Here is a 62,468-nt window from a genome sequence, read left to right as displayed (position 1 = left end):
TTTTTTTGATGTTTTGACTAGAAAAATGTTGCTATTAAAGTATAATAGTAAAATACCTGAACACAGAAATTGAATAGCTTTTAATTAATTTAGTAGATTAGCAATTTTCTTCTAGATGGTCATAAATTAAAATTGAAATATTTTTATTGATAATATTTTCGATGACTTTTTGTAATTAGAAACTGAATTTCGAGCATAATTACAAAATACGTATAATGAAAATCGGAAATTTGGAATTATTTTAATTATTTAATGTGATTATGAAACATATCTACCATTATCTACCGTAGTTATCGTAAATATAATTTGAAGGAGATGTTCACATTCTGTAAATTCTTATCACCATCGTTGCTTTGAGGTCAGCTAGTTGTTTTACAAATTATTATTTATACTTTATGTACCGTAGAAATATTTTATTTTTGTTGGATACAACAGTACCTATAATTTATTCAGATTTATATGGATTGTAATTTCCTTAATTTAGGTGTTCATATGAGTTCATATTCACTGATGTTTGTGTTTTTTTAGTTAGTAATGAAATGTTAATTTTAAAACGAATTAAAGAAATTACAGTTCTTAACATAAATCTAAATACATTATAGGTACTGTTGTATTCAATAAAAAGAAAATATTTCCAATATACTTGAAAATTTCAGAAATCTCTTTCGAAATCATTAAATCCGGTAAACGTCTTAAGCTGACAGCCAACAATTTAGGATACATTAACATATAACCTGTTTACATTTTTATACTAAACATTATGTTGATAAAAGAGAGCTTGAGAACTTATTATGTTCAATTGTAAATCTACATCTTTACGATAAAAAAAATGTACTTATGTAGGAAAATTCTTTACAACCTTGTATCCTCATTTTCAGCATTTCCGGTGAATTTATATTCAACAGATGTTTTGTTGGAATTATTTTTCTTGAACTAACAACTTTGCTGATAACTCATCCGTTAAAATGTATATGTCGGTGTACGTTTTTTGTGTATTTGTCACAACGAATACTAATTTATAGGAAACTATCATATTATTATTAGTTGTTATTTTTATCCTATCGTTTTATCTATAAGTTTCCTCTTATTTGTGTTACAATATTTCAATCCAAACATTTGCATAAATTTACGTTTTTGTTAATGACTGATAAAATTCACCTTGTAATGTATAAATACTTGTAGATTTATGATAACAAAATACAGATTTTAAAGTTATGGTAGGTACGAGGTATCTTATTTATACATGTCCTTTAAAATATTAATATTTGTATGTATAGTGTATAGGTATTGTTTTTTATTCATTCTTTCCATTATTTATTACTGGTAGTATATTGTTTATGTTATCAGTTAGCCAAATTCTTGATATCTAAACGACTTATATTACGCGTAAGTATTTTCTTTCATGCCCCAGTTTTCGCAGTATTTTTTTTTCATCTTTATATGGGTACACTAATTTTTAGTTTTCTACATGAATTGGTCGCGTCACCGTTAAATTGATACGGTTGACAACAGATGATAAATCTATTTCGGGTCAGTATCCAATTAGACAATGCGATGCGGCTTAAGAAAACCTTCTATAAGTAATCCGTGTTTTTGAGTAATGTTGTATAGCGGTGAAATTAGGTCGGGTTTGTAGCAATTTCGTAGTGTCGGTTAACTAAGTTAACTAAATATCGATTTTTTAAAAATATTTTATGCGTAAAATCTTATTTATTCCCGAAGTAATAAGTTGTGAAGGATCATGGAGAAAAAATATTATTTATATAGTATTTTATTCTATGTTTAAAATCTTAACAATATCCTTTATTTGTTGATCGTGTTTAGTACAAATGTTTTCAGAATAATACGAGGAATAATATAAGTTTTTTTCAAAATAATTCGGTTTTTAATACAATTCGTCATTTATTATTAAAATTTATGAAATGTTATATTGGCATTTTTTTATTAATTAGTACTTTTCAACTCCATTGATCCTAATCATATTATTTTATAATTCCACGTAGTTTTTATTTATGAATTAGAAGTTATGGTTAGAATATAATATGTCTTGAAAGTAAATAAAATTGATTTTTTTTATTATTGGATTTACTGGGATTTATCATAATGGTATTGTAAATTATAATTTTCATTAAGATATATAAGATTTATCAGAAGATTTATATTAAATCTGGCCATCATTTTATAATTTAATGTGATTATGAAGAAATGTTCTATATCTATTTCATTATACATAAATTAATATTATTAAAATGAATACCCGTTTCTTTTTTATATAATTCTAAATTATATGTGTTCAATTCAATAAGAATAAACTTTATTGAAACTATTAAGCAATTATTGAAAATAATATTTAGTTTTTTCCATTTTAATTTTAAATGTATTTCTATTCAATTAGGCATTAGATATGAGATAACAGTTAATCAAAGTAATGGTAATACTGTTATATATATATATATATATATATATATATATATTATTTAATTATATACTATAATATAATATAATAATAATATACCAATATAATTACTTTCCGTAATGAAGATCATTTTATGACAAGTAAAGTATACTTATTTTCTGATTCTGAATTGGACATTATTTTACCTATTTTTTTAATTACACTTATATTATGGCTTCAGAAAATTTTTTAAATAATATTGTAATTCAAAAAATCTTCAATTAATCCCGAATCGTATACTTATAGCAAAGTATGTACCATTCATTACATTTTATTTATCCTAAACACTTTAAAAACTGTTGTATGCCCTTAGGATGATCATATTTATGATATTAAATTAAAATTTGAAGTAGCCAAAATATTTTTTATTTCGTTGAGTTTTGTTGTAACAGGTTTTTGATAGGTAGGCGATTTTTTTTTTTCATTTTCCATACATAACAGCTACTGTTTATGATCACAGTCGATAGGCTATCATTAACCAACTATTCCTCTAATAATTATGTGCGCGTTCACTTGGAAAAATATACCGTTCACTAACCTATCGAATTGGTGTTTCTCTATAGAGGCACTTTGTTTATACGTAAGAGTAGAAACTAAGAACACCCAAATGTATACATTTTTTAGCATGTCCTTAATTTTGGAATACATTTTTTTAGGTAAAGATTAAGGGCCGAATAACATTGTATGACATTTAAAAAACATCGGATTACACAGATCATTAAAAAAGAATATTAATGTTTTTGAAAACGTCAATTTCCATATTTACGAACTAGTGATTGTTAGTAATATAGAAAAATATTCAATTATTAAGTTTGTAATAGTTGAAAAAATTGTTTTTATTTATCAAAAAGAAAATTCTTGGTTTTTTTTTAGTTTGTAGTTTATTTTGTTGCTATTAGTTTCTTTTGTTATTATATCAGAATTCATAGTTAATGTATGTAATATTTGGTAATTTGCATCTTCCCTGGGATCTTAAGACTATTATATTTACTCTGTAATTAATCATGATATGATTTTCATATTTATTGCCTTTAGGCTGATATTGGAAACAGGAAATTCGTAATTCAAAAATAATTAAAATGTTTAAAAATCTAATAATTTTTCCTTTAATATTTTAGTTTTCAAATGTATTTTATATCATTTTTATTGAATTTTCATTTGTTCTTAGATTATAGTAAAATATTTTATGATGTCATGATTTAGTTCATTTTTTTGGAAATTACAAAAAAAAAAAAAAATCATAGTTTTTAAAACACAATCTGCTACAAAATACTACAACGTGTATACAATACTTTAAACACATTTAAAATACCAGTGCAAATTCAAAATGAAGTTACTATATTTAAGTGTGTTTGGAAAATATGTAAAATGTGTATGTTAGTATACCATGTTTATTGAGTATATATTATTTTTTACGTACATATGTAAGCTGTGTTTAAAACGGTTAAAATTCCCGTGACTTTGCCCCGCCATCGTTGATAGACGGTAGAAAAATTCGTGAATCGTGCCAAGGAATCCAGTGTATTTTCGACCGTGACGGTCATTATCCCACACCTCTTGGACGGGTACATGTAAAGAGAAGAGGTCACTGGAGAAAACCGTTTCTTATCCGACAAACTTCTAGACCACCGCCTACGCTAATGTTGTTCATACAAGTTCTATAATTTTAAGTGATAAATGTATCATCTATTGACTAGGATTTGAACAGATACTCGGTTTTATCGTATGAACGCATAAACTAAAAAATTAAAAAATTGAATTGAATTCTATATATATAAAAACTTAAATAAATATCTTACACGAGGTTGTACTTTCTTTAAAAAATGTATAATTGATTTTACTGTGTATTTTTAGAAATAACTTTTGATGTTAAAAGTATGAAAAGTAATTTTTAGGTTTATAAATTTGAGTTAAAATATTTAAAATTGTAACTTTTGTATTGATATTAAATTATTAAATTTAACTTTTTTTTTAATTCCATGCATGTATAAAAAATAAATTTTTAGCTTTCACTGAATTTTAATTTGTATTTTTTTATGAAATAAAAAAAAAACTTGTTGAAATTTGCTTCATTAAAGTTCGATTTATGGTTATTATTGTTAAACGTAGCTTCCATGCATGCCTCAGGCGTTTTTTTAATAAATAAAATTCAATTATGATCTAATTTTTAAGTACCTATATAGATGAAACGAAATTTTTTATAACTTGGCTACTATGAAGAAATTGAATAAAATATGATAGTTATATCATTAATTTATTGTACAATACACGTGTGGTATTACCATTGTATTAAGCGTATATGACAGACTATATAGGCTATACATATATTAAAGTTAGACCAAAGAGTAAAATGTATAGATTTTAAAATCTTTTTAAATTACATATAAAGAAATCGTGTTATTTAAATTGACAGACATACATAGATCTATATAATAGTAGTAATAATAATACAATTAGTAATACAAGTACATAGTAGTAACTAATAGCCTGTGTTAACATGCGTGTCGACAAATCTGAAAAAATCTTTTTTGTTTTATCTATTCAAATCGGTCTTATTCCCCTTCTAATTTTATTGAGTTAAACATACTAATATTTCGTATATGTCTTTAGAAATACCATAACTGTTAATAATATTTTGAGCTTATACACAACACTATCATAAAAATATAAAACTACTAGTTCCGTTACAATAACATTTTAATTACTATTTTGTTTTAATAAGCAGTAATTATTTCATTGATAATCATTGTATATTATTCATCTCTTTTTTTTTTTGTGATTGATTAAATTTAATAAACTGTTATTGAAATTAAAAATGTATTATTTTTTTTTAGTAAAGGAATTTTAATGATTTGAAAATTACTTAATATGATAAAAAAACAATTACCATCGCACAACTAGTTAACATTTTGAAATAATTATATTGATGAGAACTGTGTACGTGTGGAACCAATATAAGAGTATACTAATTATTGTTATAAATAATTTAAATAAGCGTTTGAAAAAATAGATTCATTTTTCATTGTTATGATTTAGAGACAACTTGCGTTGATTAATTATTTGAATGTAAAAAAAAGTTTTAAATAATTGTATTCTCTACAATGAAGTACTTAAATATTAATTATTTTCATGATTCAATTTTAATATTACTTGCTAAAAGAAGAAGTATATGTATGTACCCATGTTTCTTATTAATTTTTATTTTCATAAATTATTTGATGATTTTTTTCATATATTTATAGTATTCTTTTTTCTGGAGATGATTCAGGTTTTTGTGTCCTTAAAATCAGTATATAAGTAAAAACCGGGGTAATAACTTACTTTATCGTATACTTTCGTTGTTTATTGATATTTGTTTTAACTTAATTATTGAAATGTCTTGAAGTATTTGAAATCTAAAGATAATATTTCAGATTATAATGTTATAAAATGATTGTATTATACATAATTCGTATATTTAAGAACTCAAAAGCCACCTACTACAACCCTTTTTCTATGAATGGTGGTCATCTGATACTTGCAATAAAGAATGAGAAGAATGTTATGATTATAATAACCGACGACCTCCATATATTAAGTGTGTATAACCTGAATACATACATATTCGGATTACTAAATGTGTGGTCAAAGATTTACCGACGCAAATTATGTATTTTTTCCTTCGTTAACAGTCCACTACCATAATCATTACTACTTGATTGCCCACTCGACAGATAATAAAAACCCATATAACCTGGGTGTTTAAAAAATACGAATAAAATATTAATAAAAATTATGATAAAAAAAAATAAAATAATAATAATTATAATAATAAAAGATATAAATTTACTCAACCGGTTTTTATGTGCCGAAGACCTACTATAGGCATATTGTTTCTTCGACCCAATAAATTTGCAGAAAAATCGTGATCCTGCTTCATAACAATACTTCAATATTAATTCCAATGTTCGCTCTTCGTGTCTTTTAACAATATAAAAAGAAAAAAACTGTTAAATAGTTCCTACTATTTACCATATAAGAAATTAAATTTCATTTGTTCGGATCGTTACTGGATAATTAATAATGTAAAGAGAAATTATCGCACAGGTGTGTGCAATGAGTCACTAGGGAACTATGTCGAACTTAATTTAGTATTCTCCTCAACTATTGCGGGTCCTTTGAAAAACATTTCGCATTCAGTTAGGTGCTGCTTTAGGATAAGTTATTGCCAAAAAAAAAAAAAAAATAAAAACATTTTTTCGACACGTACAAATCGTCAAACGAAATAATAATAAAAAAAAAATAAACAAAAATTATGACCGCATCATTTTTTATCAGAGAATATGCAAAATTTATAATTCATAGAGTTCTCTAACCGGTGATGTAATCTCTATTATATACATATGTATTGATACGTATTTTTGTTTAAATTGAATTAGGTTGACTGAATAACATTTATGGAACTTAACTAAAAAATAATTTCACTTATTTTTTTTGATGATTTATATAAATGGATTTTTACGGGTACCTATTTAAATTATTTGTTAAAGAATTAAACCTATTAATAAAAAATAAAAATAAAATTATCAAAAACTTATTGAATTACAATTAACTTATACAATATCAGTTATCAGCGATTAAAATAACCTATGTTTAATTATAAAATAGCCAACATTAGACAAAAATGTACTATGTATAATTTTTGCATTAAAACAGTTTTTCTTATCATAAACCATAACAAGTAATTTTCGTATAGTTAACATTTGTTTTCACCTAACACTTGGATGGTTAGGTAAGTTTAAGGTTTCCGTTTGTAGATATACATTTTTCATGACAATAATTCTTAATATTAAGAACACATATTTAACAATGGTAAATGTTAACCTTAATAATAACATTATTTTATAATAATGTGTAACTTAAATTCGTCGATGTAATCAAAACTCAGTTAAATCAATCTATCTACTATAATTACAAAATTGCGTGTAACACTATCACACCCATATGTCATGGTCAGTCGATCACGAACGATTCGTCTTCTCTGTCGGCCCATGCATATAATACATTACACTTCTGACGTTGAACATGAATGTATTTTTTCATAACTGTGCAATTCCTTCGTTAGTGTTAAGAAAATAACTGTACATTTTGTTGCCTGGTTAATTAATAAACGATATTTCATATTGCATACGTTTTACCATCCTCTTCCGATCCTCGCAATTATAAGGCACATTCGACGGCTTTATTGATAACACGCGAAGTACTTTATGAGAAGAGTCCGTTATATATCGCGGATGTTTTGCCAAGGTGTGTGTAGTCACGGGGTCAACGGAGGGAAAAATATAAAAAATCGTGTAGCTAATTTCAGTCACGGCGTACACGGCTATCTATGCCGGCCCCAACTGAGTGATTTATGTATCGTTTTTTATGTGTGTGTGTACAACCGGACGTAGTAACAATGGCGTATGAGAAAAATAATATTGCTGAGGAATATATCGCGAAATCATAACGACTTAGTACTTTTTCTATGATAAGGGCAAAGTGGGAAGCTCCATATTTCATTTATATATATATATATATTTTAAACCATAATAAGTGCTTGGTATTTGGAGATTTTTAATTTGCTACTGTATTTATAATATCTAAATTTGATTGACCGTTAGATATAACATAAAGTATTTTGTATCAGTAGACAAAAAGAACATTATGAAATAATATAGATCGATAATCATATGTGTAGGCAATTAAAAAAGTTTCAAATCTATCATAATCTAAATGAATTGATGGGTTTTTTAAGTATCCAAATTATTTAATTACTTAATTTTTTAAATTAGTGTAAAAATTTAATGTTTTAAGTTCTTTTGAGTTGTGTGTTAATAATATAGAATGTAAATAAAATTCTATGTATTGTTCACGCTGTTATAATAAAAATTACGATCATAACATAGTTTTAAAAATAATACGAATTATGTAAATAATAGAAAATCCAACTAAAATTGTCAAAAAAATAGCTGCCTAAAGTTAAAAATTCGAATGCTTGGAATTGCTACTATATTATTGACCTCCAGTGTTCATTAAAATTGTCGCCTTGAATACGCGAAAACAATGGCCGTAACCTTGGTGCAAAAACAATATCATGTTCAAGTAACAGTTTTTTATTTTGTCTAAAATACTTAATTTAGTTCTTAGCCCACTCGTAAATGATTGGTGTTCTACTTAATATATTGCGAGGTATATTTATAGGTGTCGTTTAAAGGCATCGTGTACAATTTACGTGTATTATGTTAAAAGTGAAATTATGTGAATCGCACATCGTTTTAAATTTTTAAGTAGGTATCACAACTAAAAAAAAAAAAAAAAAATCACTAACTAAAACTAAATGATAAAGCACGAAATATTTTAGAAATCATTTCCATCTATTTTAGTTTTTTTTTCTTTCAACCAGAAGCCTTGGGGCATCGATAATCTCCCCCATAAAAACGCCTGCGCGTGTATAATATACTCATATATTCATAACTATTTTTTAGCTGATTGTAATGAACTCAGATATTTATGATGGATCTAAAATATGGGTCAAATGCTTTATAACTCTTTAGATGCCGAATTAAATTTTGCTAGAATAGTTTTGGAAATGTAATCCTATCTCGTTAAAATCTAAAGTATATACTTTAGTTTATACTTATATTTAGTACCAAGATAACGTATATATATGAGTATATTTAATCTTGGTACTGATTTAACTGGCTATAATGAATTAATATCTCACCTTTCATATCATTAACTTACAGGTTATCAGTAGCCTTTTGAATTTAATTAATTGATATCAAATTTTAATGTATTTATTTTAAATTTTTTTTCATCTATTTATTACAATTACATATGTTAATATATATTGCTAAAACTTTCACTAATCACGCTTGAATACTTTAAATTTATAATTTATATCGATTAATCTTGATTAATATTCCAATCAATTTAATTCAACCTTATTTCAAATATAAATTTATTTGGGAAATTTGCAAAGCAAATAATGCAGATACTTATGATTTTATTTGTTGAATTGATTTTTTATTTACATATATGTTTTATTAGTTGTAATTTCAAAAAATACTTTTAATATATATTTTATCGCGTAATAGCTATACTTTAAAAATTGTTAATTTCTTTTTAATTTTTCAAAAACTGTATTATTTGTAAGCCGATAAGCCTATTTTACAATTCTATTCCATTATATTATATATCTATAGAAAAAAAGGAATTATGCCTTAAATTTACATTTATCATATCAATACTATTTACGTTTGTTTTTTTGGGCTTAGTTTTCTCATGTTTTTCCGCTGCATTTTCTAAAATATTAAATTATACCTATTTTTTCATATAAATGTTTCGCAAGCTAGAAATTTAAAACTAGGTACTTCATATTCTCGTTTACACATTTACTCTTTTTCCTGTGAGTAAGCTTATATTTGTCACCAGATTTATCGAAATACTTTTGTTGCACCTTTAATTAAACTAGTTTAAGCGATTACTATATTTCATAATTTCTGAAATTTTCTAATTAGAAATTCATAATTTTTATGTAAACGTCTACGTGTAACGTGCATATATTGACAAATGATCGAAAGACGCCAACATTTTTATACTCAATTATAATACAATTCAGTATTAGACTGATAACTTGTGATTGCTTTTAAACTTCTCAAATTTTTTTTTATTTTTAATCAGATATACTTCACCACATTCTAAAATTTCGTCTGTTGGAAACTAGTCTAGTGGTTCAAAGTTTATTTGCGGTGAAAATCATCGTTGGTTAAGAAACCAATTAAAAACATAATATGTTCTATAATATATTATATTATAATAAACATTTAGAAGTATAATTTCTATGCCTATCTACAAAAATTTACGCAAATACATAAAAATTTAACTTATCGCTATTTAAGTGAAAAATTTCTTCTATGGTCCACAATTTACAGCTGGCATGTTGCTAGGAAATTTAAAATTAAGTAAGTATATGTTTTACTTACTTAATTTTAAACTTTGATTTTAATTTTTCATCCATTTACTTTTTTTTCTACGTATAACTATAAATATTTATTATTTAATTCATGTTTTTTATTATATTATATCGGTTGAAAATTATCTACCTATATTATATTGAAATTAAATATATTTCTTTGAGTAGGTGATAAATGGTCTAGAGTATACCAATTATATTTAGGTATCATGTTATGATTATTGATGAAATTATATTAGGTATTGTAAATTTAATTATATTAACTATCCTGTTTTCGTAGTATGTCGTTCGTTATTGAGGTCATTACTGGATTTTTTTCATGTCTTTCTGTTACCTACAATAAAGTTAACGTGAGGCTCCTATTTTAATTAGTGCAATATTTGACTGTGGTGGTGATGCGCGTTGATGATTGTGACATTCTCCGATAATTGTCATACAATTTATTCATATATTCAAATTTAAATGTTTTTATATGGTTTCAGTTGTACCTGTTACTATGTTTACTTTGGCTTTAAATGGGCGATAGTTCGTTTATGAGTGTAAATATCTGCTTTATCCTTAAACAATATGTTTGTCGTCGTAAATATTGTTCAATGGCGGTACAGTTCAAGCCCAACGTCATTTTACAATGGTGTAAGTCATATATAAACGTCTCGTGACAATGGTCGGCGGCGGCTGACTAATCTCCCGCAGGGACTTCGTATAGGGTCTATTCTTGTCGTTGTCTGGTGGTGGCTGCAGGGGGTAGCTGTTTCATCCCGAAAGGGATGCTGCGGAATTCTGTTGAATGCGTTGAATTTCTTCTGAAATCAGAATAAGGGGTTTGATTTTGTCTGTCGAACACACCGAAGAACACCACCCACGGGGCAGTTGGACGGTCTACCGCCGCTTCTGTGCTATAGAAAATAGATAAATACGTACATCACATGGTGATGCTTGTCACCCGTCTTTCCTAACAAAAACATTTCGTTCTTCTTTGAAGTCAATGTAATATATTATATTTTTCTATGTGAACTACAAAATAGTGTACACAATTTTTAAGTTACTATTTTCTCGGTGACCATGTTTATTTTGTTTTGTATTTTGTTAAAAAAAATTTTGAAATAAAAACTATGTTTAAACTCGATATCACTAATATTTTTATTACTAAGTTACCTAATAATTTTTCATTGTATCCAAATCTCATTAAACGATAAATAATTATTATTCAGTCTAAATTGTAGTCAATTTTATGAGATTCTATTATATGATTTATATTTTTATATTTTGTTGGATTTATTTGTTTTAATAATTCATTTTTTAGTATTAAGTGTTTTGTTACAAAACATTATCAGATAATTTTATTGTTTTTATGCGCCCATGGTCTAAAATACTTTGTTATTTAATAATGATGAAATTGGTTATATATAAATCTGTTTCTAATATATTTTATGTAATATTTTTGAAAAATTATTAAATAAATTTCAATTTTCGAACTATATATTGGCTATATTTTAATTTTTGTGTGTTTGAACATACATTTTCAAAAAAATTAAATAGTACCTATATTATTCTAATTTAGATTGCAACATTTTTATTCTAATTAAAATATCTACCTTGAGAGTAGTTTGAAGATATCTCTTCATTCATTTATTTTTCAATTCATCTTAAGATAAAATCATAAAAACCAAATTATTTTATAATAATTTAAGTATAAATATTTATCGAACTAATAGTTTGTGTTCAAGTAATAAACTTTTAGTCAATCATGAAAATAAGATTTGTATTATGTAGTATCTATCATAGATAAGTTCATTAATTATTCATTATCTTTACAACTCGCAAAGAATACCAGAAACATTATTTTAGTAACACTAGAACATAATAAAAAGTAAAATATGTACCAGTTTTTACTTTTTAGTTATCAAAAAGTACGACTATTTAAATTTCCATGTTTGGATTTAGTTACAGTTCATAACATTATCTTTGGAATGTTCCTAAATAATATTATTTACATTTTTCATTTTGTTCGGGTTATTATTAGCATAATATTAAAGCTTCAAGTTCAATGGATAGAGTAAATAGTTAATATTTCCATAGTTCAATTATACCCCACGTATGTTCATGTTATATATTTTGTAATACTCGTGTAATCTATACACTACATTCAACGAATGCCTCACGGGAGATGTCTGCTGTAATCCATAATTATTTTGTGTCCGCAACAGTTTCGGTAGGGTGGTGGATAGTTATGACATAATCACACCTACAGCTCTCGGTTTGGGTACCCTAATAACACTTACATATAATGAATACTCAGCGACAACGACCTTGTCAAGGTGGTTCGATCGCATAACGAATTCATGTGTATACGCTTCAAGTATTAAATAATTTTTTCTAGTTTTACTATTATAATTTTTTTTTTTTTTTTAATACCCATATTATAATGTGTAAACTTATTTAGCAAGAAATCAAAAATCTCCAATTACACATCAATTTTATTTTTAAATTATTGTTTAATTTAACTTGTTTAGATGACATTATTCTTATATTATTAGTTATTACTCGAATAAATACATAAACACAATTTAAGTAAAAATAATAATAATTTTTAGGAGAAAATTAAATTTTGAGTACCTTTGTCATATTCCATTACGTTGAAAATTATACCATGCAGATGATTTACTGTGTTCTCATTTGCAGTTTCAATTTTTCCTACTAATCCTATATAAATTAGAATATAAATTCTACATAATGTATGTAATTAATAATTATTGAATCATATTTATCGTAATTCTTTTGAATTTTATAGAAATTACTAATAAATTAATAGAAAAAAACTGATATATCTGTACTTGGTAATAAAATTGTTTGATGATGAATGAAGTTTGAAAGCATTCTCCCTCCTAACTACTAGGACATTTATATTAGTTATATAATTTAAAAAAATCATAAATATTATTTTCAATTGAATTTCACAAATTTAATTTTTGAGTCAAACAAAAATTATTTGCATTGTGTATACGAAATGCTCATTGAAATGTTTGTATGTTAATTTGTGTATGTATATCGAGTTATATTTTATCATGATTTGTATCCATAAGAGCAAAAGTATTCATACTAGAAAAATATATGCATGTGGTGTGACCTCAGCCAACGGTATTTAGCCAAAATTGTGTTTTCAGTAACGAAAATTTGCACTCTCATTAAAAAAAAATTCTCATACATTTTTTATTACGCATAATTTTTTGCATTCTTTACAGACATGTCAATTTATCCGTGACCCTTAAAATTAAGAGGATTGCCTTGCTGGCCCTGAACTATTGCTCTTATAGCGAGTATGTCCGGTTTAGCTGTGCAATGTGCACACTTATTTTTTCTTTCCTATCATTTGACAATAATTTACTCGCACTTTAGAAATACTTGAACAATATGTACATAGGTACTCATCGTTACAATACATCAACTGTGACCATATAAATCGTCTGTGATTCTCACGGATGTTCTAATCAAAGATCAAAAATTTTAAAAATAAGAAAATGATTTATCATGATATTATAATAATCTATTATTAGAAGGTTAAAACCTAGATTACAGTTCTAAAGAATTAATATTTTTGAGTTCTGATCAGAAATAAAAATTATTCAAAAGACGAACTAGAATACCTCTTAAGTAATTTATTTCAATACAACTATAATATTAAAATGAAATTTGATTTACTTAAAGTATTTAATTGTTTTAAGTGAATGCATTATTTAACTATTACGGTATGACTCTTAGTAAATCAGTTGATATGATATTTACTATACATAATTATTGTATCTGTGTCACTTCACCTTTACATTATACGGTATACATGTATGATCTGTGATGTGTGAATTCTCGTATTTGTTCATACTTTCCGACTAACTTATATGGTTTGAAATATCGTAATTGTTCTGTTAAAAAAATACATACCTATATATAAATCTATGTTTATAAATCTACATAATATTATGTATAAGATAATCTTGAAGCCAACGGAATATTAACGTTATTGAATTTTGACACCGTGAATGAATCCATAATAATGCGTAAAAGGGAGGGGACAAACCGTGTTCAAATTTATGGAAAGATATCGAAAGATCATTTTGTGACCGACCCATGTTAGCAATTGTTAACTCATAACTGGCCCTAAGGAATAGATCAACGATTTTTCTTACCATTAATAACAAGTCAGCGGCGTGTAACCGATATTTATAAATTTGTAGTTTTTTTAAGTATTGGTATAATATATGTGTGTGTATTTGTGTGTGCGAGCTCGTGTACATGTGTGTATAATAATTGCATTGGTGCAATTAATTTCGAAACGGTTTCCCGGTGAGTCGACCCAGATTTTCGTTGTTCACATACTTTGTGTATGCACATAGTATAGAGAGGGCTGCATATCTTGTTCTTCTACTGCAGTACGAGAGTACTTCGTGACTACCGTATTTTATTTCGACCCCGAGCGGTAAGTCACTTATTTGCGTCAAATGTCAATTCATGAATCGTAGTCGTCGATTTATTTGATAATGAAAATCAGTCTTAAATTGTTATACATACTAAGGTAACTCAAAACTTTCAATTGTAACAAGTTCAATTACAAATGTAAAACTTTTCCTGCTTTTTTTTTAACTCTGACCTATTTAAAATAATTATTTATTTGTAAACAACTAAAATCTTTGTTACTTGTAATTAATTATACTTTTTAATGAAAACATAAACAAAATCAAGTCAGTATTTTAAATATTTTTTATCATTATTAATTGTTTTAACTATTTTTCTATTTAAAAAATATATACATAATAGTAAATAATACGTTACTTAAATTATATAATTACTAATTATACATGAAATGTTACTTCAATGAAGCAGAAATATAAGTATAAATGTATTGTAGTATTAACAGTAGCTTTTGTATCATAAGTATCTGCTAAAAATGTACATAATTCTTGGTATTTTTATTTTACTGTTTTATTTTAAATAAGTTTCTGACATTTCGTTTCTAAAGTTTGATTTGTTTTGTATACTTATATATACTACAGCTAAATATCATATCACGGAAGTAATGCGAAAGCTGTTCCTTGTGGCGTCGTCGGTTCAAAAAAAATAAAAAAATAACATAATACAATATAGAATTTTCCAGTCACTTTTAATATATTCCAATATATCTTTACTTATGTAAAGATCAATAATCTTCCCTTCGTATTTATAAACAGTTGTTACTATAATTATTTTACTCAGTTACACGTGTATAGTCATACATTATTTCGAAATATTTCTTTATAGTGTATATTTGTATTATATAATGTTCTAATGAGTTTTTTTGTTTTTTATAGGTAATTAAAATTATTCAAATAACAGTTATTTCAAATATAACCAGTTATATACAATTGTGAGTGAGTACAATAATATTATATTTAAACATTCTGATATTATAATCCTTATATGACATGTCCCCTTATAAACTATTAACTATTCGTGCACCTGGAATAGCTAACAAAGTGAGATAACATTTACATGGGTCGTTGACACTCATAATGTGTTCCAAATATATTATCACACTTAGAGATATAGCTCATATACAATGACCTCATGAGTATTTCAATAAACCTGTCTTTTTGTTATAATTTATAAGTCACTGTTTGCCAAAAACAATTAATTTCGAATAGTTTGTATAAAAATGCAACCGTTACGAAGCTAAAATAGTTTCATTAACTTAAATAAGTGATAAATATTTTCTTGAATGAGTTTTTGTTAACATTATAATATATATGTATATATTCAAAGATAATGTACATTTTAAATGCTCTTTAAATTATTTTGAATTTCCCGTTAACGGTTTAGATAATATCGTAATAGTAAAGACAAAATGCTTAGGTTCTTTCTTATTCATTATTTTATAATTAACAAAATGTCTTGTGTTGTTATCTTCTAGTCATAAACAATCGTGGTAATAATTATGTTAAATTAAACAATTTACAGTGATTAAATTACGTTCGATTATCCGTTAAACTACGTAGATAACACTTCACAAATATATTATAAATTATAATATTCATCATACAAAAACTACTTTTTACGTATGTAAAATAATATAATTATAATTGTTCGTGTACGAACTTTTGCTATCGATTTAAATGTATTTAAACAACATAAACGTACGCATTCGATGACTATCGGTGTATCCCAGAATATTCATTGTGCTCCACGAATTCGATTTATTAATACGTTTACCCCGGTGGTGCCCAACCCGCGGGCCACATGTGGCCCTCGAAGGAAATCATTGTGGTCCATACAACTCTTTTAAAACGAAACAAAATATAAAAAAAAATTTAAAAAATAACTATAAAATACATTTTTTTTTTTTTTTTTTAAATGTAATAATCTGATTTTCGAGCGTTTTCAAATAGAAATTTCACGATACAAGTCGTGTACTTGTCTGATCAAATTAACGTGGTACCTACATGTACATTGTAAACCTACTATGTGTAACAAAATAACATTATTAGATTGATGTCGATATTATTCGTAGTTTTATATTTGGTGGCCCGCTCTAAGATAATTGTTTACCAAAGTGGCCCGCCGACGAAAGAAGGTTGGCCATCACTGGTTTACCGTTTACACCTAGAATCTCGGTACTTTCGTACGCGGTAAAACGTACACCAAAGTCACGTATAGCGCAAGTCGACTCGTCAGATTCGTCGTCGTGGACAACGAACAAACACAACGAAGACGACGACCCGCCATGTGGCCGACCGCCGCGAGCGGAGCGCGTGTAAGCCGCTCAGAGATTTCACCGTCGTTTGACCGACCGACCGACTCGTGTCCGGATTTGTCGACACGACGACGGTGCGTGTGCTACTTTGTGGGAAACGTTGATAATTTCGGGTCCCGTTCACCCGCTACGGGCGGCGGCGACTGAACGACCGGCGCGAGGCACTGAGAACTGGCCTGGCTTCCGGCGCGGTCGGTTATAATAATAATATTATTATTATTGTTATTATCGTCATCACGATCATCGTCATCGTCATCGTGTGTCCCTCTGTATAGTCTTACGCGCGCCGCCGTCGCTAACGGTATAAACGACCCATTGTGATGCGTATGTATTGGAACGCATAGCAGTGGTGTTGAAACCGTCCGATCGACGGTCGTCCGTTTGCGGACCCGCGCGCTGATGGTACCACTACGGCAGTCACAATAACAATAATGTAATGTGCCTCGTTTGTCTGTTTTCCGTTTTCCGGCTGAGCGCAAAGTCGAAAAAAAAATCCCAGAACGTAGAATATACGTTCCGTCTCCGTGTGCACCGACCGAATTGAAGGATATGGTTGGTTTTGTACGAGAGTTTTTCGTAATCGCCGTTTCCGTTGTACACTCGTGCACACCATTTCCTATTTATTTCGCCGCGGCGGACACCGTACGATAAATCATTATATTTTTGCGCACGTGAACTTTACCGTCCTTTTAACTGGTTTTTCGTTGTTGTTCCGTTAAATTGCTCGGGCTGACTTTTTTTTTTCTTTTTTTTTTTTTTAATGTCTCGTTTTCCTCGGTGATGCATAGCAGTTATTGTTTGCATCGTTTACACATGCTTTATTATTTTTGTCATTATTTTATTATGTAACTGTTCCTTGTTATGATACCTAATCCATAATACAACCTCGTTGTCGACGGGTGGTTTAATTTGGTCCTGAATAGTGATAATATTATTTATTCTTTACGTATGTTTTCGGCATTTTGTATTCATTACAAAATATAAAAACATAATAGCATTTCTGAATAATTTAATTTTAATAAAAATTTATTCGCGATACCAATAGATAAAAAATAACTTGATTTGATATTATGTACCTGCATTTTGTAATCAAAAGTTATTTTGTAATTACTCTCAAGTGGAATGGAATATTAAAAAAAAAAAAAATCCATCATTGTATAACCAAAATCTTGTTCTTTGTTTTGTTCTACAACTTCTATTATTCTAATATTATTTTATCGTAGGTTACAATATACGATCGTTAGAAACATTCAAGTTATTCATACATATACTTTTATGCATGTATTATTAATTAATTAATTTATATTCAATTTATAATAGTTATAACTTATAAGAGAAGAAGGTATTTTTATAGTTTTTAAAAAATTTGAACCTTAGAATCCATGCAAGAAACAAAACAAATGGAGAGGCAGTGTATTGAAATGGTAGAGTAGTAAATGGTATAGTAGATGTTCACTAATCGTCTATGTACAATTTTACATGTTATATGGTTTATATATGTGATGAAATCCATATTATCTAATCATTGTGTGTTATTGTACTGTTGTCTTTCACTATATAGAGTACGTTATACGCGTTAATTTTCGAATGTAGATAATATTTGTTTCTTCATTGTTGAACTGTCGGTTTTAATCGTTTTTAATATTCAGTAAATTGTATCGAAATTTTCTACGTGGAATTAAACCTTGCTTAACTAGTTAAATGTATTAGGTATATACCTACATTTTTTTCATGAATACTGTCCATTATTTATCAAATATTAAAATTAAAATAAAATATTACATGCCATTTACTATATGACAAATATTATAGGTTAGTGAGAAAATTTGGTAAATCTTTATAATTTACATATAAGGCTTCTTTTTTTTTTTTTTGTGGGTGAAAATACAAGAGTTATTATTTCATTAAATATATATTTTTTATGTTTAATTTTATTTTTTTATACGAAATAATATTAGGTACTTAAGAAGGTTAATATATCGAGATATTTTAAGTTTTATAGATGATGTTGTAATAATCACATACGTGTAATATATAACACTGACAAAAACCACGTAAAAATAAATTATCATTACACAGAGTTACGAGAACGATACATTAAACACAAACATATATATATATATATATATATATATATATTTCATACAACAGAATTGCATAAACCTAAATTATATTGTACATGCTGTAATAGCCCATCACTAAACTGGCACAATATGCATTTTGATAGTGTTATGTTTTCATTGAATTTATATTTTCTAAAACACGCATTGTCGCTTTGATATTGGTGCATAATGTGTATTATGACGTAGTATACTTGCATGGGATTAAGGGTCGAAGGTCTTATCTTATGTATCTATTTTTTTCTTTCATGTCCATGTACTGTAATTTTAAAATTACGTCTTAAAGCTAAATTACATTTAAATGTATTTTTTTTATTTATGTAATCGTCCCAATTTTTTACTTTAAAAACAGATCAGTAGTTCACAAATGTATATTATGTAGAGCTAAAAAGATGATCGATGTCTGTACAGACCAGTCACGATACCGACCTCGAATGATGTAAGACGTATTTATAACTGCGTTGGGCCTACACGAAATCGAACAATTCGTACAAGTGAATAGTGATATAATAATATGTAACGCACGAACGTTCTTATTATGAAATCTATTTAATTTGAAATAAATGTATAACGTTGCTATTTTTCATCATAGTAGACCATTATATTATAAAATATTTACACTTCTTTTGAAATCTTAAGGGTTAATTATTAAAAGTTTTGTTACCATTTCAATCTAAAATTGTACTTAAGTTTAAATATTTACAATTACAATATTATTTATTTAACTTCCGTTTATTTAATACACCATGTATAATTAAAATTATTCATTATCAAAACTAAATTCAAAGACGATTGAAAAGTATTTATAAATATTTATATATCTCACCTATTATATAAATAATAAATTATATATAAATAGTAACAATTCACAACAGGTCAATATGTTATAATTTTGAATCATTATTTTTTATTATTATTATAACTAATAAGACACCAGAGGTATTATTGGATACCTAAGTGTATTCTATTATTTTTTTAATGTATTAATAAATATGTGCAAGCTATCTGCATTAACCTGAAATATTCATTTCACATAATTCTAATTATTGCAATTCTTTTAGTAGGTTTTATAAAAATAAATAATATTTCCCATTTCAGTAGTTTTATATTATTATAAGGCATTTAAAAGTATTAAATAATTAACTTTATTCAAAAATAAAATTGAAAAATTTTTTACAATTAAATAAATTGAAATTATCCATTTACTTTTGTAAGTTTATTCTTGAAATTATTAACGAAATACATTTATGGAAAGACATTCTGAATTATGTTTATTTCCTAGATGTAGTTGTTTAGTGTTTTCTTGAATTAAATTACATTTTTTCTATTGTTTTCGTATCGCGTCCTAGTGAACTGATAAAATTATATGACCTTCAGCAGAAAACCAGATTTGCCCATCTGGAAATGGGGTGACAGAAAGGAAGGGGAAAGAAAGTCACTGAACTGTGGAGAAATCGGAAGCAACAGCAAAGATTGTGGCCATCCATGAATGCGTATGTTTCTATAATAAGTGCCACAATGAGCTATCACGTCCAACAACCAACTTTAAACAACATCATTATTGACATAAACACGTGTGTAACTCTTTTATTTAAACAGTGAATGACTACTTAAATTGTGGAAAAATTAATAATCATCTTAGAGTTTCAACATTAATTATTCTTGAATATTATTTGGAATGTATACATTTTTATAACTATACGAGTGGAAAATAAAACCAAAACACCAAGGAAATCTTTATTTTAATAAAGGTTGTTAATGCTTATAATTTTACTCTTTGAAAGATACGATTTATTATACACATTATACATAATATTCATATTGAGAATGAATACAAGTTCATATAATTTAATATACTTAATCTTGTATATCAGTTTTATTTAACTCATTGTTTTGAAAATACTCCTTACCCCTGTGGGATGTGGTGGTCGTATAGCTAGTATAGCACAGTTATCAGTTCACACCCGGCTTAGTTCAAAAAAGCATTCTGCTTAATAAATTGTGTAGTCTTTTTTTCCTGTCATTGTTCTGGTTGCATATCATATTGGTTAAGTAAAATATTTTTTTGTGAATGAAAATGAGTTTTTCATATTGAAATCCCGTTAAAAACCTTTCGCTAAATTATGGTTGTTGACATCCGCATGCGATAGTTTTACTTTAACGAATCATTTATAATTATGGTAGTCCAGCATTCACAAATTTTGTGGAACATATATATTTTTCGAATACAGTTATTGAAAAATTGGCATATCCTTAAATCTGTAATCGTTATTATCATTGAACTTATTTTATTTAACCAACAAGTAAACTCAAACATTCTATATTTTCAAATTAAACACTATCATATAATTGTTATTGAAAAAAAAAACGTAAGAGTGAAAAATAATATTATATTTTATAGAATTAAAATGCAAATTGTTCTTAAGTATTAATATTTCGTATGAATAATTAAATACTTTATGAACTACCTAAATTAATTAACATTTTATCAACACTTATAGTGTATATGCATTTTTGTTATTATAAATAATATTTTTTCTTTTTATTATTTATTTCATCATAAAACATATAAATACACAGTAGGTACAATGGAAAACACATTTATTTTGTTGAAATCGAAAATATCGAAATGTATCTATATGTTATACTATGACGAACAAAACGATGAAATTCGAAATTCCGTCATGAATCTGTGGGCAGATCCCAATTGAAAATCGACCCAACAACAATTTTTAATATGTCATCGTCTAACACAATCCTATCTGTATCAATTCTCATACGATTTTATGGTTGGATAGTAATGTTTTTCTACTTTGACTTCGAAATTGTATTTTTTTCTTGATTGTCGCATTTTAAAAATAAATTTATATGGTGGTTTAATACATATTATTTGACTGAATTACTTAATTTTTCTTATTTTCAAACTTTTTTTATTCAATTTTGTTTTTTTTTACATTTACTTCATCTTTTTAAAAAAATGTTATACTAATAAATAAATAATTACTTGTATATTTATGGATGTTTAACATAACAATAAATATCAATAATATGCGATAAAATGTAAAATTAAAATACTTTGAAAAATCTTCGTTAATGGCAGGCATAAAATAAGTAGCTATAAAATATAAGTAAATAATTGATATCGGCATTCATTGAATTCTAGAAAACCGTTAAATCGAACACTGCTAATAACAGCTAACACAGGATGTGTTTCTTCGGCAACACATCTGTCGCAGGTGTAAGTCCACAGATGTGGTACCAACAAACAGCTGTTATACACGCGCCGAATACTGAAAGAGGAAGATATAGTACAGTATTCCCCTATAACTACGGGAATATATTTAAAAATAAAATATTAAAACTTATTTAATTATTATTCAAAAGATGCACAAACTGCAATGTGCCAACCAACAAAAAAATTTCTTTTATACGTACATCGTTGTCTATACTATTATATTAACAATCTTTTTTTTTTTTTTTTGAATCCGTTAACCGGTCGTAATTCTCTCTTGTTGCTGACACCTTATACGGTTAGTCAGACGACATTGCGAAAATGCTGGATCTCACAGCTGAGCCGACCTTGCCTAGTCGACAATATTATTATATATTAATATGCTATTTTCCATTGTTATCAATACAATTCACAAAACCACATATTTATTTATTTTTATTAAAATACATAATTGTATTAGTTAATAACACGCCATAGGCTATATATATGTTCGTCAACACAAGTTTTTATCGTGAATATTTTCTTTTTCCTCTCTAATAACAATTATTGTTGGTCTTTAACTAATACACATATTAAATATGCATTGACTTTTTTTCAATTATATATATATATATATATATATACTTGAATCGTATAGTTGTATCCTTTTTAAATACATATGTATCATATTAATTTTTGTATAATGTACAAGCGTTAAGTATTCAGAATTAAAAGTAAGATTGTAATGTTTTTTTTCCATAACAATTATTTGAAAGTAAATTTATAATGATACATCAATAAAGATATTGACTATTTTAAAGATTTTATGTATCTATAAACGTATTATGTTTTGGAAGATTTATTAAATATATAATTTGATTTTTATAGTAATTTATTTTGCTACTTAAAATTCAGTAAAAAGTATCTTCATAAAAGTTTAGGATTTTCACCGTTGAACCACGTAAATGCAGTTTTCCCAACATTATAATTGTATATTATAATATTATAAAGTATTATTCTTTAGTGTATTCTTTATATAAGTAATTAATGTTTGATTGGAATTTAAAATTAATTCAAGGAGAATTGTGTTAAGTTCGTTAGATGCGTTATATTCCTTCACTGTTACATTACTACGGAAAAACGGAAAATCAAAGTCCTTTACTCCTCATTATTAAAGCTGTAAAACTATCAAAAGTTCACTTATGCGCGAAAGATTATCCTTTTTTGTGGTATAAATCCGTTATACAGTTGTTGTTGTTTTATGTATCATTATTTTGTTGTTTTTAAACCTACCTGCAGAAAACTTTCGTTTTGCCCTCTGCTATCATCGTCATCGATACTCTGCATTGAACAGGTTTATTTCATGTATATATTTGTCGTTTGCCCGTGACATTAGTTTCTTATTCTCTTCCCCCTTTCCTTTCCAATCTATTTACGCCCCGGATCTATTAATAACACCTTTGAGTGTGTGCAAGTTGTAGGTTTTGAATCGCTCGTGTTTTACCTTACATGATAATACCTGACGAGAAGTATAAGAAAAAAAAACCATTGCAAACACAGACGATGAATGTCTGTGCTATTAATTATTCGTGTGTGTGTGTGTGTGTGTGTGTGTGTGTGTGTGTGTGTGTGTATGTGTGGTTTGTCGCCCACACCAACTGGTTTACAGTCGTTCGTCTTTTGACAGTGGAAATGTCATATAGTGCAACGCCCTTAAACGAGGGTTTTTTCTTGGGTATGCGTCTTTTTGTTGTTAACTACTTCAGAGGGTAAATTTTAAATAGGATTAATAATAAAGACTATATAAATATTTTGAGTTATAATGACTATGCAGTATGAAGTAAGACTGTTTGAGAGGAATCCTGAAAACAGCAATTTAATCCATAAATTACTAAACAGAATGCTTATAGTATAACTGTATAAGCCTTATACAGTTATACCGTATAATACTATTTATATTTTAATATAATACTAAATCTACAATTTCATAGACTATATTAATTTAATAGTTGCTTTACGATTAAAACGTAAATCTTTGATGCGCATAGTGTGTATTGAACAGTTATGTATAATTATTATATGAAACGCTATCCCACACAATTTATTATATATATTTATATTGGAACTTTAAAGAAAAATTTATATTTATCATTATAGTAATATTATTCAATAAATCAACATACCATTTTCTCAATTTTATCAAATGTTTTACAAAATCTAAATAATAAAATTAATAATTTAGCATAGGTACTTGCTCTAGTACTTGTTTAATTTAATTTGATACATTAACGTTCGTTATACTAAAATATTATAATTTGCATAATGTTGTACATATTTTACATTTTTTCTTTTTTGTTATGAAGAAATAAAACCCTCTAGAATCGTGTCTTCATTATAGCGTTGCATATCCATCATTTTTTTATTATCCATGTTAGTTTTCATTCCACAGTACATTTTGAAATATATACTATTATATATTTAATATTATAAACATATACTTTCACGTTTTTATACGTATATTACATAATTGGTTCGTTAAGTAAATTCTATTTGAACCTTGTAAATTACGTTCTAGAATTATCCCATTCTCATAGATTTAAATATATAAGTTTATACATGATTGTATGTGCCTGTTTATGTGTGTGTATATACCGTATATGTAATCGCGATCACAATAAAAAAACATTATAAGGAATGGAGTAAGAACAATATGTGGTTGTCCAATGATATTTTTTATTATGTTAATAAGTAATATAAAACAAAACTGAATACTAAAAGATAATGTTATAATTTCGGTGTTATACATTATGCTAAATAGTTATAAATATACGGGCTATGCAGCTGCACATGACATATGTGGTGTGTAATATATGTATAATATACATAAAAATATACGTAAAAAATAATATATATACATTGTATATATATTATTTTTTACGATCTGTACTTTTCTTTCAATAAATGCACTACGTATATTAAATTATCAGTCGATATCCATTAGCATAAGAATGCAATATTTACTTATTTTTTACCAAATTAAAAAAAAAATCGTATTATTAAAGTGACTAGGACTATTTTTATATTATTTAGGTTAAAATATTTTTTTAAACAAGTTTTATCGCATAAAAAAATCTATGAAAATTAGTAGCAATTATTATGATTTATACAAATTCATGTTTTCTTAATATTTTATATTTTACTTTGTAATTTTACTATTTTTAATTTACTTTTCTGCAAAGTAACACGGCTCCAAATCGTTTAAATCTTATGCGTATATCTAAGTTTTAATCGGTAACCGTAACGAAAGGTACATGCATAGATTGGATTTAAGCGTTATTAATTTATCAAAAAGTTTGATAAAATAGAATACTTATTTTAATTGTGAAAAAAAAAATATGTATATATAGTGTAAATAAATTACAATATACGTCGGACAAATTATACAATTATGATAATGATGTAACGGTTATATCGCAACGGTGGGGATAATTATAAAGCGTTCAAAACGTGCGGGTGATGTCAGCGACCGGGAATATTTGTCTCTTCGGGACGATGCACACCGCTGCCGTTTCCGGATCTTCTATCCCGCGGCGACCATGTACGCAACTGATTTCAATTGGACCGTACGGCACGCGCTCCGCCAAAACACGACGTACAACTTCTTCCTCGAGTCGACGGCGTCGATTGAAAACACGAAAACAAAAATTCTCTTAAAACGTTGTAGGTGTGCATATCATCTGCTCAGCTGGCCACGCTAGTAGCTCAGTATTGTATTGTCGATTGCGTTTGTGGATAGTTCTTTGTGTTGTACGTGTACGCGCGTAGTTTGTCATTTTTATTATTGTTCGCTGTACGATCGCAAAATATCTATAAAATATCGTATATATCGGAGGGAGGTAGGTCTTTGTGTGTGATAGTGATGGTAGAGGAGTAGGGTAAAGTCAACGTCCTGGTGACGGCGTCGGCGATGTGCGACCATTGGAAACCACATCAGCAAACAGCAGTGGCAGTGGCGGCGGCGGCGTAGTGTCCTTGACCCGACAACAATCGGTCCGATGTCCTTTCGGACGTGCAAGACTCTTTTTAAAATATATATGTATGTATTGTGTTGAAAAGTTTGCGTATATGCTGTGGACGATTGAACAATAACTGTCATATTCTTGCTCCGCGTTATAAATACATACAATAATAAGTCCTGTGTGTACAGATCCAATTCGACAATGGAATCGAATGCGTTTCCAAACGATGTTTTTGGCGTGCCAACCGACAGTAATATTACGCGCAACTCCTCCCTCGGGGGTCGTATATAATTGGAAAACGCGCACTCCGTTTTTACGTTACTCTTCGCGTACTACCGTTATCACGTTTTATAACCGCGTCCAATTATTAACACACATTTATATTATATGTATACATCTTTAGTTTTTATAAGTTTTCCGTGATAATTGTTTTGTGTATTTTCATTTTGAAGTTCTAAATTATTAATTGATTGACTTGTTTTTACTTGTGTTCACTTGTGAAATAATTTAATCTTATAAAATGTTATTCGATAAAGACCTGTGTTAAATACTATACCGAGTTCGGTATTAAGTAGGTTTTTTTTTTTTTAATATAATAATTATTATTATAACGAATATGTATATATATGGTAATTGTTAAAATTTTAAATAATATGTTTATGTATATTAAATATGTCCGGAGTCCATATACTATTGATACAAAAATTTATACTTTCTGTAGTATTAGATTTAAATTAATTGTTATGTAGGATGCATCATCTCCCATTGTAAATTATTTTATTACTTATTATATAAAAATCTGCCATCGAACTAACCGTACACTGAACATTAACAATAAACACTATATCAATTTTATTTATAGTACAAAAGACATTTAAATTAGGATTTATACGAGTATATTACAGGTATTTACTTATTGTACTACAGGCACTGAACGAGATTCGAGAATGAAAATTGGTTTCTAATTTCGTGTAAACATGACTATATATACACATATTATAGGTTTGAATGAAGTGTATGTTTACGTAAAATATCTAATTATTATTATAATTCTATATAAATGTATATATTATGAATGATAATTATTCCGATACTTCAATATTCACGTTTTGACCCATTTTTCTACTTTTATTTATTCAGAGGTTTATTACAAAGCGTATCTGTAATATAGTTTTCGTCTTCTATAATACTTTTACGTATTTTTGAAAATCGGTTAATATTACGTATTCAACTGCCTAATAGTATTGTTGAAAATATATTATCTAGAAAAATAATAATCTTTTGATTTTTAAAAGCTATGTACTGTCGTTGCATGTTTTCTACATATTTTCACAGTTTTCATAAAAATATAGTTCTGTACCGTAGTATGTTACGTTTTTCGTATATTTTATTGGTTTACCAAGTAGTCGGGTATTGAAGTCTCCGACTATTTCTCGCCCTTACGGTAGCGCTCCACCTTATTTCCTGTCAAGCTGTCAAAGGTATTGCGCTACATACGGTGTGGGCGGCTGTGATTAAAATAATAATAACAAAAGAAATAAAATACGACGACAGTGTTTGCATAATCGGTCGGAATGATTGGCGTCGGCGGGTGCGGATGCGTGTAATGAGAATATTGCCATTGGTGCTGCTATGGAGTGAAAAAAAAAATTATTTTTCTGCGTCTGGGCAAGGACAATGTCTATAATAACCTATATGTAGCAGTATAGTAGTTGTGGTTTATATGGTGCATACGCATATGAAATACCATGTGCCTTCGTCGGACGACTCAATTTGCTGAACAAAACGCGGTCAACAGCCACGGCTGTATACATACACTACGTTTTTTTCTTTCCCTCTCGGACGGACCTACACGCGAAATAACCTCGTCGCCTAGTTGCGTATGCGAGACGCATGCTAACGTACCGTTTTGTCGTCGCGTTCATTCCTGTTTATGTGTGTACACAAAGATAGTCAATTTTATGTAGTACGCGTCCGGGAATGATCGTCTTTTAACTATTCTTGTCACGATCTCACGATTCGTTTGACAATGTCAATAAAAATATCAAAAAATACGGGACTAGCTCGCAAAAATAAGTCCTCTTGCATGATGTTACGCTGACACTTGATAAAAATCAAAATAAAACAATTTTTGTTGCAATTATTATTTATTGTTTACATCTGCGTTCGTTTTGGATCATTATTTTCTGTGATATTTATTTTGTCCGTTCACACTCGCACATAATTGTTGGTTCGAGATAATATTATTCTATTTGAGATGTTAAATATTTTCCAATAATATTTTAATTATGACTGCTGATGATTTTTGACCATATACAAATTTAATTTATTTGGTATATTTTTCCTATTGCTATCTATCATCCATATTATCAGCCGATTCGAAAGATTCTCATCTAGAAAGTTCATTATTAGAACAGCGAACGAGACCTAATTTCATCATAGAGACAGACGTGTTTGACCACCGTTAAAGTTTTCGATTAATTAACCCGATTATAAGATCGATGTAATTCGCATTGCTACAAACGAAATTGTCGATCAAGTCTTGATTTTTATTATCCGTCTGTTGAATTGTTTAGATGAATCTAAATTTATATTTTATGATTTACATTACTATATAAACTATAATACATTACCATTATTTTTTTTTAGTTATCATAGTATATTATACTATGATTATCTGCATGATTAATTAAGGTATGTGGTGAAATGAGTTTAACCGTACACGACTTTTATTGTTAAAAATCATGAATTGTATCGATTATGTAAACGAACTGTACATTTTTACCATACCTGATACATTCTAATAAATGTATAGTGTTTGAAAATTACTTTTACGTATACTTTTACGTATACGGTTTAATAATTCGTATATACGCCCATTGGACATTATTCGTCGTAATTAACATCGTTTCTACAGTACGTCCTATAGGACGTACTATAGGACGTCCTATAGGCAAAATAGTTGTTGTTTTTCACAGTATATAGTTTTTTTCTCTTCATCAAAATATTGTAATAATTTTTAAAGTAACATTTTTTTCGATGCGTTGTTAAAATACGGCCTCGTGTTTACATTAATTTTTTTCTAAACTCACGTCAAAAAACATCTGTATTTACTTTTGCGCCAAACACATGCATATAACTGTAGATGCATAAATAATTTCAAGTTTATCGTTAACTATGTAATAGGTACCTAATTTATCTGTGTGTGTAATATATATTTATAGTGTCAACTTTGAGTGTCCGTAAATGTGTGAGTGGTAACTATACTCATATTTAATGCTATCAACGCAACGGTATAAACAGTGAAAGTGTACACAGCTGAAAATCCGATGACAATGTAACGTTACACAATAAAACTATTTTCTATGTTTGTATATATGTACCCATATGCATTAGAATTTAGTTGGTACGTGTTGTTATTATATATTTGGCCACGTGAATACCTATGTTTTGTACTGTACAATTTGTACTGCGCAGAACAAGTAAGCGTCATATCTTAGGTATCACGTGAGTGTGAGTGTGTGTGTGTGTGCGTGCGTGTGTGTGTGTGTTTGTGATGAACGTTAAAAATTTTTTTTGATTTATATGGTAATTATTTCTCTCAAGAATAGAACATAATATATTTGAATAACATAACTCGAAACGTTACTGTTATCTAAAATGTAACATAATTACTCGGTTCACCGAGATGTTTGTGCGCAAGACGGCAAATCGAATAGAAAGTCAAAACTGATAGTCAACTTTGACTAAGATCCAAAAGTGTTTTTCTATACGCAATCTTTTGTTGTCGCAACGTGGTTGTAACTATAGGAATACTCGGTCACTGCATACGATGCGTGTGTGTAATTGATATCGCGAACACAACGCGCAGTGGGACGAGTTTTGTTTAAATATCCTGAATAGGTGCAGTAATTACTAATCATACGAATACCGACAAACAAGAAAAATATTTTTCTCCTGGTCATAAAGCGGTGCTTCTTGTATTTTTATTCTCACTTAGATGTATGTATATAATGTAGGTATTATATTTAATAACTACACGTATAACAATTGACCGCGATAGTAAAAAAAATCAAATACAACCTTGACGGGCGCAACAAGACGAAAAAATAAACTGTCGCGTTTAAAGTTTTATTAGACAGTTTTACTGTTTACATAACGTATTTAAGTTAATAAATCGCAACGATTTAACCCCCTCGGTGGTCCATTTATTCAAACTTACTATGTTGGTGGTAGCAAAGTGATTTCATTATATATTTTTTTCTTGTACGCATTAGTATTAGCAGTGAAATATAAATTGAGAATTTCGTTACGCCGGTAAAATGGGGTTAACGCATGACGAAACATCGACGACAAGTAGTGCCTATTCGACGTGAGAAAAAGTACATATTATAACTTTATTATCGACCACGTGATGCGTCGTGTATATATTACGTACATATCTATGATGCCGTGTATAGACAATCAGCATTTTCCCAAGAATCGTTCGTCGATACCGTTTTAATGCTGTGTTAAAATAATAATAATAATGGAATATATATTATAACAAAAGACTAAAAAAAAAAGATCGAATACCTATATCATAACGTATGCGGTCCGGGCTATACAATGTTGTATATCTCTAGGTCTTAATATGTTGAAATTTTTACAGGAAAATACAGTTATACACGATAAACTGGATTGCATATGTCCTAAACTTGATACTCGTATATTCAATTGAAGTTGAAAATCTAAGGACATTATCACCATTTTTACTTTATCAGTACCCTATGGATATGATGAATGCATACTTAAGAAACAATGAGCTTCCAATTTGGTGGTCTCAATTCTTGTTAAAAGTTACCTTCTAGTTTATTGCTCATTTGTATATCCTGAAAAGTTCCGTATTATCGTTTTATCATTACCTTTTCAAATTATAAAAATGATCGACAACTTTTTGTGTGGTTCAATGAACAATAATGTTTTATAAATTTTATTTAGCATTAATCAAAAGATTTTTATATAGGTGTAATCATCTACCCAACTTTTTACCGTCGATGTTTTTTTATACATCCTGTTCCTATGTATTAAATTTCATGTGCATTACAAACGTCCGTATAGAGTAGGATGTGCGAATTAGCGACCTTGATAGGCGCCACCGGTCGGCCGTACGTGTCGCAATACCGCGGCCGTTTTGTCGCGTTTATATCTGGAAATTTCGCAAAATTCGATTTTTTTTTATGGTCACCGTTGTACGCGCATAGACAAAGATATTATGTTTTAACGGGTTTCGAAAGACATGATGAGTAGGTAGAAGACGATGACGGCGAAATCGTACACCTGGTAGTACGACTTTAGTACCTATTCACGCATGTCTGCGGAAATCAAAGATACATGCGTGCCCTCGCGGTGTTTCACATTGTACAAGTTTTCCGCTTTGAATTGCACTGTCGTAATCCTAATTAATGTTGTAAAAATTTTATATATAATTGCGCAATCGATATGGATTGTCTGTATTATTGTTACGTTGGGAGCAGATTTAAATGGCGCGTGTACTACAAAACAACAGCTTTTAACGTGTGCAATAAATATCCTCTTAAAGTCAAAAATATAATCGTAATCACTCCAATCCGATGTATGTTAATTGAAAATCTATTCGAAATCTTTTATTTTTTACCCGCATTGCATAGTGCCAGTTGCCCTATACGTTCTATGCGGTGTTCGACTTACAATACATGTATGCATATGTGTATGGTACGAATATGAAGATGCCATCAAAGCGCGTCTTAAATGAATAACCGTGTTTGTAATCCTAACGTCCAATTTAAATTCGCATATTTTCACCAGCAACCGCCATTGTTTTCCAAAGGTGTGTACATCATCGTGTACATTATAAGCCGTGGCCCCTTCATTATGCATCGCAAAAACTTCCTGTCAGCACTTGTCGTCGACTAAAAAAAAAAAAATAAATGTCTCTGTGCACACGAATCGTCGTACGTCTTGTTTGCGCAATTCTTCTGGATAACCGTAATCACAAATATATACGAATGTAACATATACGATATCATCTGCCGATATTTTTGTGTCCTAACAATATTTATACATTGTTATAACGGTCCGTGTTGGAGTACTCGATCGACGGTCCTTTGTTTCTACATTGTCGTAAAATGAATGAACGTTTTAGCTTGTGTTTATTTATTTATTATTTTTGTTCCGCAGGGGCAAGTATGCGACAGTCAGACGGTGTCGAGACAAACAAACCGGTAAACAATACGCGGCCAAGTTTCTTCGGAAGCGCCGGCGAAACGCTGACCTGCGACCCGAAATACTACACGAAGTGGCCGTGCTAGAGGCTTGTACGTCCAACAGCCGTATCGTTAACCTCTACAAAGTGTTCGAAACCAGCACCGAAATGATATTGTTACTAGAATTGTAAGTATCGTTTTTAATGCATGTTCATCACGTGCGCGCTATTTGTGTACCGATATAGTATATTTTATTTGTGCTTTATTTCTTGCGTTATGTCACGGCCCAACATAATTTTTTATTATTTTTCCCTCGGCGCCAATTTTAGCTTAATTGTTTCGCCGTTGGACCTCTTTACAAGTACTGCTTTTTTGTTTAGCGTGTAACATGAAAAACTTCATTATAGTACATTAATAATAAACTTAATAAATAATAATAAATATTAACAATAACGGAACAAGTACTAATCGTTCTCGAAACGAAATTTTTTTACGCGTTCAGCAATTTGATAAATATTTTTAATTGTTTTGAAATGCGTAAATACATGTATTTTTTTTTTTTTTTTTTTTTTGAGAAAACAAACTACAAATTTAAAAATTAAAAACAAGTGTATTTTATTCAAAACGAAGTAACATAAGTTTACTTCTTCAATTGATTCTTTTGTATGCGTATGTGTCGCGTATACCTTCCATTTTATATACATTTTATGCAATTACTGTTTAGTCAATATTCAAAACAACATTTAGGTATTACTGAAAAGTGTATAGCTATATTAAATTGCAGTATTTTTATGTGTAAATAGTGTGATTCATTCAAATTGTTTTTACAAAATGTAGAATATAAATATTAAACAAACATGTTTATAAGCAATGAATTGTTTAAAAACATGTAATCGTATTAGATAGTTCACATTCTATAAAGTGTTTTTCGTTTAGTTTTATAAAGCAATGAAATGATTTATTCGGTTTTCATATTTTCAGTTGTGGAATTTCGTTTTCGTTAAAATTATATCCATACACTAGTATTGTACGTCGTCGTGTAATTTTTTTTTTTTTTATGAAAATTATGTTATTTTCTAATGTGGTGCACTTGTTTGTTTCTTTAGAGCACCTGGTGGTGAGTTACAAATGCTCTTGGACCGGGACGAAGTGCCATCTGAGCCGGAGTTGGCTCGGCTCATGCGACAGATACTCGATGGGTTGCAGTACTTGCACTCCATAAACGTTGCGCATCTAGACATCAAGGTAAGGACGAGTGTATAGTAAAAACAACGATTTCGTTTACTATATTCGAACGATTTCTAATAATAGTGTCGTACCCGCTCGTATAATATATAATGGCTAGTAAAAGATTTATTTCTTAAGACTTGTATTAAAGTGTAGTGCATACGTATATTTTTTTTCTTTACGCACGTTGCATTTTATTTTTTGTTTTCCTTCAGTCGTTAAACCACGCAGGTTTCGTTAAAGTGGGACTACGTGTAGTTGACCGACGGTTGTAAAAATCACTCTCCCCTTCCCGGATACCTTGTCGGTGGATAAATTGTTTTTCTTTTCTTTTTCTTCCATGTGTGTATAATATTCTTATTACAATATAAGTGTGAGACCTAGTGGTGATGAATGTAATTGTTGAAATACGTATTATGTGTAAAAACGGTATTCATGGAAGCATTGCACCCGAGACAATACGATATTCCGGGACCAGTTAAAAAAAATATGTATTTATTTAAACGATGTTTCAACTTTTAACTAGAAATATTGTCACCGGAAACAAGTAAAATGTATACTTCGTTCTTAAAATGCATTTTTTTTTCTTATTTTATTATTATTATTACTACTCCGGAATGTACGATTGACTTTTTATTTAACAATTTTATTCATATAAGAAATATTGGTTATTAACGATTTTTAAATTAATATATAAAAAATCAATTATATACTAATGATCTTAAATGCATGTGACTAACTAAAACTTGATTTCTAATCGTATCGAATTATATTGACTTTCATCGTTTTTTTAATCAATCGAATAACACCGTAATATGTATGTACAATATACTTAAACATAATATATGTAAGTATATCGATCGTATATACTATAAACTATATTTTATGATAGATCATTGTAGCTTTGCTGTAAGAAAATTTCATGATTGTGTATATTTATTTACATTCGCTTACTTCCAACTGTGTACTAGATTATATACGATTTACATTTAAGTTGTCAAGTTGTTATTAACTATTATTTGTTTTGTTAATTAACTACATGTCAAATATTCGCCCTGCCGCCGTAAATTAATTCCTCCCATCATTACTCTCATACTTAAAAAAGTCTATCACTCCGTAATATCGTCATCTTTGCTTTACACTGTTAAAAAATCTTATGTTTTTGATTTGTACGTATGTGTATGTGTACGATTCGAATGAAAATATAGGAATTATTCGCGACGACCGAGACAAAACGATGAAAAATACTGCAAAATATATTTTATACGAGTTGGTTACCAAAAAAAAAAAAAATTCTTTTGAATTTCACTTTTTAATAATATGTGATTGAGAAAATTTCAAGAGGAAAAACATACTGTTTTACACGGATGCTTACTTCTTTTCCCCCGGTGTATGCGTAATGTAACTAATATAGTCGCGGTGAGAACTGTGGCGGCAGGATATGCGCTCGGTTTTTACTTCAGCGGAGGAGGAGACCTAATGTACAACAAACTTTGTAGGCATTGTTGTCGGGCTTAATATATATACCTGTAGAGCTATTATATGTGACCGTGGAGAAGTGCAGCCTATTAATAATGCATCCTGGTTCTCATGTTTTAATTCACGGTCCGGTGAATTTTTCGCCGAGAAAGCAATTAAAAAATTCGAGTGCAGACGGGTTTGCGTACGACAAATAATTGTGTATCAGGAATTCGGACTGGATCGCTTGAAAAGTATACGCGACTCCTCCGAGTACTTTTTATAATTTTATACTTTCCCTGATGCTGTCCCGTTTCTAGAAATTGAATGTGAACATTTACACGTTTCGGGTTTCAACAACGACGACGGTTTTGATATTAATATCTAAACACGTACCAAACAACTTTATATGTTATGAGTATATCGTAGAAACGTTTCATTCCGCGTCGTATGTAATTGTCGATATTATGAGGACGCTTTTATTAGCTTTCAAAATCTATAGATACAATTCTTGGTTTACAGTAAAATACGGCTGAATTATCCGTTTAGTTTAAAAAAAAATTTCCTTGTTAGTAAGTTGAAAGATGTTATTTTTTTTTTTATTAAACTAGAATTAAATCTCTGCAATTTTCGTTGTTATAGTGTACAATAATCGGTATGGTTTCAGAAAGTAACAATAGTAATTAGGTAAAATATTTATTATTTCATCACCGATTAAATATTGTATGGTATAACGTTATGACGAGTTTATTACGTACAGCCTTAACAATGAACAATGCCAATTTTTATTATTACTATCGGTTTTTAACTATACCGTCGATCAAACCTGTAACCATGTGCGTTGCATCGTAATCTATTATTCTTCTTATTTGGTACGTCTGTTAAATAATATTTTATTATATAATGCGCCACCGCTGCTACGTGTATGATATTTATTATTATTTATTATTATATGTTATTTCTTTATTATCATTAAATGATATCGTTTTATCACTGCAGATATATTGAAAAAAATTGAAAAAACAAAGACAAATCTTTTCGAGTTTAGTTTCCAGTAATTTATCATACGAGTATCGAAGAGCTCTCATCGATTCGATGTTTAGATTTAATACACGTGTGTATTTTTAATACACTAGAAGGTATTGCTGCAGCAATGGCAGATGACTATATGCATTTTGTTATAATAGGTTTTGTCGTAACAAACGATAGCGTTATTTAATACGCAATACGTGCACACACGTTAGAAATAGAAATTTATTTTTCGGCCGTAAAAGTCATCGTGTAATTGGTTCGGAAATGATTAGTCAAAACTCGTTCAGATTCGGTGTTAACTTTTCTCGCTGTACGCGTAATATTAATCAATATCGCGTACGGTCTTAAGTAATAATATATGTGGTTATAGTTCGTTTAACCTGTAGGAATCGTTTTTCTACAAGACAAATCGAATGCTATTTATTTATTTTTAAGCGTTTTCGTTTTCTGTCTACAGTCCATTATTTTCTTTTTTTCATACCGGATAAGATGTAAAGTTTTTTTTTATTTATACAAATGTATGGTATACGTTTTATATTCAGCAACTACACGTGTATTTATTCGATTGTTAAAAAATTTGCAACGTAAACCAACGACTCAAACGGCGTATCACTGATTCATAATAACATTATTATTAGATTGTCACTGGGGCATAGTTGCGCAACGTGATTTCTGTGTACTGCTTATATACGTATTTTGTCGTCGTCTCCGTATGTTTCATACGTCGTTTGTGCCATTTATTATTTTTATTATTTCTCTGCATATTTTCTTCTCAGTACACAAGGACTGCGTTTCACTATGAAATCCGCAGAAAAAAACATTTAGTTTGTGTAGTATACGCCTCACTTGCATAAGTTACATAAATGGTTTAGCCGCTGACCGAAAAGTGTGCAGTTCGCACGACGGGCGAACGAAAAATAATATGTTTTTGCAAACCAACACCTGATGATAATAAAATTAATAACGCAGCGTAAATAATTGTTCCAAAAACTGCTACTCCGAATCTTCTATATTAATTCATTCGATTGTTAAATAACTTTTAAAAATATGTGTACTTCTAGTGTTTGTACCCCATTGTATACACTATAGCACTACATGCGCGTAAAAAAAAAAACCGTCCAATTTGCATTTTACACAATTATACCTTCTTACACAGTCTCAATTACAATTTTGTAAAACAGATAAATATTGGCATTATGTTTATAAATGTTGGAAATGCTATTTCATACCTTCCGATTCTTATTCTTAAAATATAATTCGTTCCCATGATTCATTTTTTTTTTTATGTATTCCTATCAGTTTGAATTCTACAAAATTAATTTATATTATATTACACGTATGAATGGGTATTAATAGTTCACGTTTAGCTTATATATTAATTTTTGCTACCAAGTTGATGAATATTTTTAACTAATTCAATGTTTATTTTAAAATAATTACAGCCACAAAATTTAGTTCTAACTGCTGACTTCCCAATCTGTGATGTAAAATTATGCGATTTCGGCATATCCAGATACCTTAGTGAAGGGGTTGACGTGCGAGAAATACTAGGTACGCCCGACTATATAGCGCCCGAAGTACTAAACTACGAACCAATCGATGTACAAACCGACATGTGGTAAGTTATCGAACGGACTAAATATTATTTTTCCCTTGTCGCTAATTTTGTTTTTATGTGTTATACTTTAGGTCTGTCGGAGTCCTAATGTACGTGTTGTTAACTGGGTGCTCACCGTTTGGTGGTAACACCAAACAGGAAACATTCTGTAACATATCACAATGTAAACTCGATTTTCCTGAAGAACTGTTTCAGGATATATCTGAGGATGCCATTGATCTCATGAAAAAACTGATGGTGAAAAACCCCAGGTAAATCTACAACAGACATACTATGCTATTATCATTTTCGATAATAATATTTCGGTAACCACATAATATAGTCGTCACCGGTCTGCCGTGGGTTAGTTGCGGCCCGAGTAATTATCATTACCTATGTACCTGTTTATAGAAATGCAAAAACTCATTACTAATATATGAAAATTTTATTATTACATTGTATGATATTATTAAAATGACAAATATTATTATACGACAATACTAGAAAATATTATTGTACGATCGTTATTCGTACCTCTCATGAACCTGGGCCGCAACTCACTAACACCGCGCACCGGTCAGTCAATTTAAAAGTAACAAGTTGATTTAATAAAGTGAATAAAAATGTGAAAGTTATAATAATAAATTAACATAATATAGTGCTGCATGCAATTCTTGATAAATCCTCGATTTTATAAAAACACTTGGTCTGTCTCCTCCCACGCCCATATTAACCCGTGAACTCTTCCGTATAACTTATACTTTCGATCTAACCTTATAATTTGAAATAGGTATACGTAATGATTGTTATTCGTTCATGTCGGTTGATAGTTATTATATAACTATAAATGCGTGATATTTTGATTGAAAAAAAATGCAATTCATCTTTTAGATAATATTCCGCGTAAAAGATGTTTTAATCCAATTTTAGGTAAGGTATATTGTAGACTAACCATCTGATTGGAATAATAAAATGTTGTAAAATAACGCCATCGATTTCCAAATGATTTTCTTGTGATTTGCTTAAATTTCGTGCATGTCTGATGGTAGTACCTCGAGTGATTTTAATCTGCCTGTCATCAGCTTGTCATTTAAAATATTTACATTAATGTTATAATACATTGAGTATATGTAGCATTTTAAAAAGATTATCAGCAAAAACGAGTAGAGGAATTGCATACATTCACTGTAGAAGTCGTAATTTATTTTCGAGTTTTAATAATCCAATAAATAATAAATAGTTGGTAAAATTCGTTATGAAAGACCTCGGACATTTTTCGATAACCTCTCCCCCGACACCGATCAGAACAACAATGTAATCAAGTCAAACGCTATCTGTCCGCAGGGATCGCCTCACCGCCAACGAATGTTTGGAGCACAAATGGTTTCTCAGGGTGCCGACGACGATATACAAGTCGCCGTCGAGAGTAGCGGATGAAAAACACAACGGGAACACAAGCAGCAGCAGCAACAGCAGCATGAACAACATCAACAACAACAGTCACAACAATACCAAAGTTGCTTGCGAGTCGTCGGCGATGCACTCGGTCGCGAAACCCAACGTCGTCCCCGTGTCGATGGACGTGGCAGACGCGTCGAGCCCTGTCAAACAACACCACCAGCAGCAGCAGCTGCAGCAAAATAAAACATTTTCCGCGTTGTCTAAGAGCTGCGACAACTCGCCCGTGCCGGCGATGAGCGCGTCGAGGCGCAAATCGTTCAAAGACAACATGGAGTCGCTGGTCAAGCGGTTGGAGCGCGAACTGGCCGACGGCGGCGCGGTCGAGTCGTCCACGGCCACGGCGACGTCGTCGTGCCGGACTCTGAATCGCGCGAACGGCACGCAAACGATGCCCGTGGGTGGTCTGGACATTGCCCCGTTCACGTTCCGCCAGGTGTACGTGGTGGACGACCAGCAGCAGCAGCAGCACCACCACGAGTACCAACAGCAACAACAACACCACCAACGGCCGCGGGCCCCGTCCACGTCGTCGACGCCGAACAGCAGCAGCGCGGACAACTCGTCGGTGAGCGACTGCAGCAGCGACACCGTGAGCGAGTTCTCCATCGACTCGAGCAGCGATCGGTCCAGCATCATATCACTGGAAGACTCGCTGGACCACCACCACCACCATCACCATTCCTCCTCGTCGTCCGCGTCGTCCAGCTCGTTGTCGTCGTGGTGCCGGCCCGCCGCGTCCAATAGCCTGTTGCTGCAGCAGACGCGCAGGCTGGGCAAAACGTCCGCGTCGTGCTTCGACGTCTGGGACACGTCCGGCCGCGACGGCGGCCGCAGGAAGTGGCCAAAGGAGTGCAACGGCGCGGTGGCGCGGGCCATGTCGCAGTTCGCCAACGGCTGCGGCGGCGACTGTCGGCCGTCCGCGCGTCTCCGGGTGTTCGACGACAGCGCCGCGAAACCTGCGGCCGACAAGCGGTACATCGGGCTGGAACTGATGCGCGAACGCAACGGCAACGTGGTGGTGATCCGCGAGATCAAGGCCAACAGCGGTAGCCGGTACACGCGGTGCAGCGAGCTCAAGTGCGAGTCCGTCCAGTCCCGAATACGCAAGCTCCAGGTACACCGCGGCGCCGGCGTCCAGATGGAAAAACCGTCGTCCAACATCTTCTGACCGTCGGCCGCCGTCGTCGTCGTCGTCCGGTGACGGCGTGACGTCACCGCCGTCCCTGTCGCCGCATCTAGTCCGCAGCAACGACCTCGTAACCGTTTTATATTGTTATTTTTACTCCTTGTGAAATATATATGTATGTACACCTACCTACCCTACCTACCTATCTACTTACCTACCTTCCGCGAAACTTCTTTCTTTTATCCCTATCATTAAATCGTATATGCTTCTTGGTCGATGATCCGAAAATACTCGATCATCATCTTATTAAACGTAATACGTTTGCGTGTGTTGTTCACCTTTATATTTCCTACACTTTCCAACTATCTTTTCGACCTTTACTTAAAACAATTTTTTTTTCTTTTTTTAAATTATTCGAAAATATATACATGTGCAACAATTAGAGTGTTGTGTTTTTGTGAACTGATTTTTGAGAACTATCTACATATAGAAATGTGTTTTTTTTTTTTTAATTAAGTTAACTATTTTTTCATATATATTTACATATATATATATATATATAATTTATATAATTTTCCAAATCATTATTATGTGAAAAAAATGTGATAAATTGCTCAAAACATAAACGTTTGTTATTTAAAGAAAAAAAACATTGATTCAATATGAACAAAGCAACAAGTTTTTTAAAGACGTTTTTGTTTATTTTGTATATTTACTTTAAATCTAGCAAAATTCAAAATTAAATTAAGATAAAATATTTACTATCATAACGATGTATAATTTTTTTTTTTTGTAAATGTATAAACCATATTATAAGGCAACTTAGGTTAACTTTTATACGTTTTGTATTAAATATATATTGAATACAAATTTTTTTCTTTATAAAATTTGTCTAAAGCTAGTCAAAATAAGATTTTAATGCTTATAATATATATAATAATTTATTATATATGTTATAATTTTGTTTAGATTCATTGTTTTAAGTATTGTCATTTTATCGTATAATTTATGATTATGATATATTATTTTCTTTATTGAATTTGAAATTAAAAAAAAAAATTCATACATTTTTATTTTATTTTTATTTTTTTATTGTTTTATCTCAAAAAATACATTCTGAAAGCGTATTGCATTATATTTAATACAGAAGTAATTATAATAGCTTTTACTATACTTCACATGATTATGTCAAAAAAGTAAAACATATTTTACTCAAGAACTAACCAGAACAAAGAAAGATATATAAAATATATATAGTTCTATAAGTATGAATTGTAAATATTTCCAAAAAAAAATGCATTTATAGTAGTTGGCATACAATACGTTCAATATGTTTGGTGTAATATTTTAGTTTAAATATTTACTTAACATTTTTGATAAAACCATTTTCAAATACTAAGTAGAACGGATTTATATTGTCGTGCCCTAAAGAATGCTCAAATAAGCATGCATTTATGTACTTAAAATTGGCAAAATATGCCTTAAAAAGTTTAAAAAGATACGTATTTATATGCACCAAATATCTAAAATTATTCACTTAAAAAATACTTACGTAAAAAAATCATAAATAATTTTTGAAATAACATGAGCTATCCATTAATTTTTTATAGCTATATTTTATTTTTTATGTCAATTAAAAAAAATAGATTTTAAATACTATTTAATACTATTCTTGAGCCTTCATGAACTGCGTATAATGTAAGTCTTTGTCAACAATTCATTTTAAATCCGAAACTTTTGAAATTAATTTATTTATTAAATGTACAAGTATCAAAAAGATAATACAATTTCTATTTTTAATTTTATTTATATTTTCCATTTCGATTTTTGATAGATTCTAATAGAATGTTATGCCTGATAAAAATATAAAAATATACCTAATATATAAAAACATGCATAATAAGATTTCATATATTTAACAATGCATCTTAAAATGGATTTCTATGTCATCTAGCACTAAATACAACTTTGTAAGATTGATATTCAAATGCATGAACTTACGAGCACTGATCGTAACAATTTAGTTTATTTTATTAGATAAACACAAATTGTAATGTCGTGATAAACATCATTACAATTGATTAAATATGCAAATGAGTGATCTAGTTTCAAATTGTACATTTTCCATGTTCACTAAATTTTTATAAGACCAAAAATATGAATAACTTAATCAAAAAATTTTTTTTCTCCATTCAGATTTTTTAGCATTTTTCATATAGTTATGCAAAGATGATTTACCAATTTTTTGCTTAAAAAGACAAATTTTTATCTTTGCTCTGACAACATTTGTTTAGAGATTTTACAGTATGAAACTAACAGTAGGAGATTGCTCGTTTTAAAAATAAATTTAGTAAATAATAAATAGATATTGAGAAACTAAAAATTAGAAGTCTTTATTCCTTTTTTATTTAGTTTAGAAATTTAAAGAAAAATGAAAAATATTAATTATTATTGATTATAGTTATTTTAATTATTTTGTCAGGAATCACTTTAACCTTAAACCTTAAATCTCCATTTAATAGTAAATTTAATAATAAAAGTCGTCAAAAATAAAAAATACTTAGGATTAATAAGTTAGTCACTTTATTTATTAGACTGCAACATTGATTTCATATTCTATTGCATGACATTCACATAATATGTTTTCCTCAACATAACCTGTTAATCTTCAACCTGGACCTTCTTCTATGACACATTTATAATAAATTAAAGCTATCAAGTTATTTTTGGAAGTTAGATTTTTTTTCTTAAAAATTTCATACTCCCAAAAATTTAGATTTACATAATTTTTTTAATGGAATATCTTATAAATAATTTATTGAATTGGAAAATGTAAATGTTGTATTTTCTTGAACCTGAAGATCATTTTATGGGTGTTTAAACTGAAGATTAAAATGCATTAGTTACGGTATTTAGTGCAGAAAATTTAAACAGTGTTTTGAACTTATGAAAAATAAGTCGGTTGATTTCAATTCAAAACATAATTAAAAATACTTACATATTATATTTTAAGGAACTACATAATTTTATCAAGATTAAAATATGATAAACAGAAACTATTGTTTAATCCCTTCACAATATTTTGTTTTTTATTCAGTAACATACCGTTGTTGAGACAGAAACACATGCTCAGTAAAATTTGTTAAAAATATTACAATATTTAATATTGTATAACAACCAATAGGCAAACTATCGTACACCATAATGCAACACAATTATTAGTGTTGGTTGTGATGAACGTTTGGTTGCCTATTGTACAACTTTTGTTAGATAATAGTTCTTCCTACTCCATGACATTGATTTAATTTATTTTCTTTTTTCCTCTATTTTCCAAAATTCAATTAGCCAAATAGCGCCCAAACAATGCATTTGATTGACAAGTATATCATTCATCATACCCGTATATATTAATTTGTATATTTATGAACTGAATTACTGAAGACCACTGTGTGGTACAGTTTATCACTGCTATATTTCTATAAATATATAAGTATATTTTTATCTAATCAATGGCACATATTCAATTTTCCGGTGTTAGTGAGTAGCGGCCTGATCCATAAATTAATTACGAGTTGCAGCCCGTGTTTATGAAACAGATGTACGAGCTGCGGCTCGGGTTTATGAGATAAGCGTATGAATTGCGGCAACATTATATTTATCACTTCATATCAGCCTATCACTATTAACCAGAAGACACCATAAGGAGGTTAGCTAAGTCGTCTCCCAAAAATGTATTTTTATTATTATTATTATTTTTTTTTTTTTTTTACTGATGAATAGGTAAAATACATTTTTTGAGATTATTAATAGAGCAAAAACTTAAAACTTAATGATTTAACGAAATCAAACTGCTCTGTATCTTTTTGTGTCAGCTTTCTCATATGTTTTTCTTTATAAATGTTTTTTTTTTCACATATTTTCTTTGTTTTTATTCCATTGCCTCTACATTTTATACATGCCTCAAACTAAGCTTCTAGTAACACATTGATAAAATTATAGATGTTAAGATCGCTTGATTAGAATGACAAATTTATTATTGATGATAACAATATTGATAATAGTAATATTAATAAAATTATTTTAGATGGAAAAGTATTTCGGGTCGTAACTAACCTAATGCTAAAATATTACCGGACCGCAACTCATCGGTCTCCGACATCGTTATTGACATGCTTGGCCGCAACTAACCTATAGTCAAACTTTCTTATGTGTGGGAGGATTTAATTATATACATAATTTTTATGTCTATTTTTAATGCCTTCTCGAACAAAAAATACACATTTTTCATTCAAACGATGTCAAAACTGAATTATTATTTATAAATTTTTTTTGGTTGTATTATGTAGGCTTACCTCGAAATCCCCACTGATTCCACTTAAAATATTGTAACCATCGAAAAAAAATATTTAAAGAATACTTATCTAGGAACTGCAGATTGTGGGTTTGGATTTTGAATTCGTTACAGCCACCAGAAAACTCAATGTAACTCGATTAAGAATACCATGTGTTCAATTTTAAAGGTAACAGGAAATATTTCGAACGCAAGACCTTGAATTTAATTCGGGTTTTTTACAGGGTACGGGACTTATAAATACATGTTTTTGATAAATTCTAATTTTTAACTTTTATTTATCTGTGCATGCGCAGTAAAATAAAAATTTCTTAAATAGGAACCACCATTTTTGACACTGGATTCGATTTGCTCTATTTTTTTTTTTTTTGAGCAACATTGATCTTTACAGTTTTTTGATATGTTCAAAATTGACATTTTCAAGACGGTCGAAAGTTTTAAATTAGGTAATTCGTTTCCAAAAATATAAAATATAAATAATTTTGAACTAAATAAATAATTTTATCCAATCATGTTACAGAGTGCTTTAATAAAAATAAAAGTAAACATACATATTGGCTATTATTAATGTGTTCTTAGTGCAATAACTTTAGATATTATTTATTTATTTCTACTTACACAAACACATTTATGAAAAGAAGTATATTGAATACTACTGATACATATATTTTTTATAAAACTTTATCCTTGAAATCATTTTTAGTCAAAAATTGTATACAAACCATGAAACACGTACTTTTAAATAAAAAGTGAAAACAATAATAAGAGGTTACGGATGAATAAACAAAAATGTATTCAAAAATCTTTCTTTTTTTTTTTACTTGATCATATGTAGTATAACCTACGAGTCTTGAATGTGTTTCGAAAAAAGTAATTGACATTTTTTAAATTAACAAAAAATATTTTCATGTTATTTCTTCATACCGTATTAAGGCTTTATCGTATTTTTAATTTTAATATGACAACTTTGAATTGAAACTAATCAATGAAGTTGTAACTAAGACAATCTACCACTTCTAAGGGCAATGTGTTCAATACCTTTAATAAATATATTTTAGTTTTTAATTACCAAAAATATAAATTAAAATAATAAATTCTACAAGTAATTATCGTGCGGCCTAATGCATGATTTATCAAAAATAGGGCTCGGGACTTCTAGGCGTTTGCATGTTTTTAAATAATCATCAAAAACATAGCTAAATAATGTAGACATTTGTTTCATAGCAATACAAGTTTACATATAAAATGTAGAGTTGCATATATTGCATATTTGGCCGTTTTTCATTTATAAGTGCATATATGAAAATGTTTCATTATGTAAGTGCATATTTGACAATTATTTATATGAAGGAATAATTTTTTTAATTTCATAAAAAAAATTATGGATTTATTTCTTTATCTATCACTCGACTTGAATCCAAGGTGTGGCATTAACTGAATCCATTAAAATAATTAAAACTACAAAAGAACATATACATTCTACAAAAATTGAGGGATCTGCACAAGCTAAGGCAATTGATGACAAAATTAAAAAAATTTTGAAGAAAAAGGTTGGATTTTATCAACTACAAAAAATATCGAAAATTTTAAAAGAAAAAAATGAATCCAAGGACAGATTACCTGCAGATATTAGTAGTAGTAACCTACCATTTTTTAAGTTTGCACCAATAAGTTTCGTAGACGTGGAACGTTTCTTTTCTAAATATAAAAATATTTTTGCTGATAACAAGCGGTTATTTGAATTTCTCAACTCAAGAAAATATCTTATAGTCCAATGTTACTGTATATCTATGTCTTAAGGCAAGCAAATAATCATTTATATAACATTACTCAAAAAAAAATTGTCTATGGTAAAATGTCACTTGAAATGTAAACGTCTCTTTGCTGTGCATCCATAATATTACTAAATCTAAAAGCCACAAATTTAATAAAATGTTGTGTGTTTGTGACTTACTAAATATATCTCCTATAAGGCGGCGGACAAATTTAGGCAAAAGAACCCTAAATGCAACGAATCAAATCAATTATCAATCTAACCGTACTGCACAGGAACGTGAAGATCGCAATTAACGTGAAAGAATTCGATTAAGACAGACCTGTGAAGCGCGACATATGATACAAGATACGGTAATTTGAGTTGTTTCCAACTACTATAAAATAATAATAATAATAATAATAATAATAAAAATAAAAACTATTTAAAAATGTTGCTAGTTTTATATTAAAAGTTCTAAGCTTACCTCACTCTTCAATTGATTGCGAGAGGGTGTTTTCATAAATTGATTTAATGAAAACTAAAGTTAGAAATAAACTAAGTACTGAAACAGGTAACAGTTTGCTCTTAGCAAGTGAACTCATGAACCAAAATTCTAGTCGAGTAAAATTTGAACCAACAAGGGCAATGATAAGTTCAATGACCAAACATATTTATGAAAAACAAGAAATTACCAAAGAAACAGACATTCAAGGTAATTTGGATATTTTACAAAAATAAAATATTGGACTATTTTTATGAACTAATATGATTATATAAATATTTTTATTTCTTGGTGAAAAAAATATAGGTAAATACGGTAATTACACATCCGATATGAACATTTTAATCATATTTCCCCAACCGCAGTCATTATAGATCTGGAAACACTGCTTCGTGATGAATGTCGTCGGCACCGTCGTTTTTTCTGTTCATGTCCGCAAGGGCGTATTTGAGTTGTGCCCCCCCCCCCCCCCGAGTGAAACTAATTTTTCTTCAATACAAACTTAAAACTAATTTACAGTTCTTTACCTACAGCTCATGTTTCTGTTATAAGATAGTCCAGTAATTTTATTCTTGATTATTTATACATTACATTTTTTAAGTAAATCAATTTACATATTATATTCAACAGAAATACGAGTCATGGGGGCGGCGAATGCCCCCTTCGCCCCCCCCCCTCAAATTCGCCATTGCGTGTTGCAGCAGCTGTGTATGAATTATTCTTCGTGGTGCAATTAGCGGTGTGTTGTAGTGTGCGGAATCACTTGTATTTTTTATTGTATTAATTTTTATCATTAATTACGGATTTCGGCATTGCAGCACCTCATAGCTGTACAAATTAGATGGTGCACCACCATTTTTATTGTGTAAAGACCGACGGGTCTGGTAGCCAACAGGTCATTTGATTGATTTATTTAATCTATTTAATCTATTTAATTTATATTGGTGTGCGCCGTGTGGGCCGCATATTGTGTATTGCTAAATATACTATATTATCATTTTTGTTATTATTATACAGTCTACTAATTATTTATCTATTGTTCATTTTTTTTATTTATTAAGGCGAACAAGCCAGCCCTATAATATTGTTGGGCACTTGCCGCGCCAACAGATTCCATATACTTTTTAAAGAATATTCAACAATACAATAACTGCTTTCAAATTATTTTATTTGGAGCAACAAAAGTAGTTCGGGAAAATTTCATACCAACTTTTAAGGTTTGTATTAGTATTTGCAGTTGTATGTTTATTAATCATAACTAGAGCCCGGATTTTAATGCAGAGTGCATATTTTTTTGATTGATCATACACAATGCTTTCTAAGAACATAATTCGTTTCATGTAACGAGGGTTTCAAAAGTACAAATTTTGTTTCGCTATTTTTTTGCGTATTTTGACGTTTTTTTCATTTTTAGAGCAATTTTAGTATTATTGGGTAATTTTGTTGGTTTTAATGCATTTTTGTTTGATATACTAAACAAATTTAGCCTATTCAAAATAAAACAAAAATAAAATTTATTTTCTTGATATTTAAGTAGGTTTCAAAGTTTAAATAAAAAAAAAAAAAAAAAAAAAAAAAAAAGTAGGTTTATCGGGTTTTTCCATACACATTCTCAATCCTTATTTTTCTATTCAGTTTTTATCTTATCTTAATTTATTATTGACTATGGAACGTCACCAGTATTTGGTCAAATAACAAATAATCAGTCAGTTCGTTTTATATCGCAGACGTTGCTTGTATTATGTTTGTTGGTAATTTTAATGTATTAAATAGTGTATTAGATGGTACCCAAAATAAAAATAAAGTTTGTCATTTTTTTTCATTTTTAAGGTCATTTTTGTGGTAAATGCATTTTTTAAAGGACATTTTTGGCTATTTTTTAGAGTATATTTATATTGTTTCAGCTGCATTTAAATACGGATCCTAATCATAACTATTATAGCCCATATACAATATTTCGCTTTACAGATACATAGTTAAATATATCACAGAGCAGGTTCTTTGCTACCAGTGCCAGATAGCGACTACAAGTTTTTGCAAATTTATTTTATAGCCAATTCTCCACAAGAAATCAATCTACGTTGTGCACATAACAATTCAGTGAAAAGGTTAATAGTTGAACAATTACAAAATTTATTTCACGAACACAATCAATTGATTATATTATTTAAAAGTGCAACGGATATGATGCTATCTGATGATCACAAAATTTTTATCAGATCAGATAAAACTCCTGTGGGCTAACATGCAGGACGTTTTAATGCACCTACATATGATTCACTGCAATATCTCATTATACTTAGGTAAGGTGAAGATGGCTAAATCTTGAATCACATAAAACAAGCAACGATTGGCCCGTGTCTATCAAACATTTCCTAGGAATATTAAATATGGAAAAGGCCAAAGAAGCACATATGGTTTAAGCAGTGGCGTATTTTCAATTTTTTCTGGGGGGGGGTCTACAGTTCATACATAATTAATATAAACTATATATTATATTGTAATAGTTACGTCCTTTTGCAGTTTTTGAAGGAAGTTGAACTAAATATATAATGTAATAATCGTATAGTCTTATGTAATAATATATATATATATATATATATACCTATATATTGTATTTAGCACTATATATTATAAAGTATTATTATAAAATAAATTCCAGTCGTCTCGATTTTTTGGCCAACTCCTCTATCATTTCATCAACAGTAATTTCAACTTCCCTGTGAATGTTTAACATAGCTAATTCTGCAAATATGTAAGAATTTTAGTTTATTTTAATTTTTTGGAGAGGTTCTCGGGGGTCCAGTACTCCTGGACCCCCTCTCCTGTAAATATGCCATTGGGTTCAAGGAACTCACGTGAAGGAAAAACCACAAACCTTTAACGACTACTGTAATGGCATGAACTCGATAAACAAGACTGAAATTGTAAAAAGGTCGTCGATGTCAAAAAGGCTTGTTGCTGGAAATATTGGAAGGACTTATCGGACGTTTGAAAAGGCAAGTTCTAAATTTACCACCGTTGGTTACCAATGTCTCAGACAAAATAAAGATTATCGCATCTCAAAAACTACTTAGATCTCAATAATTCAAAATGCTTATGTCTAGTTTGCAGTTCCATAAAGGATACAAATAATTATGGTAAATATATTTGTTTAATATATTTATGAATATCTATAACATTACATTTTTTTTTTTATATATATCTACAGTGGTCGACCAATATAAGTTAATTAGTATTGTATTATAATTAATAACATTAATATTTATCTAGTTTAATTTATAGTAGTAAACTAGACATTATCATCGGAGGACAATGCAGAGAATGTAGAAAAAGTTTCCCAACAATTTGTTGGTAATATACTATATGCATGTAAATTTTAATAACTAAATAATTATAACCATATTGTTTATATATTTTAGAGCTGGGTATTAGTTCATCCTCCACCGATTATGATGATAATGCTGTTGCTGCAGCTGATGATGATGATGGCCAATGTATGTTAATTTATTTAACGTATTTTTTTTTTATTTCATTAATTCAATTTTTATTTAAGAAATCATTAAAACCATTTTGTTTATATGTTTTAGAGCTGGGTACTAGTTCATCCTCCACTAGTGATCCTAAGGATGAGAATCACAATTTTAATTGTGGTTGTTGTTTTATCGGTCGCTCATTGGGACACCAATCTGTGATGGGCGACCGAAATTTGTATCAGCCATGGCGACCGATCGCGCATTAGACACCATACCTTAAGAGTTGATTACTTATTTAATTCTAATTTTAGATGTAAGTGCCACGTCAGTCCGGGTCGAAGGACTGAAAAGGGCGGTAAAACTGATTTATAAATTATTAAATGTTGTGGTTATATCGAACCATGTTAGCGGAAAGCTGATTCTATTTAATATATTATTTTCTATGTTATATATTTTATGTATTTATACTCCTCGGTAGTATAGTGGTAAGTATCCCCGCCTGTCACGCGGGAGACCGGGGTTCGATTCCCTGCCGGGGAGCCAATTGACACGGCCTCAAGTCGTCGGTAGATTTTCCCTCGGCGAGGTGGCCGGTCACAGTTGAATTGGTGGATTAAACAAACCAAAAAAAAAAGATACGACGATCAATTTGTATTTGTTTAAATGTTTGTATAAGAATGTGGTGAATGGTGTTAATAGTCTTTTGGTGATGGTAGTGAGAAAACAAAACAAATAAACGTACGAAGACGATGTGCTTCAACGACAGTCACGAGCAAAAGGTTGGTCATTTGAGGCGACCAGTCGGTACGTTGCCTCCAGTTTCGATAACTTTTCCAACCTCTGCCCGGTTTTCCGAAGTAGGTGGGTAATATCGAAAACGGTGCTGTCGTTGCCCGGGTTGAGGCTGGGTAGAGAGCGGGTGCGGCTCCGCGATAGTGGTGTACTTATTGTACCCGCACCACAGCGGGACCGCGTCAACTAATTATAATAAAAAAAAAAAAAATTAAATAATGCTTGATTCTTATGATTATGATAATGGATACTTCTCAGGTGACACAGACACCAAATTTAATTTCAGAGACTAATTGCAATGCCTCAAAGAAAATGCTAATTTATCAATGCACGATTTACGGTTTCGAACCCTGGTTTCCTCCTAGCTGGTAGTCAGTCCGTCGGACTGCATCACGACCCGCGCCGTAACTCGATAGCGGATTATTGTGGTATTGTATACTAGTGCCTTACCGTTCAATCTAACATACCATATCAATATCAGTACCATATTTTTCACTGACGTAAAAGTGTTCTCTGTCGAGTTTTCCCTAAGTTACAGATATTTATTATTCAAAAATGTGATTTTGTCAACATTTTGGTATTTGAAAAACATCTTATATTCAAAACATGCGGTATCACCTTTACGACATATTTTTTCTATTTCAAAATTCATAGATAATCAAATTTTGGGCTGAAGATTTCCAAAACTATACCATTATCTTCGTATTGTACCTGGTTATCAAACCTGTGCGTTTCAGAAGTGACAAGTACTTAACTCAGGATGTACGATCCATGAAGGTATTAGATTTTTTTTCATGTGGGCTCCACATAGCAAATCAATTTTTCCGTGAATGGGGGGGGGGGACGAGTCAATTTTCGTTCAAAAATCATCCATTTCATTATAAGACCTAAGTATCATCCCCGAGACTCTCGGGAGAGCGTGTGGTGAGAATAAGGCATGATCTGGTATTCGTTCCAGTGTAATAACTAAAGAGTGTATTTAGTTGATATTCCAACTTTTTATTGATCAAATCCGATCAAATATGTATACGAATTAGATTAATTACAGTCTTCCTATTTAATTTAATAATGCAATTTTTTGCAATTTTTGTATACATCACGTAATAAAATATACAAATTATTATTTCCAAAGTGATTTTACAAAAAAAAAATAACTACGACGTAAATTTTTACGTGTACTTAAATGTAGTTTAGGATTTTTAAATTATATTTATCTGGGTTATCCACAAAACTCACAAGTTTAAAAGAATCAAATAGTCAATTACTTAATAGTTTAAACATATTTAGTATAAATACTCTCGGTCCTAATCATACTAACATAAGGGGGTGCTTAGCACCTCAGTTTCCTAGAATATTTATTTCAGTATTTCATCAATAATTTGTAAATTATTGTGATTTTTGGGTTGGACATTTTTTTTTCCACTATAAATAGACAATAATATATAATATAGTTGAAGAATTCACGATTAAAACAGTATTGTATAATTGCACGTTTTACTGTTTCAGTTTGGGCTAATTATTAAACTATAAACTGGAATCATAATATTATAGAAAATCATATTATCTTATCTTACTTTATATTCTTTTATTATCTACGGTTTACGAAATGATGTTCTATTTATAACTTTCATTATTACTTGGTTTTTAGTAATATTTAACCAGTGGGCTACGCTGGAATGTATGCGGAATGACAAATATTATTACCAATCATACAAACGATATGATTCATTACAATTTACATTTTATATACTAGTTCATATTTTTGATATATTAGATTATTTTGAAAATATCGACAGTTTATCAGCAGAAATGCTGGTCTTAAATAATAGTTTTGAATTATAATATTGAATTTGAATACTTGAAAAATAAAGTAATACAAGTTCGTTTCCAAATGCTTATAAACTAGTTCAAGTGGTAATGACAATTCCAAATTCTTCTTCAACTTGTGAACGCTCCTTTTCAGCTATGCGTAGATTGAAAAATTGGTTCCGCACTAGTAAGAGCCAAGAAAGATTTACTAAGCTATCTACGCTTAGCATTGAGAGAGATCTTACTAATAAAATAGATGGGGAAATTATATTGGAAAAATGTGTATCATCCAACAGGAAATTAAATCTTGTTTAATATATTATTATAACTTATAATATAATTGCTTTTAAATATTCATTAATAAAAATTAAAAACTATGGCGACGCAGTTGATAATGACATTAGGGGGGTGTGGGGGCAAAGCCCCCTACGGACCTGTGTACTATAAGTTATTCCAGCACCCCCTGAATTCACACACAATGTGCGCCTATGGTCCTAATGGAAAAATAGTTAAAGATAAATTTGAATAAATACGTTTACCAGAATGGTTTATCTTCAAACTATTGAATAATAATAATCATAATCCATCTAAAATTCATTTAAAATACATTTATTGTTTATTGAAGTACATAAACGCCCTTTAGTGAATGAATAGTAAGTATTATAAATAAATAATTTTATAAAAAAAAATACAAAACTTATTGTCCAAAGGACATATCATCATTTTTTATTATGTGTTCAAATGGACATAGTTTATTAATACTTACAGAACTAGAGAATTCTATCAGTATACTAGAGAATTCTCACATAATTGCCGCTTCGTTTAAATTAATTAAATAATAAAATTAGATAAAATTAAAAAAAAAAATAAAATAAAAAAATATTATAAAAAAATATATATTAGTTTATTATAATTAATATAAGTTAAGATTGTGGCTGACTTTAATAATATAGGTAGGTACGCAAATAAAAATTGATGGGGATAATGAAAATGAAACAAAATAACAATGTATTAAGGAAAATAAATTTATTCTTAATTATTTTTTCACATAAAACAGTTTATGTAATTATTCCTATCTCAATAAATAATATCCTATTTAAAGTTGAAACTATGTATGTTCATCAGTTTCTTGTGTCCCATACTGTAATTAATGACTTAAATTTTAATAAAATAAGTCTGTATACTTCCAAAATTGACAATAAATATAAAACAAAATTTACCCTTTTTGAAATACCTAGGAATTAGAGATAAAAATAAAACAGGAGTTTACTTACCTACCTATAATAATAAAATATTAAAATTAAAATACTACGAATAATAAGAATACCTGAGATATTTAGGAGTACCTGTGATCATGATCACACTGTATATTTACAACGATAACAACATTTTACATTTTACACGTCTCGCGTCTTGAATATTTTCGAGAAATTTTTTTTCGTGACGACTGACACGTCTTCTTAATATATTTTAATAATACCATTTATTAACTGTACTAATGTAATCAGCTATAACAGTGTAGACTATAGCAATCTGATTATATAAGTATAATATATTAATATCATCATAATCCATAAAAATGGTAGTAGTATTTAGTGTTAATAATAAACATTTTGTGATAATTTTCAAATTTTTAATTCTTTTATTGTGCGCATGCACAACAAAACTTACACTTTTTTAAATGGTAACACCTATTTTCAACACCTGATTTTGATAGAACTATTTTTTCAAGGAACTTTGATAAATAACCTAATTTTTCTATCTCAAAAATTGATTGAATTACAGCAATCCTAAATTTAAACAAAAGTAGTGAACTAAATATTGTTATCCACAAGTCAGCTGATAAAGACACGTTATAAATATAATTATTTTGTGCTATCTGGTTCACCATACAATAAGAATTATTTAATAATAATGAATTAGATTAACTTTTACCTTAGCGATTTCAAACCAAAAATAATAGTATAAGGATAAAATACAGAACATTGAAAAATTTAGAATTTTTTTTTTTAAACCTAGGATTGCTGTAATTCAGTCAATTTTTGAGATAGAAAAAAAGGTTATTTATCAAAGTTGCTTAGGAAAAATAGTTTTATCGAAATCTGGTGTTGAAAATAGGTGTTGCCATTTAAAAAAATATAAATTTTGTTGCGCATGCGCACAATAAAAGAATTAAAAATTCGAAAATTATCACAAAATGTGTATTCCCTAGCTCCCCGAAAAACCCCAATTCAAATGTGATTAAAGGATATACATGTAATATGTAATAGTTTTATTTTTACTAATATTATTTTATGACTATATTATAAAATATTAAGTAGTAATGTTAATTTTGATTTAAAATTAAACAATGTATCTAAATAAAAAATAAATAAAAAAATAAAAAATTATGTACAGATATATAGATTTTTTTTATTTGGATATTTTGTCCTATACATTGGTTATTTTATCACTGGATACTTTATCCGTTGGATATTTTTACCTTGGATGTTTTGACTTGGATATTTTAGTACAGGATATTTTGTCTTTGAATATTTTGTCCTAGATTCAGCAAATTATATACAAATATTACAATAAATTGTTTTAATTAGTTGTTATGTCATCAATTTTGTTATATTTAAAATAGTTACTATGTTATAATTTATTCAAAAAATTGTTTTTTTTTTTAAAGGGGAGATGTTGCATACTCCTAAACTTTTATTTTGTTATTACTTATTAGTAATAGTGGTAACACTACATTATTATTATAATTATTACAATTGTGATAAAAACCACATTATGATAAAAAATAGTGTGTGTTCGTTACTTTTTTAAGTGGTTTTTTAATTAATACTTATGTTGTCAAAAATAATTAATTGTAATAAATAATGCATGTTTATTAAATAAAAATAAACGAATAAAACAATTAATATTTTTAGTGTCATCGTTTTTTAATTATCATTTCAATTAAACTTATTTTTATTAACGGAAGATTCTGTTCTCCAAACCGTTTCGTTGGATTTTTTATCAACATCAACGGGGATTAGGAAAATTCTTCACTAATGAAATTTCTAGCTTTGTTATTCACTCTTCTGAAATTCGAACAAAATGAATTAGAAAATAAGTATGTTAAAACGAGTTGAGCTTTATTTAGTTTACTTCCAAACTTACTTTTTTGTTTATCTATAGGAACTACCCATTTTACGATTGATTTTTTAAAATCATTACCTTTTTTATCTTTATTTTTTACTGAAAGAACAATACGCACGGCTTCAGGACTGGTTCCAATTATATCTTTCACAAATTTGTTTGAAGTGTTAACCGTATCTTTGGATTTCACTGGTACGTCAACCACACTAGGTAAATAATTAAGTATCGGATCTTTCTTTGCCATTGATTCTTCTGAAATAAAGAATATTTAATTACTATATTGATACTTTATAGATGATTTAAAATTTTGGCTATATCGCCGTAGAAGTTAAATGAAAAGAGAAGCATTTATTTCTAAAGTGAAAAAAATTATTATATAATATAATAAAATATTATAATATATTTTATAATTTATTATAAAATTTAAACGGTGTATAAATTCAGGATAATCAATATGGTAGTAAATTAATTTAAGTGAAATTTTCAATACTAGCGTTAGTATTAATTATTTGTTGTTCTGATTTTAAAAAGACAGTTAATATGTTATATTCTGAGTGAGAAATTCGTTAAATGTGGTATTTATAGAGGAAATATCAAAAAAAAAAAAAAATGTTGAATAGATGTTAAACATGAATGATTCCACACTGAAAATCAAATTAAAAAATTATAAACGGACCAAATTATCAATAAATAACTATAATATAGATATTTCACATAACATGCAGCTTACATTGGTCGATGGAAAAGTATGTAATGCGATTACATCCACTACTTCAGCACAAAAATTTTATATTTGTAAGGCTACACCAGTAGAAATGAATCAAATCGAAAAAGTTACACCATTAAAAAGTTATACACCATTCAACTGGCTACACTCCTTTTTATTTAGTACATGGCTACAAGCCTATTTCAATATTTGATATTGCAATTATTCCATTAAATTTACATCATTCTACGACTACAGCAGGAGCGTATATATGGGAGAGCCGAGGGGGCCCGGCCTCCCTCCGAAATGAAAAACACCATTGTTAAAGATTGTTATTTTTAACATGGATATGTCTTAATGCTGGGGATTTCCGAAAATTTGTCGCGACACTGAGAATGTTGTTTATGCGATAATTTAAAATTATATATTTATAAAATATGTTCATTCTTTTAAGAAAATGTGGTGAATTTTGAGTGACTCTAATAAAGAATTTGTTTATTACAATGTAGTTTTTATAATTTTAAAAAATAATAAATCATTAAAAAAATTGAGTTTCTTATTTCTATGATGGTGTGAAGACAGTCGAGAAGTCTTATAGTGTTAAAGTAATTTTTTCGTAATAGTGTACTTCCTCCTTCCCTTCCACCCAAAATTCAAATTCATAATTGGCCCCATCCGAAATTAAAATCTATATATGCCACTGGATTACAGAAATACGAAAATTGAATTCAATACGTGAAAAATTACCTGATATTTTACAGAAAGTTTTTGAAAAACAAAAAAATTACGCAAATAAGGAAAAATTAACCTAGATTTTTATGTAGAAGAAAATTTTTTAATAAAAATGGATGTAAGAAAGGATAAATTTTCGGATAGATACGAATGCCCTCATACAATATTAAAGAAAATTAATCCAATTACGTATTTGGTTGAAATTAACAAAAATGGTAGAAAACAAGTTGAGAAAAACCATGTTCAACAAATAAAAAAATATCGAGATCAATCGCAAATACAAAGTGTGTATTACTATAGTTAAAAATAAGATTAAATACATTTATGTTGTTGTAATTATAATTTTAGTAGAAATCATTAATTCTAGTCTACACATTTTAGAAAAGAAACGTGATCACTAATTAAATAATATAATGTTAGGTCTCAAGAAAAGTATAATTTACTTAGTACATTATAATGATAAATTGACTGTTTCACTATAACATATTATTTACCTAGATGTAAATAATACTGTTATAGTTGAGAGGTCACAATAATATTTCACATTTTGACAACTTAAATTCTTAGTATTGTTATGCAATATTAACGAATTTTCGTATGCTGATATAACAAAATTTTATACTTATAACACGACAGTATAAAAATATTTGTACCAGTCGTTCATTAATGACAATTCGATTTGAGGTTCAAAACACTACAACACAATTACAACATAGATTACACATATAAATCAATGGCAATGATTTTCATTTAATGGATTATTATAATCAATTTACGATGTATGATAGCGGAAACAGCTAAAAAGGTATCTGAATTCAAGGACAGCCATCAGGATACAGGAGAAGGTATTTATTACGAATCATTAGAAAAAATATAAGTGTATTCAACAAATTTTAATTTATTAACATACGTGTATATCACTTCATACTGCGATAAATTAGAAGAATAACATGCTATAAAACACTAAAAATCTATATAAAATTAATAAAAATAATTTATCAATAATTTGTGGCAGTTATAACTTAACTTTAAAGATAGCAAAGGTCGAACTTAATAAACGATACTCAACGCTAATGTCTTTACAAGGTATTAGAAAATATACAAAACACATTAACTACCACACAAGTTTTGGCAGTTGATATAAGTATGGATACGGCAATTGATGAATTTTTAAAACTTGTAAAAATTAAAAATATGTTTTACAATTAACAATTACTCATTATATTAACTTTCCCATTCTATGATCGGACACAGTACACATTGTTTCGAGTGTGGCCTATGCCTATCGAAATTACAAATTCCCAATTCATTTTTATTAAACCTCAACATCCATATTTAGCAGTTGCTAAAGACAACCAACATTTTATAAGTCTTACAGAGACAGAAATGCAGAAATATACAGTTTTATCAAACGGACTATCTTATTTCCTTAAGTTCATATATTTACAAAAAAACCATCAATTATGCAAAATTCAATTATTCAATGCAATAAATTCATCAAAATTACCAAAACAGTGTACAGTTATACAGTTATACAGTTATAATGATAGTTATTTTTAAAAAATAAGTAGTTCCAATCAATTTATTTATTGGGTAGCAATTACAACTGTAACGTTAGCATGTTTTCACGACACTACACATCATAGGTACTATACGAGAGGCAGGAATATTTACAATTCCGGACAAATTTATACTATACACACCAACAACGGTGTTAAAACCAACAAAAACATTCGAAAAACTAATCAACACGTTTTTTCATTCAAATTTTCCATTAATTAATATTATGGACATATAAGTATGAAAATAAAAAAAATTAAAAATTCCTAATTATTACCAATAGCATTATTAAATTACACAGTACCACAATTGCACGAATTACACAAATCCTCTGATAATTTAGACTCGATAATAAAAGACATAGACAAAGAACTTGGAAATAATAAAATTATTGATAATAACTATATATATTTACAATAATATGCGTTATATTGTACTTCACATTTTATTAACAAACGTAAAGAAATGCTGTTCAAAAAATTAAAATATAACAGTTGAATATAGAAATAAATCAACCATAAACAGGGAATGCGTACTTTAAATGTTTTGTATTAATATATTATTTGAAACCATTGTATTTGCCTAATAATAATCATTATAATTGTTATGTATTTTTGTTGAATAAATAAAATAAAATTGTATGTAATATTGAAAAAAAAATGTATAAATATTTAAATCTCGTTTAGAATTTGGGTCACAAAATTAGTCTTTAATAATGCATTTTATGTTTTCAAAAAATCAAAAATTTCAAATTCTATTTGTATAAATTTTAACGATTTTTTGAAATGTCTCGCGATAGATTTAAGAATTATGTTCAAGAAATTTTATGCTCAAATTCTTAGCATAATGTAATTTTTTTATTATTATAATTATTATTGTTTTATTTTCAATTAAGTTTAATTTAATTCAAAATTTTTTTGATTTTTGTTTTTGAGTAAATATTTTTAACCCTATCAACATCTTACATTATTCCTTAAATATAATCCGGCTAATATGTGGAGAGTGTAGGAAAAGAATGAGATCATGACGAACGCTGACCATGGGTTTTGGCGTGGATATATAATGACAACCAGAAGTAGTGAACAGGGATTAGTAGTGGACAACCAGTAGCGGAGGAAGTCAGGGAGCTGAGCCGTACAGAGAGGGACGGTAGATAGAAAATCATCAACATCAAATCCACTACGATCCTCACTTATTCCTAGTATCAAGATCCATTATCGTAAAGTACATTATTTATAATATATTTTAATTATAGTAAACATTCACACAAAGAGGTCGAAGGAATTCAAAGAGGGGAGTTACATCTGTTACACACGAACAATGTTGGCGAACACTTATTCGCCATTTTGTTACACTTCTGTGTTTAAATAATTTAATAAAATTAAAAAAATTATTTTAGTTTAATATGTGTAAATTTGTTTTGAATAATATCGTTAATAACGTACGAGTAATTATTTGAATTTATAACTCTGGGTAATTAATGTTAATTTTATATTTATGAAAACAGTGTCTTTAATTTTTCAGAAAAATTATAAGAAACCGCATGAATTATTGCAAAACCGTGGATAGACTTTTGAAAAATACGTTAAATACACTTTTCGTATGCAGTGCTCGACTTGGTAAAATTAAAGAAAGGGGACTCTATTTACTTAAAAAAAAAGAACGTCCCCAAAACTGGCTGAATGTTATGATTATAGCGTAAAAATAGTAGGGGGACGCTAAAATTTCTGAAAATTAGTTGGGGTACTGCGTCCCCCCTCAAGTCGAACATTGTTCGTATGTCGAAAAATGCTCATACAAATTCATATACAAAATTCATGTTAAATGTCGGTTGAAGGAAATTTTCAAAAGTTACATACACGCGGGGTGGGGGCGATGGACGTCTTTTATGTTGCTCTGGACCAGCGAAATAATATTTGGTACACCTGTACCCGTTCGCACGTGAGAAAGGTACAAGCCGCTGACCAAAATTGGTCGTCGCTGTACATGCCCCACCACAATTTTGTCAAAGGGTTGAGCTGCCGATACGAAACGTCGCTACGCGTCGACCGATATCGTTGTTGGTTTACATACAAACATTGTTTGTGACATACAGAGGTCATGATGTCGGCGGTTATTGTAAAGGGGATTTGACGGCACGGCGAGCGTTAAAGGTACGCCGTCCATAAGTACGTATCGTACGTATCGGACGAATCGTATGAAACGGATCAATTTGTGGTAGTGCGTCCCCTGTATCTGTAGCAATCAGATTGCCGATGCGACGGTCGGATTTTTTTAAGTAACATTCGCATTTTCGTTGCGAGTGGACGATCGGAACAATGAGGGTGTTTTAAATTGTACAATTCTTCGTACTCTTGTACAATTGTTATAAGCCTTGCGATGTCCATGATTTGCGTAATAATAATTATAATTAAAATAATAAATGTATTATAATTAAAACACGTGTGTGCTGTGTGTCAAAATGCAACAAAATTCAAATGATCAGTGAGGCGAACAGTGACGATCAATTGTGACATGCGTCCACTTATCGGCAATCCGCATGACGTCATCCGCACCAGTCGGAAAAGTTGCCCCTTCGATCAATTTCGTCAGCATTACCGACGGACCGATACGTGCGATCCGTCCCCTGCCAGTCATTGGACGCATATGTGTAACTTACTATACTAATAATTCTAAAATCCGTTTCATACGATGCGTACGTATGGACGCGTACCATTCTACCTGCGCGAAAACGGTCCTTACCCCTTTCTCTCGTTGGAACCGGTATAGTTCGTGTATAATCCATATCAAACACTTACTGTTCATTTTCATGTTGGCTTCATATTCGTCAACTATATCCGACCATAATTTTGACGAGTACTTCATGAGTTTAGGTTTTTTCGCCTGCTTTTCCGATCGCATCGATTTGCCGTTCGATTCAGTAGTCGACATTTCAAATGATGTTCGAAAAA

General features: G+C 29.3%; 1 protein-coding gene and 1 non-coding gene across 2 annotated transcripts; both read left to right on the top strand.

Annotated features, from left to right (window-relative positions):
* Positions 1–32,742: 32,742 nt before the first annotated feature.
* Positions 32,743–41,143, top strand: LOC112691469 (calcium/calmodulin-dependent protein kinase type IV-like; the record flags this gene model as incomplete). The annotated part of the gene is made up of 5 exons (XM_025565729.1): positions 32,743–32,990; positions 33,910–34,048; positions 37,963–38,138; positions 38,210–38,389; positions 39,462–41,143. Coding segments are annotated over 5 exons (2,028 nt in total), but the record flags the coding sequence as incomplete, so codon positions are not given.
* Positions 41,144–51,257: 10,114 nt separating this feature from the next.
* On the top strand, positions 51,258–51,329 carry Trnad-guc. Its single transcript has one exon. It is a non-coding gene; the product is annotated as a tRNA-Asp (tRNA).
* The last annotated feature ends 11,139 nt before the right edge of the window (positions 51,330–62,468 follow it).

The sequence above is a fragment of the Sipha flava genome, unplaced genomic scaffold, assembly GCF_003268045.1.
Source record: "Sipha flava isolate LNK unplaced genomic scaffold, YSA_version1 617_pilon_pilon, whole genome shotgun sequence".
Taxonomy (NCBI): domain Eukaryota; kingdom Metazoa; phylum Arthropoda; class Insecta; order Hemiptera; family Aphididae; genus Sipha; species Sipha flava.
The sequence above is the reverse complement of the archived record's forward strand: the minus strand, read 5'-3'. Positions and strand labels throughout refer to the sequence as shown.